At 37.4% G+C, this 72089-nt stretch overlaps 1 protein-coding gene across 3 annotated transcripts; it reads left to right on the forward strand.

Annotated features, from left to right (window-relative positions):
* The first annotated feature begins 7434 nt into the window (after positions 1 to 7434).
* On the forward strand, positions 7435 to 49134 carry LOC108978167 (homeobox protein araucan). 3 transcript variants are annotated; one of them, XM_018948322.1, is made up of 7 exons: positions 7435 to 7729; positions 23452 to 23997; positions 35205 to 35320; positions 46534 to 46886; positions 47041 to 48394; positions 48484 to 48601; positions 48688 to 49134. In XM_018948322.1, exons 1-6 carry the CDS (start codon positions 7679 to 7681, stop codon positions 48515 to 48517), a joined length of 2454 nt encoding a protein of 817 aa, XP_018803867.1. In that variant the 5' UTR covers positions 7435 to 7678; the 3' UTR covers positions 48518 to 48601; positions 48688 to 49134. The 3 variants fall into 3 exon arrangements, with proteins under 3 accessions (XP_018803867.1, XP_018803877.1, XP_018803858.1); XM_018948332.1 differs by having other exon boundaries at positions 48484 to 48573; positions 48658 to 49134; XM_018948313.1 differs by having other exon boundaries at positions 48484 to 48573.
* Positions 49135 to 72089: the final 22955 nt, after the last annotated feature.

Raw genomic sequence — 72089 nt, forward strand, 5'->3', positions numbered from 1 at the left:
ATACTTAGCACTCAGTGCCACTAAATTACAGCCAAATCAACGGCTGTAATGGACACACACAAACCTACCCACGCATAGAGCTATGTATATGTCACTGTCGGCAGCGCAAAATCGCCGCTTGATCACAGTCGGTTCAACGCCCGCACAAACAATCAATCAAACGTGCCACATATCGATAAATCGCAACGAACCACATGTGGTTGATGGCGTGGTGTAAATATTTGTGGCGTGACCACCCACTGTGCCACACATGGCGTTCCGCGCAGTAGCAACTCCCTTTTTTGGTATGCTACCAGCACTGTGTTGGGCCAGAAGAACACATACACTTGTCATTGCGAAAGCCGCACTGCTTTTCTTTAAATTCTTCATTCGCTCAAAGCGCTTTAAACTCATCTAACTGCCTGCGCTGCGCCGTTTCACTTACTTCACCGTAAATGTTGCAATGTTGATACGCATTTTCATTGGCATTTCATTGCGTTGAAAAGCTATTTTGACAATTGAACTGTCAACTGTCGGAAAGTGACACTGTCATGCGCCCATCCTTTACGCTGTCACACGCACAAGCACACATACATACCCATAAGCGTCATCATAAATATTGCCTGCTTTTCGCCCTGCTTGCATTCTCGCCCTTAATACGCCGCTCATTTTCGTTCATCATTTTCCTACGTCCCTTACCCCATGCCAGGTTGTGTGGAAATTTTTTGTCATTTATAACTGTATAACTGTAAAATTGCGCAAAAGCTATGAATGCATTTAATTCAATTTCGTTGTTGTTGTTTTCTATGCTTCACCCATTTCTATTTAATTCCCCCGTTTGCCGCCTTTTAATGTGTCAGAATTGATTTCCAACCCGCGTTCGCTTTGTGCGCCGAGCGTCCTTCGTCCTGCGGTTCGTCAGCCAAATGGTGCGTTCCTCTGTGCCATTTTATGCCGTTTTAATTGCAACATCTGTCGCTGCGGTTATCGTACAATGCGTGCCGCATATTTCATTGTGTTTATAGTTTTCCATATCCATTTCCATTTCGAAATTGTTTGGAAATGAAGTGACATTAATTTTTTTGCAATGCATAATAAATATTGCATGATTGCTCGCTTTATAAGTGGCTACAATGTCAAAATATGTATGTACTATTTCCTTTATTGTAGGGTGGTGAAGTGATTTGAGGTAGGTAGCGATTTTCGGGTAATTATTTCGCAAATATTTTTATAGCACTTTAAATACCGAGAAATATTGATATTAATTTACTCGTAATGTCATTAATGAATCAAGTTGTGCGCCAAAAACTATGTCTTGCTTTTACGGGAACCTTCTGTTGTACTTGCGTAGCTAAAAAGAATTTTAAGCTGTTATTAAGAAATTTTTAAGACAGTTGGAAGTGTCCCACACTCTTACAGTAGATTCTTAAAAAGGAGGAAAATCGATATTGTTTACCAAGTGACAGAACATAAAGAGATGGTGAACCCGATTCGCCAAATCATGACGATCCTTTTCCTAATTCTAATAGCATTTACCCGTCTGAAGAAATACAAAAGCAAAGAACTGATAAGCAGCATGCATCAGCCTCTTTATAGAATATAAGATAAGCCTCCTCAACATCGCGTTTAAGGTTCTATCGAGCGTATTGTGTGAGAGATTGAAGCCCACCATCAACAAACTGATTAGACCTTATCAGTGTGGCTTTAGACCTGGCAAATCAACAACCGACCAGATATTCATTATGCGCCAAATCTTGGAAAAGACCCGTGAAAGGGGAATCGACACACACCACCTTTTCGTCGATTTCAAAGCTGCCTTTATGCCGTGTTGCCTGAATTTGGTATTCCCGTAAAACTAATACGGCTCCGTAAACTGACGTTGAGTAATACCAAAAGTTCTGTCAGGATTCAATCTACTGCTGGAGAAAATAATTCGAGCTGCAGAGCTGAATGGAGAAGGTACAATCTTCTACCAGTATGTACAGCAGTTGGCGTACGCCAATGATTTTGCGCAGATAGCTTTCTCCATACTAGATAATCAAGCGAAGCAAAAGGGTTTGATAGTGAACGAGAGCAAGACGAAATAACTCCTGTCATCAAACAATCAGTCGTCACATTCCCGACTTGGTTCCCACGTCACTGTTGACATTCATAACTTCGAAGTCGCTGATAATTTTGTCTATCTTGGAACCAGCATTAAAACCACTCTTGCCAACAGGTCCTACTTTGGACTGAGTAGGCAATTTAGGAGCAAAGTCCTCCTTCGACGAAAAAATACCAAACTCCACAAGTCGCTCGTCACCCTCTCATGCTATATGGTGCAGAGACATGCACAATGACAATATCTGATAAGTCGGTCTTACGCGTTTTCAAGATAAAGATTCTGCGAAAAATTAATGGTCCTTAGCGCATTGCCAACGGCGAGTACCGCAGTCGAAGGAAGGAAGAACTAGGAACTAGACGACGACATTGCCATACTTGTAGTTTAGCGAATTAAGATACAGCGGCTGCGGTAGATGAAAACACTGCAGCTCGGAAAGTATTCGATGCAGTATCCGCCGGGGGAAGCAGGGGAAAAGGAAATACCATTGGAAAGACCAGGTGAAGATGGAGCTGACTACACATGGATTCTCCAATTGGCACTAAACAGCGAAAAGGAAGAACGACTGGGAGCAGTTGTAAACTCGGCTATTACCGTCTAAACGGTGTCCACTCCAATAAAAAAGAAGAAATTTTCGATTTTATAAGAAAAACCATATGCTTAATTTTCTTGAGTTTCGCTATAATATGGATGAATCTCCACTCGAACTAGCGGTAGTCCAAAAATATTTTGTCTCTTATTTAAAGTCCCGTTACATTTGAGCGTTGATTGAAAATCGAGTTTCTAAAAGCAATTATTTATAAGGGACAAGCACACAGGTGAACACTTTGTTACCCATTTTAGTAATCGCCGATATTTTTAGACAAAATAAACGCTTTTAAAGTGTTCAAAGGATAGTTCTGATAAATATAAATTAAATAAATTGCTTGCTGGTAAGATAACTGATAGGATACTATGCCAAAAGGCACGCAGTTATCTGTTAAGGAGCGCGCTAGCATTCTAGCATACAGTCAGTCGGAAGTATCAGTTCGCAAAATGACGCTAAAAGTAAAGCGCAATAAAAATACCAATCAAAACTATTTGAAAAACGGACTGGCCCTAAACATAAGCTTGACGAAAGAGGAAAGGGAGGCATAAGACCGTTAGCTGTCAGTAAAAACATCCGGAATAAGCAAATACAAAGTGAACTTTCGCTTAATGTTACATAAAGAAAAATTCTGAATGAATTTGTCGCTTGCAAAATTTCCGCGGTGGCTCTCTTATGACCTGGGCTGCTTTTAGCTACAGTGGCAGGACACCAATATATATTTTTTTCTCATGAGATGAACGTAGAAAGTTACGTAGAAGTATTGGGATAATTTTACTACATTTTACAGAACAATTTCTCTCTTTGCTTCGCTCTTAGCAAGCAAATTTACAAAGGTGGACGTCAACATGACACCCTATTGCAGCTCAAATAAACAATTCAAGAAGAAACACTCGTCATTCACAATATCACATACAGACATTCTTAGTGTTAGCTTCCAGTTTATTAATATGCAACTACTCAACTATTTTCTAGTGACTTTTTTTTGTCTCTTCGGTATTATCGTCTATAAGTTTTTTTTAAATTTTAATTAATTAGCCAAATATACCCAGGCCTGCCAACAGAAGATGAATTTAAATAAAGTGTGTTTTGAGAAAATTCCTGAAAGTTAACAAATCGGTAGATTTGATCAATTATTTCTTATAAAATCTTCATAAAGTTTAAATTTTCTTAACGTTTCAATAGGTAAATTGTACCACATAGATGCACATGCACGGACTGACTGACGACGAATATGTTGTAAATGTCTCAACCTTATCATAATTACAGCTGACGATACGCTGACATGAAATATTTCACCGTGGGACTAAATACAACTGTAGTTTTCTGTTCAGAGTCTAAAGTCATGACGATATTTGTAGCTAGCTTCTAAAGCACGCATGGCCCCTGAGGTTTTGGATCAGGTGAAAATCGAGGCCATGTCGTCTACCAGTGCTCGAATGTGTGTCCGCCATCAGTCTGTGAGTTCACTATCCTTTGCATGAAGTTTGCCACCGTTGCTGCCACATTCTGAAGCTTTTGGTTCTCTTCTCTCTTTTTGCTGCTGTACACGGGCTCGATAAGTTGTATATGTATTCCCGTGAATTTGGTTCCTTGCAACGTCGTTCGTTTGATGTGGTTCGAAAAGCACTTAACACATGTATTACAGAAGGCCTAAGCACTGCGTTTATTCTAGTCTTCTTGTCTAGTAAATGACTTTATGTGTAGCCTGAATCCATATTGGAGCCGCATGCAGAATAACTGATCTCATTACCTTAGACTTTGAAAATCATCGGCTGGAACGCACATAGCCTCTACTTGCCATCATTCTAGATAAACCATTATAGATTTTATTTGCCCCACATGCCGTTCTTCCAAGTGCTCCTTGAATTTAAGTCTTGGGCCAATTATTAAACCAAGGTCCTTTAACTATGGCTGTGAAGTAATCTCATATTCTTGTATGGTGAGTGATAGCCTTTCTACTAAGCGATAGTCATGGATTTCCAATGTTGATCACTTTTCGGGTGTCAACCGTACACCACCATTGGCAATCTCGTCCAGTGTCTCATTGCCTTTGTTGGCTTTGTTACCTGACATCCAGTGGAAGTGAAGTCAAAACAAATTTAAGTGAAATTATAATTTTGATTATTCTATAGTTAATGTCCAAAATGTACGATATCGATTTATCCCATATACTATATATGATGATTATCATTAGTCCAGAATGAAATTGGGATTTTCCACCCTTTGTTTGATGTCTTCCCTATATACTTATGTACTCCATATATTAAATTTAGTTTGCATTAGAAATACTTTGTTTGCATCTTCAATGCGATATTTAGGTATTTTTATGTTTATAAGAAAAATGTAGTTGTTCAAACATAGAAAAATCCCATTTATTATAAATATATGATAAATATATATTATTAAAAAACATAGTTCAAATATTATCCATTTAACCTCTATTGCCCCATATTTAATATTTTCTAAGACAGTCATTAATTACATTTTCATAGAATTAAACTTCAATTCAACTCATCTGGAATCAACTAAATAAGGTTTGCTCCTTAAGTCTTTTGTTGTGCTTTCATAATACGCGATTTGTCTAAAAGCTAATTTGTAGGCACTAAAGAATTAAATGCAACATTAAAAGTGGAAAATCAAACACCAGCACCAGAGCTGAATGAACTCTTTAACCTTGCTCGGACACTTAAGCTGTGGAATATGCATTTTTCACCGAAGCTATTTGGTCGGCGAAAATGTCCAGCGCCTGAAAAGGAGTGAAAGGCCATTTTATTGCATGGCAAAATGGTAAATAAGCTCCGCTAATGCCGGCCTACAACGCACAGCAACAAAAATAGAACAAAAAGCGGAACTTCATAGCAATAGGGGAAAAAGTGTTAACAATGCGCTGGCGTCGTTTTGTTGCAACGCCGAGTTGTTGTGCAGGAAATATTTGCGCTTCACGGTTGGTCGAAATGAATTTACAAAAAACAAAAGGCAAACAAACGCAGCGTCAAGCTAAAAAAAAAAACACAAGAAAAGAAAACTAACGCAACACACCAACAACAATTGGAGCATAAACGAAGCCAACAACACTGGCGCTCAATAGACACGGCTAGCAGTTACGCCAAGGCGCAGCAATACAAAGCAAAGAGGTGTGGCTATGGCCTAGCAACACAGCGCTAGGCGTGCAACAACAGCAAGAATAGCGACATGATAAGCACCAACAAAGTGCGCGCACGTCTTGTTGTTGTCATGTGAGAAATGGAAAAAATAATGGTTGTAGCGCGCACGTCATGCTATTGTTGCTGTTTTGCCTTACATTTTTCTATTTATTTTTTTCGCTGCAACCCTATCTACCCGCATTCGTCAAGACAACTCGCACCTGAGCGTTGTAGCAGCAACAACAACGCTGTATTAGCAAAGCTATGTGATTGGCTAGCTTTTTTCAAATTGCAACAACAACAAATATGTAATTATTTTATTTCCCCAGCAGAGCAGATATCAAGCAGCAAAGCACGCAACAACAACGCTTGGAATGGAAACTTGTTGCCGTGGAGAAATAAGCGAAGGCTCAGAAGCGAGATGCAACCATGCACACACATGCGTTAGAGCGAGAAGCCTAATAGTTCAGAAATGAGTGGATGAGGCGGCCGCAGCTGACACATTTCCAGTGTGCGCTTTGCAATGCGCTACTAGCTGCTAGCGAGTGCTGTCCGAGTTAACGAGTAGCAAACGCGTTGCACTTACTCGCTACGTCAAAAGGTTGCAGTAAAAGTGGTGGTGCTGCTGTTAAAAAATATGGGCGGTCGCACGCGGTGCTCAACGAACTCGCTAAAAGCGCTGAGCGCACACCTGTGTTCGTTGAATATGCACAGCGAGAGCGGCGAGAGTGAATAGTTAATTGCCGTGATTATTTATCTCGCTCCAACTCAAGCAATGCTGGGCTCCAACGAAATGTGGAGCATATGTTGGCGCTTTCCCAACTAACGGCGCTCCACACACATTGCTTGCAGTGCGGCAAAGGTACATGCAGCTACAACAAAAACAATTACAACAAGTGCGCGTTTCTTGTTAGACTCATTTGGCAGGTTGCGTGGCGGCAACAGCTTTGGCGCTCGACCAGCGCAACATATCCAACCAGTTCGTGTTCGAGCGTGAGTGGTGTTGCACAGTGTAAACGGATGTTGTGTTGTGAGCTCACGTGAGCCAAGCGAAGAATTGAGGAAGCTTTTCGAAAAAGTTGATTGCTTGTTTTTGCGTATGCGCCGATTTTGACGGCTATATTCTTATTTGTGTCCTCTTTTGTGCGCTTCGTGTGCGCTAATGCACTGCCGTACAAACTGTGGTGTCGTAGTCGCCGCTGCCGTCACCGCCGCCGCGTTGTGCTTGCTGTAGTGCTTTTTGCTTAGTGTTCTATCGGCGACTTTGACGTCCTACATGTCCGTTTGACGTTAGAGTCGCATCATCAGTTTTATTGACGCTTTGCTGTGAAGGAATTTCGAACGCAGTTGCGCGCGTGTCTGTATGCGCAGCTTTGTACTTGTGGCAGCCACATTTTGGCAGTGCTTGCTAGCGACGGTGACAGTGTGCTTACCTACATGTGGCAGGCAGCAGGCGGGTGTAGTTAGAGCGCTGTTGGCGGATTCTCAAAAACAACTCACAATCAGTGTTAACAAGACAGAGAATTACGAAAATAATTGAAAGATAAAAAAATAATAAAATAAACAGTAAAACTGCAAATGCAAAGAAGAATTTCAAAATTGATATTTTTAAATAGTGAAAAACTTAGATTCTTTAGAAAAAAAGTAAATGCTATAAAACTGTGTCGTATTGAAATAATTTCATATTGAACAGATTAACTGGTTTATAACTAAGAGATAAGTGTGCATCATAGAACCTCTGCGCTTTACTCTTTTGAAGTAAAATATAAAACTTACCGTGCAATAGCAAAATTGTGCAATAACAAACTTGAAAAAATAAAACCAAAAAGTTGAAAGTGTTGAAAAGTAAAAAAAAAAAACAAAAAAATGGCAGCTTATGCACAATTCGGATATGGCGGCTATCCTTCGGCATCACAGGTTAGTAAAAGCAGATACTTTATTTTTTTCGAATGTGGTTTGTAGTTAGTAAAGCAGTTAGTTGGATTCCAAGTTTAAAGATTTGCAATTACATTTTTTTTCATTTTTTCACACTAATTGTAAATACTGATAGATTTCAGTGAAATTATTTAATAATAAAATTGTAACAAAAGCCTTTTAATATATAAATTGTTGCAAAAAAGTACTCGGAAATTGGAAATTGGAAATAAAATGCAAAATATTGAATTATTCAAACATTTATTTTGCCACCTTTAAAGTAATCCCCCCAGATCTAAAGCACTTATGCCAATGATTTTTTCAGTCCTCGAAACACTTTCATAAGCACTCTTTGGGTTGGCCTTCAGCTCCGACCGATTGTAAACGAGTTAAATGGAGCGACAGTCAGTTTGGTAATAAAAAAAAAACACACACAGACACACACGGAGACAAATTTGGTAAATAACGTGGCTGATCGTTTGTATCCATGGGAATTCCGTCACAATCGTACTCTTTTTGAAAAAAATCAGCTCTATCAGGACTAGTCGGGCAAGAAAACGTTTCATACCCAAAATATTCACCTACATAATTCGAACAGACTCGCGGAGCTTTCCTGTTGTCTCTTTAACACTTGCCCATGCCTTTCACTTTTTTTTAATATTTTTATCAGTTGCTGGTCGTCCAGAACGAGGCATGTCTTCAACGATCTCTCGACCGCACGTGAAATTTGAGACAAAGTTTATAACTGTTTATTAAGCAAATTTGTTTAGATTGTTTTCATTCATATAACTTGACTTTAAAGACACTAGCCATTTGCCATTGACCATATGAAAGACGGCTCTAGCTGAGTTGCAGCATTCATCAATTTAAGCGATTTTAATATTAATATATATCATTTTCCAATTTGATAGGAAAATTTTGGAAAGCTTGAACTACGCAAGGCTATCCCTAAGCCAGCCATTATATTCTAAAAATTAAATAATTTGCACTGTTTTAAAATAAACAGTATACTAGATATTTTGTAGTTGGCTTTATGTTTCAAATTACATTTCTGATTTAAAACATAGACATTAGTTTAGGTTAGGTTAATTTAATAGGTCAATAAGCCAGCATATACAAGTTTGGTGCTTTGCGATACCAGATGGAGTTCACTTGCTGAGTCGAAGAGGAGTAGTCATCGTTTAGGGTGCCTGCGCTTGACGCGAATTTTAACAGACTGCGGCCACACATTGATTACAATAAATTGCCTATTGCCTAAGCATAGCTTGAAGCTTTCTGAATCTACAAAAATTTTAAGATTTTAAATTTCTTTACAATTTTGCAGAATCGTGCAAAAACTTAAGAAACTTTAAAGTTAGTCAGCGTGAGTGACATAAATAGTCAACGCTGCGCCGATATATCACGATATCTAAAAAATTAACATGTATTCAATCCAATCCTTTTTCGTGCGTTTTTCGTGCTGCCTGTATCAGAAATATACAAAAATTTAAATAGATTTTTTAAAATCTCGAACTTAGGAGAACCCATTAAAATTTAAAAACTGTATAGTAAATAATATAGCAACATAGATTACAAATATGTATATAAATTTAAACAGAATAAACTTTAACAAAAATTACTTCAAGTTATTTTCGAATCGCATCGACGGATATACTACTATAAGCAAAAATTAATAGACTTTGTTCATAATTATAAAATTCTAAAAATTATTCTTTAAAATCTATGACGTCCCCTTCAAAGTAATCCCCCTTGGCCCCAATGAACTTGTGCCGTTATGTTGACGTGTTGAACATTAGTTGATGCTGATGGACTTCATAGACGTGGTTCGTTGTCAACTATTACCACAGTTTCCTTCCGACGGAACGTCTTCCATTTTACAGGCGATACACGTATACTATATATATACATATATACATGAAAATAATTTTTTAGCCGCATTTGGTCGAGTGATACACGTTCTGTTATACATTCCATGCATGATTTTGTTGAAGAGACTTAATAGTTGAATAAGGCAATATTAACTAGTTACACTATGTTCTAAGGTGTCATGTGCACAAACTGGGTTTTTGTTCCTTAAGCGTAAAAATAGGAGAGATTCCACCGCTTAACCCAGGAATGCTGCTAAGCATCCTTGCCATATATGTATATGAAGTGCTGTGAAGAGTGTAGCGGACATAATAGACAACAGATCGAAGTAAAACTAACCAAATTAAAGGCACAAAAATGACTTTAACGACACTATCCCGTAGTTATTGACTATAAGAAAGACGTCTCTAGCTGAGTTGAGGCATAAACTTATTTAATCTGAAATTCTGGTATAATTGAAATAGAGATAATAAAATTTCTGGAAAATAATTTATGCCAAATTCTGTGAAGATATCTTCTCAAATAACACAGTTTCCCATAGAAGAACTTGATTTTGGTCATGTAGTTTGTATGCCAACTATATAGCTATATTGGTCCGATCTTAACAATTTGTTCGAAAATTGCTCCGTTGTTTTAGAAAATACCTCATGCCAAATTTTGTGAAGATATCTTGTCAATTAAAGATTTTTTCCATAAAATAACTGGATTTTTCTATACAAAGAGTTGAAGTTATTGAGCGTTCAGTTTGTATGGCAGTCACAGGTTATAGTGGTCTGATATAGGCCGTTTTCGCCAAATGAGCTGCTTCTTGGGGCGAAAAGAATCAATGCAAAATTTCAAAAATTGAATTTAAAAAATTAGCATTATGTCGCAAATTTATTAAAATATAATACTAGAAAGAGCCTATTTAACAATAGAAAATCATACCTATGAATTGCTAACTCTACGTATAAATAAAATTATTCAACTAATTGATTGTTCTTATTTAAATTTTATGGCTTTCCACTATTTATTTGTTATTTAGACATAAATTTGTATATATTAACTTAAATATAAGATGGGCTTGAGATGAATTGATCCTTTTCATTGTTGAATTAGTATGCTTGACCTGACCTACGTCGTAGATTGATTTAATGATAAAAATAAAATTGAGATTAATATATACATGCAAATTAAATAAAGTTAATTAATTAAAATTAATTTTTTATATAATGATTTCAGTTATTACATAAAAAATGGTTTGCTATCTCCGCTATAGTATGTTATGAAGTTCATAACACTGTATCCACTATACTGTTTTGGCATTAACAATACAATTATTTCACATTAGTTATATGCAATATTATTATTATTTAAACTATGCAGGAATATCTAATAATATAATTAATAATAAAATAAAATTAAAATAATTAATTCATAAATTATAATTATATTTAAGCTTTAAACAAGTGCATGGCTTAGGGTGCCAGCAAGTCAGTTACAAATGCACTAAGAATTAGTTATTTAGTTAGTGTTGAAGAACTGCACGTCAAAATCTTCGTCGTCGTCCACTTGTGCACTGACCTATTTTTATTAAAATTTTGCTTTGATGACTCATTGGTGACATATGCCTCATTAGCACTTGACTAAATGCATAAGTAAATAGGTATGTATGTGTATGCATATTAAAGTAAATAAGCTAATGCCGAAAATAAGCCAATTTCAAAGCATTGCTCGCATACTTCAAGATCAAAGCGATATTTGCATTAAATTTATGCTTGTTAACATGCTGCGAAGATTTGTTTTAGTGGCAGCCGTGATTAGAGCGCATGATTAGTGAAATAACATTGGAAGAATTTCTTTTGAGGGATTCGCTGTTCGGAAAGCCAAGTGATTTCGATGAGTAAAGGTAGCTAAATTTATGCCAGGAAACAAGCAGGTGTTCGTTACTATGCAATAATTAATACTATATAAAATGCTATTTATGAAGTTGAATCGTTGCATGTTGTTTTAGAGGTGAGATTTAGTTTTTTAGAACAATTAGTGCGACTGATATTTTTAAGTTTTTGATTTAATACCTTGATTGAAGTTGGATGTGTATTTTTAATATTTTTTGTCGGTAAACTTTGGTAACATGCGCAGTTTTCTGCCAATAGGTTATGACAGATGGTAAAACTATTTTTTCGATATTGAAGTCTTAATATATACAGATTGAAATATGTATGCACATATATATATAATTATAGTCATTTTGAAAATATTTTATATGCGCAAATATGTAGAAATATATGTATTAATCGGTAGTAGTCGAAGATTTTCATTTTTGACGTCATTTTCAAAAGAACTATTTGCATAACTGAATTTTATTTTTATAAATGTCTTTAGAGTGTTAGAAGACGATTGAAAATTCTAAAAATATTGTAGAAATTTGTATTTTTTATTCTTGAAAATTTCTTGATAACATCACTATAATATGTCAAAATGTCAAAAAGCTATACAAATGGAATAGAGTTTACATTTTGCTTTAATTTTTTTTTTGCTAATACTGTTGGTAAAAAAGGAATTCGAATAATTGTCTCCTCAGTTAAAAACAGCATTTTCTCAACAATTTTTTCTTGTATAAAAAATGGAATTTTGCAGAACAAGAAAAAACGTTTACGTCGGCTGCACGGAAGCTAATACATATACCCTTCACAGATGCATTTCTTTTAGTAATTATGTGTTCATTTTGTATGGAAGCTATATGCTATAGTAATCCGATCTGAACAATTTTTTCGGATATTATATTATTAACTTAAGCAGTAATCCATGTTAAATTTCGTAAAGATGCGCAAGTTTCCATACAAGCCCTTGATTCTGATCTTTCGATTCGTATGGTAGCTATATGCTATAGTGAGCCGATCTGAACAATTTCTTCGGATATTACCACGCACTTAGCCTAGCTAACCTCGAGCGCACAAGTTCTCAAGGCTGTATCTCCGAAACTATTACTCGAATAAGCTTGAAAATTTAGGACAACATTACCAGCTGATGGCCTCGAGCTAGTGCTGTTTTTTTTTTTTTTCTTGTTTCCTGTATATTTATTGTACATGAAATAAAAATATATCTATCTATCTAGGACAACATTCTAAAGGTATTGTAGAATTTAAAAAGACAATAAAAATAATCGATTTCTTGAAACCCGTAAGCCCATGTAACCCCTTAAGTAGTCATTATTTACCTTCTTAACTGATTAAGTGGCTACATACAGTTAGAAGGCTGAAGACAAACGAACTTTCTAAAATTTTTTCTGAGAAAAATTGTAAATTTATTGATCCAAAAATATGTACACACATTATCGTATCTTTTAACTGTATTTAAAGACATAGTAGTAGTAAAAATATTTATTTGGAATCAGACTACAGCTAATCTCCGGGGGCTCCTGTCAAAAAAAAAAAAAACAAAAAAAAATCTTTTGCGGTGACCATTATATCTTTTAACTGGAACCTCTGAAATTAAAAAAAAAAAACGAAACTGATTTCGTCAAAGTAATGTTAAATCGAATTCAGTCAAAAATTTTAGGAATAAGCAAAAAAAAAAAAAAAAAAAAAATTAAAAAAAAAAAAAAAAAAAAAAAAAAAAAAAAAAAAAATTGAAGGAAGATGCAAATAAAAAAAAAAAATATTTAGCGGAGAGAAAAAATCTTCGTTTAGTTACTAAAATATATATTTAAGAAGCTCGGTTTAACCGTTTTCGAGCAATGTTGAGAAAAACTTGTTTAAAGTTTGGCCATGTGCTTTAAAGCGCTCTGAAACGCCTTTTCAAGTTTGCGTGAAATTATGGTATAATTCTGTGTGTATTCTTAAATATATCGAAATTAAGGAAAGAAAATTAGAAAAGTCGATTTTTTGAAATTTCTAACTGTATATAACACCTTATTAAACATTGAATTTGAGGGTTTGATAATTTTTTTGGAGAATTTTTAGAATTTTTTTTTGCATAAACGACCATAATACTATAAAAGTTTATCGCGAGACGCTAAAGCACTTCAGAAACTAAATTGTTTTCTAAAATAAAAATTTTGAAATTATTTATTTCTTTTAGACAACAAATTATTTCAAAGCATATTTATTTTTTGCCAAAAAACGTTGAAAATTTCCACTCACACACACTCTCTTCATGGCGACAAACTTCATACTCTCAGCTCAAAAAATTTAATAAGCATAAAATGAGGCGAATTGTGTAGTATTGAAAAATTGCTTATCATGTTTATTCAAGTATAAATTAATATTAATAATACTTTTGTGCTTTTTATATATATTTGTATATTTACTGTTAACACACACACAAACTGCTGCACGTGCGCTTATGCACCTACCAGGCAGGTGTTAAAAAATAGTGAATATAAATTAAAACATACCGTTTCATTTCAATAATTTACATTAAATATGCCAGAAGGCAATAAAAACGTCAAAATTTAATTTAGCCCTGCACGCCCCTTGTACGCGTACATGCCAAGCCATGAAAAAAGGTAAAAAATTAATCAAACATTATTTTTTTTTTTTAATAACCAGCGTACGAAAATGACGCCAACTAACTAATTAAAATACAAAAAATGCCAGCGCTTATTAAAAATTAAAACATTTTTGTAGTTTTTTTCAAGTCATTAAGCGGATTTTATGGTTTTTCTTTGGTTCACTATTTTGTCATGTGGGCAACAAATATGAAAAATTCCGCCCATAAATGACTCACGCATTTGGATTTTGGTGAAAATAAGAAAACAAATTTTATACTGCAAGTAAGTAAGCAAGTAGTGTTGAGCATCACACGCAGTGTGTGAGCGCCAAGAAGTGAGTGTGTGTCAGTGTGTGTATGACACACAATCATTTATCAACTTTTAATTAATGAACTGACGTGCTTTTGACAGCGCGCTTTGCCACATACATATGTGCCTTATACATATGTATGTATGTATATACTTAAGGGCATGCCAACATATACATATACATACTTAAGCTTAGCATCTTTTCTCATCTACTAACTATGTTTATAAATAATTAAAGCCAGCTTCAGCAATAAGAATGTTAACAGAAAATGACAGAGAAAAAAAAACTTACGCGGAAAAAATTTAATTGCCTTGTCACAATTGTGTGGGAATTCGTCAGCTTTGAGCCGAACAATTTGTTGCTATTAAAGTACCTGCAATCAGCAACTGCAGACCGATACGCATCCACATAGCCAGCGCGTTTAAAGTCTCTTTAAGGATATGCTGCGCCGGCGCGCATACCCGTAAGCAAATACATGCGCCTAGACAAAGTTGTGCAACCATTTTGTCCACTGACCATTTTCTGTCCTTTTCTGGAACGCTCTCACACACATCACAAGCAGCCATAAAAAAAGCTCAACGCTAGACGCGACCACAACGCGACATTTATGAGCGTTATGACAAGTCATCAAGATAGGCGCAGAGTCGCGATCCTTTTATGGCAACGCCTTGCACTGCAGTCGCAAGTCTCCGAGCATAATAACATCCTTAGCAGCCAGCCTTCCAGTCGTCTGTATCCTCATTTCTTGTTGGGTGCATACAAAAATATTAATAATTCATGATGCGAGCGACTTGTTTTATGCGCTCGTAGGGCGCAAGCAACTGTAAAGCCGTTGTCTACTCCCACAGCTACCGCGGCAGCGCTGCTGAGTGACCACTGACCAGTGACCATTTGCTGGGCTATCGCAAATCGCAGATCGCAAATTAGATGCGTTGCAATGCGGTCGGTACGGCGTCGTCGTCGTCGTCACTACAGCTGTGTGTGCGCTCGGGCAGCAAGTGCCTGCGATTGGCGTGCATTTCATCTATGTTCGGTACATGCGACCATATGCGCATACGCCTCGACCGCTACGGTGCGATAAGATCAGTTGTGATATTCTCAACTTCCATCTTGCCGCCAAAATCGGCTTCCGTACGCCCGTTCCATAGTTGGCAATAAGCGTGTACACATTGCAATGCGATCGTCCGCGAGCGAGACGATAACAAAAACAATAAAAACGCAGTATGAGTTTATAAATTTGTGTAACGTTGGTAATCGTAGCGCCCATCTGCGGCGCTACACGATCGTCGCGCTTCGCAATGCGTACGCGCGAATGTAGAAAAAAATCCATTCACATTTCTTGCTTCCGCTACTATTTTTTCGCATATTGTATTAACTACCTCGCTCCCTCTGCACTTGCAAAGCTGACTGTTTGGTCTAGACCACGTAGTGTCGATAAGCGCCACGATCACTCAGATGCAGCTTGAAGCGCATCCAGCGAAGTCAGTTGGCGCATATTCGGAGTGAATTTCTCTAGTCGATCTGGCTAACTGCTGCATCTAGTAAATATCTAGTAAATCATCGATCGCTGAGAAATTTTGCAGTTCACTTTTACTATTGCACTCTTTATACTTTTTCAGTTGATTTGCGCCTACTCCACTGTGCCTCTTCGAATGCTCAACAATTCTCCATCACGTGTTTGCGCTCTCTGCAGTCAAGGACTCGTAACTGCTGTTTAGCTGCTTGCTTCCACATTTCGTTTTTCAATTCGACAAAGCATTCATCGAGGTGTTTATTGCGTTTATGGCGCATTCTGCTTTGTACTCTTGCTACCTCCTTAGCGTTCTGTCAGTTTACGCTTATTCATTTTATGATTTATGATCGTGAGTTTCGAGTTTTATTGGTTTTTAGGCGTTGCTTTGGAGTTCGTATGCGTACAGATCGACTGCAGTCGATTTGTGTTCGTGGTTTTTGTCATCTACGGTTTGATGAATTGATTGCTCTTATTGTATAATTGTATTCCTTTTTAATACTTTTTTATTGGGCGTTTTTTTGTTTGTTTGTTTTGATTCAATTGATTTCTGATTAGTGCTCGTCAAGTTTTTTTTGGGGGAACAGAATAAAATGAAAAAGAAAATTATTAAAATTTGTAATTCGCATATATTACTTGCGAATTATAAAAATATAATTTATATGTGAGAAAGATCTGAAATACTTGAAGTTAAAGGATGTATTTTCAGAAAGGCTTAAAAGTAGAATTTACTACAGTCTTCTGGACAACCAGTTTTTAATATTTGTTATTGCCAAAATAATGGATTAAAATTATGAAAATATTAATATTGATCCATTTCGGAGATACAGCCTTGAGAACTTGTGCGTTCGAGGTTTGCTAGGTTAAGTGCGCCGTCTTCAAACGCGTTTTTCTCGAAACTGTGTTTTTGAAGTCGGTTGGCAAGATTTCTCGCGAACTACTCAACAAATCTTCATAAAATTTTACACAAGTCTTTGAGATACAATTCTTAAAGCCTTAAACGAAGGATTTTTTCGATTACAACTATTTCAAATATCTGCCAAAAGTCCAATTTTCAGTTTTTCCTTTGGTTCAAGTTCTAAGTTAAGGTTTTAACTAAAACATGTTTCTTTTCACTTTAAATGATCTTGTAAGAAGTTATTCTGACAACGCGAGTGCATCTTTTTTCCCAACGGGTCACCGGAAATGGGGTCCATCATTACTTAGAACTTGAACCAAAGAAAAACACTGAAAATTGCACTTTCGGCTGTGTTTAAAATATTTTTTTTTCCAAAAATTTCAGAATTTCTTTGTTTATAACAATAAAAAATTGTAATAACATATTGAAATTTTTATATGAGAAAAAAAGCTGTTTTTTACCCGAGGAAACTTTACTAGAATAGTCAGATCGGGTTATGTTGTGCCGTCCTTGTAATATCGAAAGGAAAGGAAAGTGMTTAGGGAGAAATAATGTCGACAAAAAAAGATGCGATGCTAAGCTTCTTCTGATGTCACAGGTGCGTTTGGCGTTTGCTGAAGAAATAGACTAAATAAAAATAAATAATAAATAAATACAAATTTGTTATTATCATCAGTAAGAGTCAACAACTTCTCGTTGATAATATTTATAATAAACTCTACATACATACATATGTCTATCGCCCTCAAATATTATTTCACATCAGCACAAAAATAAAATTTCTAATAATTAAATAAGCTGTCCATAAGATAATCCACATGTTTCTCTCTTTCGCTTTGTGTAAAATCATTGAATCGCAAATAAATACAAAATATATAAAATTCACCATTTTCTTCCGCCTAAAACCGGTTGTAGAAGCCACACCAAACGCTAACTGTCGAGAGCTAAACCAACAATATTTGAATATACACAATTTATTATTTGCCAAAATGCCATTTTCTAAACACAAAAGCATTTCGACAATTTATTATTTCATCTGCCATAGTAAATTGCGAATTAAAATGTTAATTAATTTTATTTTATGACCGCATAAACCGGCACAACATCTGCATTACAAACCGACAACCGAAACGACCACCAACCAGCAAATCAGGCAACCGAAATTTTGTGCTCACACATACACTCATACATGCATATAAGTATGTGTGTATCAACATTTGTGTTCGCGTGAATATATATGGTATGTTTAAACAGCTGACTTGGCAAGCCTAGAGTAGAAACCATTAGCGCTGCTAATGAAATTCTCGCCATAAAACTATTGAACGAGGCACTAAAGCACTGATTAGACTGTTTTATATAAAGTATAATGGAGCTAGAGCTATAGTATTGATACTATCGGAATCCATTTTACACCATTCTTTATACCAGAAAACACGTTCTCTAAATTGGTGGAGGAGTCTACTGTCGAGAACTTTCCATTAGCTTCAGTTTTATGCTTTCTGATCCCTGTAGCGTCTTACGAGTGGAGGTGGCCACAAAGAATAAAAATATAAAAAAAAAAATAAGCTGTTTTGTGATCTGTGCAGGGCGCAGTTGCCGAGAGCTGATGTCAATTTATAGAGAACTATACATAAAAGTCTAAGTGTGATTCCTGGTAGTGCTAAGGGATCAGCTATTTAACCTAATTTTCGTTAGAAAGTTAACTATTATCACTGAGGTCAAGGGTTTTTAAATAGGGCACTAAAAAAGTAGACCGATAGAGACAGCAAACAACGACATATTTCTTCCACTCTTTTGAAATTTCTCTTTAATAAAGTTAACCATTTCGACGTGGAAAGGTATACGATCCCAATGAGTTGGGATATTAATGAAACTCTTTATTCTTGGGAAAGTACATTTGATGCCATTATGAAACAATTTCTCTTGCATTTTTAACAGAAATGTAAGGCATGGCACCGAAAAAAAATATATATATATAGACCTAAGTGCCAATGGCTAACTATTAGTGAACATTTTTATTTGATATATGTAATATACATGCTTATATACATATATGCTTTCCGCGTGCACAATAGCCTGTGATTATAAAACCAAAAACTTCAATACAACAAACTCACAGCTTTAGATAGAAGCTGACATTCAGCGTTGTTTATTAAAATCACAGCGAAAAGGAAATGCAGTTTGCAATCTGGACATTGTGTTAACACAGTCAGCATCTGCTACAGTAGCTACTTGCAACGGCAGATACAAGCCAACTGATGCAACCGCAAATGTTTGCCACCATTGTCAAGCAAGTGGTGAGCTGACAGCGCACAGAAGCTTCTCAGCGCGATCAAAAATGCCCAAGAGCGTCTCAGAGGCCGATCAAGCGTTGATATGGCGAACGGCGGCGGAGTAAACTTTCAACGGTCGCAAGGGTTGCCGCAGTATGGTGGCACTTCAAAAGGCAAAATCGGGCACTACTGTCATCATATACACACTTACACATCCACATATATAATACATATACATATACATATTATATRGTATATGTTAATATGCATTCATATCAGCGCCGCAGCATCAGCGCATAATTTTTATATGGCGGGAAGTATTTTGTTAAAATTATACGATCGTAAAATGTTGCAGTAAGTGCAAAATGAACGAATTTTATGTCAAAATAAAGGAGTATAAAAGGTATGCAGCACGATGAGGGGCAAGAAGATTACACAGGTTACCGCCTACCATGCAAGTATGAACAGCGTAAAAGCAGCTTCCGAAAAAATGGCCGCAGGAGTAATTATGCAAAATATTTAAATGCCAAAAAGAAATAAAAATTTGCGCATAAAGGAAAATGCTAAGCAAGCGAACTCAATATATAAACATTTGCCACTATATTTATATATGGTACATGTAAGTTTCGATTGCACTCTTTAGCAGACTGCCGAAGCATATAATTAAGCGAAATTTTTTGAGAGCGTCGAAAATTTTTATAGCGTCACTAAAAAATAAAATGTTCAAAATATTTGATCGAAAGCTGTCGATTTTGTTGTGCACTAGATTCGGTGCGCAGACAATGAAATATGTTACGCATTAGGGCGTAGCCAATTCTTGCCGAAAGGCTTTTGAGCTCAGCGCTACGTAACGCCTTCGATATTTCGGCACAAGTCAAATCAATGAGAGGCAAACCAAGTGCTGACTGCTAACGAATGTTCCCTTGAAATGCATAATTAGCGGCTTGAGGCTGGCAACTGGCTAGACTGTTGGACAATATCGTTATAATGGCTGTAATTATTATTATCTTGCAACTTTTTCTACTTTTTATGAATATTCATGCGAAATATATTTTAATTTTTTATAACTTTGAGTATCAATATATAAAATGGAAAAATTTTAGAATTTTTGAAGTTAGCATATTCGCATATTAAAAGTCGTAAGGCTTAATGCTACAAAATGAATCCTCGAGCATATTCTGTTTTCGGCCCACTCCAATTAACGAAAAGCAAAAGTTTAGGGTTTAATTCGGGTAAAAAACTCCCTTGTTCTAAAATTGTTTTCTCATATAAATAAATAAAATATATTATTTCCTTCCTCCAAGTCTTTGAGAAATGTATCTCAAAGACCTGTGTAAATGAAAATCGATTGAGAAGTTCTCGAGAAATCTTGCCAACCGACTTCAGAAACACAGTTTCGAGCAAAGCACGCTTATAGTCGGCGGACTTAGCCTTGCTAGCTTCGAGCGCACGAGTTATCAAGGTTGTACCTCCGAAACTATTACTCGGATCAACGTGAAAAAGTTTAGGACAATATTCTAGAGGTATTGTAGAACTTAGTAAGGCAATAAAAAAATTTATTTAAACCCGTAAACCCATGTAACCCCTTAACTAAACCCCTTACTAAAAATCTTCTTTCCGAAAATAGTTGCCTTTTGGTATATTTACTATCCATACCACCTCAAAGTAGTTTTGTGAAAACGCCATATGTTGGCGGTGATTCAAGACTTGATTTGTTTATCTAACGTATATTATTTCAAGGAACCATTGAAGGACGATTTCTTTTTTTGGTTTCCTTCCTTTCATTGGAGCTGCTTTGCCTTCTCACTTTAGCTCGCCTTGGATACTTGGTCTAGAAGCGGAAGCCGTGTGTTGCTGGAGCCAGATCTAACATAATTGTTTCTGGCCATACCCAAATAAATGGCGATCAGAGAACTTTCCTCGTTTGCGTGAACTTCTATACAATACTCCAGCCTCTACCGGCAAGTTTTGGGGCAGCTAAAAATAGTTACATTATTGGCCACCCATCAGAGTAGGTCAGTTCTTTGATTTTTCATTTAGAGTATCATATGTGTGTTACTATGCTGGTAAATGGTTTCCTGAGCCGCGTTTGTAATGTTACATATTGTAATACGGATACCATATATCTGTCAACGGTTCGAAAACCTACTGTTTGCCTTCTTGTATAACTTTAAATTACAAGATACATATATAATAGACTTAATATTTGATGCTACGTTCTATGTGGCTACTTTAAACTTTAGCTTATCGGTGAAAATATAGACTTAACCGTTGGTTCTGTCGACAACTGTGCTATTGGTCCATTCTACGCAAAGGCAGTAATAATTCAATAGCTTTTGTTTATAAAGCTTACTATCCTGAATTTACTTAAAAATAGTATAAGAGTTTGACTGCCAATGCTTACTTATAAATTACAAAGCACCCCTACCGACTCAAGACATCGCTTTACCAAGATTTCAAAATGTTTCTAGTTTTATATAGCAGTCAGATCTGTCTTCGATTATTCTATTATTTGCTGTCAACTACTTCAGTATTCCTCGGAGTAGTTTTTTGAGTCTATCCAACAAAAAATATTTGTAAGGAGACATACTCGTATCAGAATAGTGCTGTGGTTTCTGAATAGCACGAGTTGTGCTCAAATACAAAGAAAATTTCAATTTTTTAGAAAAAAATATTTATTCCTTTGTCTACAGTAATGATCTCTATCTTATAAAATAATTGCCGTTTAAGGTTTTTTTTTATTTGTTTTTGGTCAAGAACTCACGAAAAATTTTTTTTATAAATTTTTTTAGCTGAGTCAATTTAGTAATGTCAGTTTGTTTGTTCCCCGTATATGAACTAGTCCCTAAATTTGTGAGAAATCGATCTGAGACTTTACACATATCCGTTTCTTCCCAAGAAGTTGCTGATTCCCACTATTCACCATAGCACATAGCTGCCATGCAAACGGAGCGATCAAATTTAATATTTTAATAATAAATTAATAATATAAATTTTAAGATAAGATAATCTTTTTATATCCTTTATGCTATATAAATGAACCTGTAAAGGTTATAACAGCTTCGGTGAATCCAAAGTTAAAGTTTTTTTTTTGTTTCATCAATATTTTAATGAGGCATTGGGCGTTGTTGCTTACAATATTATAATTTGAAGCTGTCTCCCGTCAGGGTCATTACATTGGGTCCCGGAAGAACCCAATCAACGAAGGGATGAAAGCAAAAGTGAAGTAGAAGGCGGCGGTCGGAATGTGCGACCATCTCGAAGTAAGTTCGGAGTTAAAATTTTGAAATGTTAATACGACTCGTCGCTAACATGGGCAAGGCAAGCTTCAGAACGCTTTCAAACCTGTGGAAAGATGCGAAACGATTTTGACCTAATTTAAAGCCAATATTTTTTTGATTTTTTCTTGCTCTCCAAACTGAAATTGCCGCTCCGTAAAACCCGTTTTCAGTTGATCAAAGAAGGCCATCCGAAAAAGTGCTTATGAAAAATGCTTTGAGAATTGATATTGATAAATAATTAAATATTTTGCGTTTTATTTACAATTTCCGCGTAATTTTCACAACTGATGTATGTATTATAAGTACATTTCTGCTTGATAGAGCATCATCGTCGAAATATAAACTAAATTTCATTATGAAAACTAATTTTGAGCCAAATATTTTTGCATCGAACTAAGCGAGTGAAATTTAGTAAGGAACTGTTAGTATCTCATATGAAAAACTCTATTTACATAAGAAGTTCTATTGAATAAGTTAGAATAAATTACTCAATAAATAACTACACATTTTTCTAATCAAAATCTCAAGCCATTCCCACACTTCTCACACAAAAATAGTGACATCAAGCGCCCATTTTGTTGCTCGATTAGTCGATATCTTCGAAGCTGATTATCTATACGAAAAATCTCTACACAAGCACTACACAACAACATTACGGATACATATCCAGCCACAGCAGGAGTGTACCATGAGGTGTCTGAAATGCGAGTTATGATGACGCTTTTAATTAACACGCATAAGTAATGTAAACTTGTTGTACAACGAATCGGCTGCACACAACCAATAACCGATCACTAGTTTAATGCAACGATTCGTAAAGCGATAATCGTAATTTAGCGGCTTATCAGCGTGGAAGCCATTTTATCGTGTTTACATTCGTTTTTCACTTTTACAGGTTTTCAAGTTGACATTAATTTTACATATTTACAAAAACTAGATTTCGAATGACTCTTTTTCTTCCAAATAAATAAAGAGTTAACTGTAATTTGTGATTTAACCGTTTGTCTTACAAATTTTCCATTTGTTCAACCATCAAAACGTTACACTAATTTGTATTTTTAAATAACTATTTGTTAACCATATTTAATGAGTTACTTTATGCGTTTCTTCCAGCTGTTGTCCGCCAATCTCACGCAGTCACCGCAAACGGGCGACTCACCAAACACACCCAACACCGCAGCAATGGCCGGCTCTGGCGGTGCCAATGCGCCTGCGCTCAGTCCTACGAATGTCGGTGAGTGTCGTGTGAATAGCGGCGCAGGCGGTTCTGCGGATGTGCCCAGTGGTGCAATGAGTCCGGATGGGCTTTCGCAAAACTCCAACAACACAACTGGCGGTGCTGGTGGCTTAAATAATCCTGCTAGCGGTGGCGCACTCGATGGCAGTGTTGGCGGTGTTACTGCTGCCGGTTTGGGCGTTATTGGTCCCGGTGGTGCTGGTGGTGGCTCTTGCTGCGAGAACGGACGTCCCATTATGACAGACCCGGTATCGGGTCAAACCGTATGTTCGTGTCAATATGACTCGGCGCGTTTGGCGCTCTCCAGCTACTCGCGCTTGCCAGCGGCCAGCGTTGGCGTTTATGGCACACCCTATCCGTCGACGGATCAAAATCCCTATCAGAGTATTGGTGTGGACAGTTCAGCCTTCTATTCGCCTTTGGTAAGTAGAAAATTAGTGAAAATTGTCCGCATCCTGGCATTTGCTTGAAGTTCCCGAAGGCACAAGCGTTTGCCATTTCGTCGTCGCTTGTTGTAGGCACACTTTAAAATTGTAACGCGCTGTTTTGTCGCTTATAAATGCTGTTATATTGTTCTTAACTTTGTTGTGGTTGTCCTTTCATGTATTATAATTGTTTTTTTGTTACAACAATGGCCGACAACATGCAAACTTGTTTATGCATATGTAGAACAGCACAATAAAGCAGTAACAATAACAACTAAGTGTAGTACAACAACTACAATAACAATAACAACAAAGTGTACATATGTAGTATAACGACTACAATAACAATAACAACAGCGCTGTAAACAATTACCACCGACGTTGCCGTTCTGAGTTGCGCCTTCGTCGTCTTCGACTTCTTCGCGTCTGTTGCCTTTTGACTTTGGCAGCGTTTCTGCCACTTCTGTTGCTGTTGTTGTTTTAATTGTTGTTAATGTGGCGCTTTACTTCTGAAGGCTCAAAAGCTAAAATGTGCATGCAAGCGCTTAGCATTTGAATTAATGTTGTTGGATGTATTGATACACTCAGAAAAAAAGTTTGTTAAAATTATTAACTCTAAAAAACTAACATTAAACTCGGTTGCCCTAAAGCTGTAATATCCGTGACAAATGAAATGTTTTCCATACAAGCACTTAATTTTGACCGGCTAGTTTGTACGACTGCTATAAGCTATAGTGCTCCGATCTGAATCATTTGTTCGGAGTTTGTAGCATTGCCTTAAACAATAAGCCTTGAAAAAATTCATGGAGACATATTACCAAGTAAAAAAGTTTTCCATACAAGAACTCGTTTTTGATAGTTCGGTTTGTATGGCAGCTATATATTATAGTGGTTCGACATTGGCGATTCCGTTAAATAATTAGTCTCCTGGAAAGTAAAGGACATGTGCTAACTTCCAGACAGATAACTCAAAAACTCAAGGACTAGATCGCGTATTTACAGGCAGACCGATAGACATGGCTAAATCGACTCTTTTATGTATAGTATATATTTTCCACGGTCTTCGAAGCTAAGCGAATCCGACTAATACCTCATGCACTGAAACTTCCTAATAAAAAAATTTCTCTCAGTGCACAATTGTGGCAGCAACTGATTTGCACATCGCCATGTTGCAGGCAATGTCATTAGAGGAAGCGGCAAGTTGTTGCCACTCGTAAATAACAGCCATTGTGGAGAGCGCCACAGTCAAAGCGACAAGCAAGCCAACCAAATAACTGCCCGGGCAGGCCATACTTCTTTTCTGTGGCTTCCTTGTGGCAGCCATGTGACTACTCCTGCACTTGTGAGTAGCAGCAAGACTAGGTACACTTACTCCACTCCAGGGTACACTTTATGGCTAACCAATTTCACCTCAGCTTGCCGCACACAGCACTTTGTTTGTTGGCTGCTGGTTGCAACGCTGCGTGTCTCGTTGTGTCGCTGCTGCTTCCACTGTTCGTCTGCTTGTCAATATCATGTCGACCAAATCGAATTATCATTATGGCTGGCTGAAGTTCAGTTCACTCGGCGCATTTAAACGGTCGACCGCTCGCTCGGCCGTTTGCTTGGTCGCTCATCGGCTTGGGAGTCTTTTAGGGTGTCGAGCGTTGTACGAACGTGAACGTTTATTGACCGCACTGCTTGCTGCACTTTTATTGTTGTTATTATTATATTTTGCATTTGCTGCTCGTCTTTGCCACACTGGCTCTGTGGCACACACACACTTACGCTTTGCTCAGCGCCAATCCAAGTTTTCAACGCTGAAATTCGATACTTTATCGCAACGATTGAGCAAAGCAAAATGATATCATTGCAAAGGGTTGAGCAGCCGACAAGCGAGCATGGGTGCATGGGCTGAATGTAGAGTCAAAAGTCAGTGGCAAGTACTGGCGTTGTTTGCGCCCCGTTGCCGTTAGGCCTACACTTCGAAGGGGCAGACGAAGAAGAGATGAATGTGAAAAAGAGGAAGAGTGAAATGATGGCCTCTGGCCCGTAATTGTGTGCAAAGAGCGTATACAAGTGACTGCACTGACAACTGCAACAACAACAACCATAGCGTAATACAAAGCAAAGACAATCACCATAACAAAATTAAAAGCAACAAAGCGCAATGACAACAGTCAACAAATATAATGTCCGTGCAACACCTTAACAAATATTGGCAACGACAATAACAACAACCAGCCAGCCAGCCAGCAACAAATCACGTTGGTCAGGGGTCAGCGACAGTTGGTGGGTTGATGGGCATACAAATACCGCTATATCCGTACAAACTTAACGACATTTTGCCAATCATGTGGCACATACACATAAAATCCAAATTAATAATGAAATGCACCGTTTGAGAATAAGTGGCAGGATGGGGTTATATGGAACTTTGAAGTTCAGCCAGCGTTATTCTTACTCGCTTGTCACTTTCCATTTGTGTTTGTGTGTGTGTGTGCTTGTCTGCTCGTTTGTTTTCATTGTTTTGCATTTCATTTCAATTTTTGTTTTGCCATTTCATTGCTTGCTCTCGTTCGGCCATTTAGTTCGTGTGACGTGAAAATTCGATTTTACTTAAACATGAGCAGCAACATATGTAAGTGCAACTGCGACATTTGTGCAACCATACAGATAATATGTTTTGTATTGAAACATTGTATGTGATTGAGCAAAGAAGCGACTTATTATTCAAGCGACAACTTTTTCAAGGCAGCAAACGATAAACAAATTGACAACCCGTAGAATATTGCATATTGTTGTTGTATGGTAATATATGACTATATGCGTGCATAGTGATGGCGGAAAATGGTTTGCAAATATGAATTTGTACATGTACTTGTAAATACCATATGGTATGACACAATGTGATTAGTAGCACTGCAGATATACGACGTCAACGACATCTATTTACAAAATACGAAAAGACTTTTTCGACTACCCAATATATTGATTTAATTAGTTGGACCGAAGCAAGAACACCCTTCACCAACAAAAAAAAAAAAAAAAAAAAAAAAAAAAAAAAAAAAAAAAAAAAAAAAAAAAAAAAAAAAAAAAAAAAAAAAAAAGAAAAAGGCGATCGGTTTGTATGGCGGGTATATGCTATAGTAATAAGATCTGAAACATTTCTTGAAGATTGTATCGTTTCCTTAAAAAATAAACAATGCAAATTTCTTTAAGATATCTCGTCAAATGAAAAAGCTTTTCATATAAGCATATTATTGCGATGCTATGCTAACCGGTGATGCAAATAGATGTAGATGTTTTACATTAGCCATTTTTTGACAGATCACGTATTGGTCGTTTCAATATTTTTTCAGTACTGCTTGGCATTTTATCATAGAAAGTATTACGCCTGACCAACATTTACAAATCTTTCAACTTTAATACATAAATTCAGGTTCCGTAAAGATTATGTTTTGCACGCGTTGCTCAACTTACGGTCAAAATAATCAGCCTACTGAGTGTACTATTCGCAACACCACCATCCATCTTGAGATTCAGCATCCATTATTGGATTAGATTCGACCGAATAGATCACGTCCAGCACGAAGTGAAGAAAATATAGCAGCCTTAGCTGACAGTGTATATGAAGACCGAACGTGGACTGATGTATGGAATGACTTGGCGTATTTTACGTCGAGATCTTAAATTGAAAGCCTACAAAATACTGCTTGTGCAAGAACTGAAGCCGCTTGACGTTCCGAAGCGACGTTGCTTCGCTCTATGGGTTGTTGAAATGTTCCAAGAAAATCCGATGTTTTCGTGCCAAATTTTGTTCAGCGATGAGATCCATTACCGGCTCAACGGGTATGTAAACAAGTAAAATTGGTGCATTTGGAATGAAGAATAACCTGAAAGGGTTCAAGAGCTGTCATTTCATGTAGAAAAAACAAGGGTTGGTTTGGGTGTGGACCGGTAAAATCAACGGTTCATATTTCTTCAAAAATGATGCCGGTGAGAACGTAACCGTCGATGGCGACCTTTATCGGGCCATGATATTTCGACTATTTGATACCTGAAATTGCAGTTCGCGACATTTTGTTGCAACATGACGGCACCACTTTCCACATATCGATTCAATCAATGGATTTATTGAGAGAGCACTTCGGTGAGCAGAATATTTCACATTTTGTGCCGGTCGATTGACCGCCAAGATCGTTTGATATCACCGTTATACTTTTAGAAAATTACAGATTGGTATCTCAAAAACTGAGAGTGAACTCTATATCGACTCAGCTCGTGATGCTGAACACTGACATACATACATGTATATATTTATTTTGTTGGATCTCCGACTTTTCCCTCAAGGGGCCAAAAACTTCGTGGAAAAATTAATATACCTTATTCAGGGTATTTCAGCTTTTTTCGAATCACCGCTCTGATGTGAACCATTCTCCAATGAGAGCTTTCTGCATCGATCGGAAAAACTGGTAGCAAGATGGTGCGGCTGTAAGGTGGCTGAAGCAAAACTTCCTAATCACTGTTTTCCAAATAGTTTTTAACCCATATTGCAACATAGAACCGAGTGTACAAATAACTAATCGTTGGCGGAGCATTCCGCGCTAATCGTTTCAAATGGCTTTAGATTTTATGTTTGGATTTGCCGTTGTTAACTTTGTTTCACATATACTGAATTGTTCGCATTTACGGTCGTCGTATTTGATGACCAATCAAAACGTACTTTAGATTCAATTCAAATGGTATGCTATCGAGTACATCAGTCTACTTTTGAACATTTTGAAATGGCTGCATGAGTGATTGCCAAAAATGGGCGAAGTTTTCTTGAGTTTGGTAATGCTTCCATTTCCTCAGATACAAACTTTTTTGGTCGCTCAGGACGTTCTTCGGCTTCCAAGACAAAAGGTCATAAATCTTAAGCAGAAACTTTTCTCTCGAAAAACCGTAATATCGACTCAACAGATGTTGTATTGGTCCATGCCTCTGCACTATATAGCAGGACGAGAGAGAACTTTACATTTCAAATGCCTACTCAGTCCGGAGCAGCACCTGTTGTCAAGAGTTATCCTGCATTGGAATTCAAAGATGAAATAGTTGTTGTTATTAGCTCCGCTTCCAAGATAGACGAAATTATATACAACTTCGAAGTTATGACTGTCCGCAGTGACGTGAGAGGCAAGTCGCGAGTGCCACGACTGCTTGTTTGATGACAGGAGACATTTCGTCTTGCCCTCGTTCATTATCAGATCAGTTTGCTGCGTTTTTAAAAAAGTTACCCTTAATTTAATTCTACCCAAAACTCATATTCATCAGACATAGTATTAGAATAATCGTAAAAAAAGCATGTTTATAAACTCGTAAATATTAAAAATTACTACTACCATATAAAGCTAATTGAAATCCATCCAGTCGGTACATAAAGCTTACTTCAGTGCATACACTAATGAGAACAAATACACATACATACATACATGCCGCAGCACAACTGCACGCAATGCAAAACTTTTTCAATAACACTTTTCAAACTGCCAAACTGCAATTTTAGCGAGCTAATCTACGAAGAAACTTTCCATGCACAATATGCAACAGAATGTGGCAAGCAACAAAACAAATGAGTTGTTCAACTTTGATGCAGTTCTGGCGCAGCAATAATGACATTTGTTGTAGCTACACATACGTGCATATATATGTATGTATGGGCTTGGTTATACATATGTAAAGCAGGGTTATTGAAGCTTCTCATAAAAGCGAGTCATTATTAGATTAACGCACTAACTTTGACGATTATGGGGCAACATTTAAGTGAAACTCCGAAAAACGCAGGTAGAGCGAAAGCCGCTAAAAGATTTATGAGCGCATGAAATTTAATGTTAATGAGACGAAATGAAGAGAATTGTATAAATGAGCGTTTGAAGATTTTGAGTGGCAATGAAGAAATAAGAGCAGAGCTACAGGTACTTCGACTTTGTGGTGGGAAATGTAAATTAAAAGGAGACACCAGGAGAGTGGCGATGGCAAGCGGTAATAATTCTCATTGAAAATCTTTTGGTTAGAATTAGAAAATAATAAATTAGAATGGCATTGAAGATTTCTGTAGCCCTCAATCAATACGTTTTTGGGTGTGTTTGTGCACATACTCTTGGGAAAAAGTGTAACTCTACTTTTCCACTTGTTTGTTTATAACATGTGGTACAACGAGCTTCATTTTCCAAAGAGAAATATTTTTCTTTCCTCCTCATACATCGCTATGTTCTGCCTATGCAGTAATTTTTTCGAGTTTTGAAACCGAAAAAAAGATTAAATCTTCAGAGCAGTGGTGCTAAGGCAGCGTTATGCAGTCCAATTCTATTAACTTGGCCGTGGCGAAGTAGCGTCATAATAGTGGAAATGCAAAGAGCCGTTATTCAATTTGGTATCATTGAGTTCTATGACATGTGATCGATGTAAATCACGCATCCCAGAAAATAATGGTCTTATTCATCTCGCCTTCCTCAGAGCTGGTTTGTTGGGCGAATTCCTTCATTTTGACTATACTTTGGTGTCTGATGTGTAAAACGATGCAAAAATTTACACTCTGCTTCTCAGTCCAGGACAGAATGACTAATTGTGTAGAAATGGTTTTCACCCATTTGGTATGGATTATTGCCAAAGAAATTTTTCATATCGGCACCTATCTATGCGAATTGCATAAGAATGGGGGCTTGGAGACGAGTCAGAATTACGTTTATTCCGAAATCTGGCAGGGGCTCTCATGTTACGACCAAGGGCTTTGGGAATATCACCCTCTCCTTCTTCTTACTAAAAATTCTTGAAAGACTGATGGACTGGTATTTAAGGGGGCACATGACGAGGGTCTTTTGTGCAACAGTAGGATTGAAACGGAATGGGGAAATTTGATTGTCGTGGCTGCCAGGTGATTGCCTATGCAGACAATGTAATACTTATGGTTAAAAGAAAGTTCCTGAGTATCGTGTACGAGTTTAGGCAGGGGTATCGCAGCGTCGTCTCGCCATCAACCGAATTAAAACCGAGATGGTTTTATGCTACAAATGCGAGACATCCGTCAGCAACTGGCGGATACAGTGAAATATCTAGGGCACATCCTGGATGGGAAGTTTTCATGGAAGCTGAATACCGAAGATAGAGCCGAGACTTCCTCGATTTCCTTGTACTGCTGTAGAGAAGCCATTGGCAAAAATACCCCACCTTTTCATACACAAATCCAGCTTAAAACTTCCTGACTATTGCAGTGTCTTCCAAGCCGAGGTTGCCGCCATTAAGGTGGCAGCAGACCTACTGCTCCGGAGTGCAATCTCCTTCAGAGAAGTAACCATTCACTCAGATTGCAGGGCGGCGATATTAGCCTTGGACTCACTCGCAAAAGCCTTTTGGCCTAAGGTCGATTGCAAGAGATCTAGTGATCTTTTTGCTCTCAGTAAGGCTAACCTCCCCCTAATTGTGGGTCCTTTAACAGGCCCTATTGGCGTCCATACTTTAAGGTAAGGTATCTTGCAGAAGCTGTTTGGAAGAAGAAGAGAAGAAAACAACTCAACACCTACGTAATACGTTTGGGAGGTTAAGACTACCTTCAAACCTCCCGCCGAACTGGCGATCTTTGATCAGCCATCTAATCTAACTAAACCATATAACTGCGATACAAATTGAATCACCGGAATAAAGAGTTGGTACGAAAATCTTTTTAGATTATTATACTATACAAAGCAGCGGTATAATTTCCGAAGAACTTGTTCCGATCGAATTACTTTAAAGCATAGCTGTCATACAAACCGACCGATTAATATCTATATAAGGGGTTTTTCCATATTATATTTATTTTATAAGAAAACCACCTGTGAAGCGTATGCTGTCTTCAGGGTAGCTTTTTCTCTTGTGCTTACACCCATTTGCCAATGCTAGATAAATCACGGCTTCGTGTCGAACATGCTTTTAATAAATGTCAATTGATAAATACATTTAACGCCGCGTCAACAGAGGTATGAAACTGATTTTTCGAAATTAATATAATAGCTGCTTAACATCTTGTTAAAGCAATTAAAAATGTTAATTATATTTTATAAATCAAATGAGCAACGAACCGCAGCCGCAACCGAAACGTAAACAAATGGAATGAAGCAATTGACATTCTATTAAAAATATGTGAAATGAAGAACCAAAAAAAAAAAAAAAAAAAAACACCGGACGCGGACGCTAGGGCATACACACATAGAAAGCTGCTGGCTGCCTACACACAAAAGCTTTGGCGGCACATCATTGGCCTTAACGGCAGCGTGTGTGCATTGTGGCCAATAGTTTTACATATGGCCATAAATTTGTGGCGAGTTTCCAATGATATAAATCCAACACATACGCAACTATTTGCATAGAAATAGTCGGATATGTGTGTATATATGCGCCAACATTTGTGACAAAAATGGACGCATCACTGGCGCTGCGAGCGTGAGAGGCGTCAGCAGCCGTTTTGTTCGAACAAAAATGGCTAAAAATTCGAAATTTATGCAAAACGCTGGGCATGTCAACGTTTTCATACGTTTTCAATACAAAACTGTTGCAAACACAAATTCGACTTTTTTTCCGCAATATATTTGCTTTATTTGGCGCTTTTCGGTATAATAAAGTAAAAATAATTAGCAGCGCGTCAACGACAATGCCACAAAGAGTGGCTAAACGAGTTTTGTTGTTGTTTTTCCTCTTGTTGTTGATATCAGTGTCTGCTCGACATTGGTGCGCCTCTGCGGCAATTTGTTGTATTATAAATTTTAATTTCTAATTTATTTCTGAAAAGCATGCATATTTATAAATATTTAGTTTATGTTGTTGCTCCTGTCAACAACAAAATGGTTTTCTTAATTTATTGTATTTTAATATAAAATTGTTGTTTTCGAACGAAATTTGATTCAACATGCGTTTTTGTCATTTCGTAAAAACTGTGGGAAAATAATTTCGCAAAGATTTAACGATTACGTAATTATTCGTATTAGCGGCTGCTGCGGCGGTGCGCGGATTTGCCCAGTTTTATAAACACGCACACACACAGACAGACATTTATGAGCAACATTTTTGCTGGATAAACATGAATATTGGTGTATTCGTGCACTTGTCGTCGCAAACACACACAAACACTCGCATGCCTTTAAAGCCGCACACACACACTTGGCTTTACATATACACATGCATACACGCAGCGCGCTTTTAATGGCATATTGGCTATAAATGGCGTTAACGGCGTTGTCATTCGGTTTTTATGCGCCTCTGGTATGTGTTTTGTATTTGCTTGTATTTATTTGTTTGCTATCTCCATTACAAGTCACATCTCTATTACTCGTTTAAGCGCGCGACTTCTACATTTTACATCGTTGTAATTGATTAATTCGCCAACACCAAACGTACTTATTAAGCTAACAATCGATGTTTTAATACATTTGTTGCCATTTTCGTTAGGAAATGTAATCACATGTGTACGTGTACATTTTTTCAATACTTTTATGTACATGCCACGTATTTACAATGTCAGTCTAGTATTTACGCATTTGGTTTGTGAGAAAAACGTCAAGTTAGAAACGGTTCTAAAGGAATGTTGGCGATAAAGTGATTTTGTACATTACAACAATAAAGCTGATCAATAATTTTTTCCAAGTATTTTAATAACATTATCTCAAAATATTCTTAGGTTGCAAGTAATTCTTAAATATAATTATACCAATATAAGAGCAGATCAGCTGCTAAAGGAATTATCGTTGTTGAAAAGTGAAAGACCACAAAATATTTTGAAGTGAATGATATATTCGGGATTTGAGTAAGCTAGACAATAGCATAATGCCCAAAGGAACTATTGATTATTATTGAAACTGAGATCCAATGAAAAGATTACTCTTGCAGAAGTAAATATGTATGTATATAATCATCCGAAGTGCACTCATTTATGGCTGGAGAAAACGAAAGAACCAAGTTACTATCATTCGAAAGAACATATCTTGGCATTTATTTTTTGAAAATAATCTCTTTCTAATGTCGGCCGCGGCTACGTCTCAGATGGTCCATCCGTTCAGTCCAATTTTCGAAGACTCGTTCGATTATTTCGACTGCTAATTAACGAATGATACGCGTAAAGTTCTGCCCAAGAATTGAATGAAAGCATGATTGTCCGTTCAGACTTTAGACTTTACATATCCACACCGAAAAAAGTCTGACGATGTTATAACATACGATCTTGGTGTCCCATCGATCGGCCCAAAACGTGAAATTATCGGCTCACCGAAGTGTTCTCTCTGATGTCGTTCTCAAATGTCGTCGTTCCACACGTCAGTCCGAGTTACTGCGAACGTCACCGAATCGATTCTCCAAGGTCTTCGTTACATTCTCAGCGAATATTATGTAATATTGAATGCAGGAGCTCAAGATGGGTGGCGAGTTACATATCTAAGTATTATAGATTATAATCTAACTTTGAAAGCTATTTGCGCGACATCTCTTTGTCGTATATAGCGAATCATATAGATTTGGTGTCATTGTTGCTAGAGATGAATTCGGTTTTTTACACATTAATGTTAAGGTCACCCTCACAGTACACTCGTTAAGCTTAATTAGATTACTCTACAATTCTGTTCTTTTTTACGAGTAGCAATAACTATTGCGTAAAGGGCGGTGGTGAGGTTTTAAGGGCAAAACGAAAGCATATATTTGTGTTTTTTTGCGGCAACATGATTAATATAATTTAATTAAATTTAATGACATATTATTGTACAACTTTTAAAGTCTATTAGAAATTTTCAATGCAAAATATAGTAATAACTAAGCCTGTTACGGTGAATCTCCAGAAGCACCTCGTTTGGAAAAAAATAAATAAAAATAAATATTTTTGAAGCCTTAAATCATGCAAGGTTTTCCTAATTCTTACGTATTTATTTGATTATTTTTGAGTTGGTGACTGAAGGGATTTCACAACCGATATGTTGATTGGATTTTGTTCGTCTCATGCACCTATATGATACAGGGTCATTATTTAATTTGAGCAAAAATTTAAATAAAGTTTGAATTTACTAATTCCGTATTGATTTGTAAATTATGAACAAATCATATCTGTACATACTTTCCTGTTTGTTTAAGTATATTTTTATATACACACATACATACATTATTCAAAATTTTCTCAAAACGTTCAAAAATAGCTTTATATTTTCAAATTTGTAATAATTTATTTTCAGAGCAATCCGTATGCATTGAAAAATTCAGCAACTGGCACAGAAATGACTGCTTGGACATCAGCTGGGCTGCAACCAACCACCGGATATTACTCATACGACCCGATGTCCGCTTATGGGTGAGTACAGAAAGCGATCATATAATTTTTTCGCATATGAGAGCAACTGTATTAGGGTTTTAATGAGTGTTAGGATAAAAATATAAAAGAATAGTTTGAAAATAAAATATTAATATCTAATTTTTTAGTATTTTTGAACCAATTTATCTATACTTTATAGTGAATATCTGCAATAAACAATAATTATTATTACAAATTAAATCCACCAAATCACAATCCTTCAACTTCAATAATCCATCAGCGTATTATTTAATTCGATTTGTGTGGCAATAAAACCTTAAACCCATCACTTACCGAGTAACACGAATAAATCACCGGCAATCGCGCGCAATGAATGCGAAAATTATAATAAATTGAGCACAATTAACTACAAATTACTAACAAAAATAAATGAAAGGCAAAGTCTGACACTTCGACGGTCATTAGTGAGCGGCCGCAGCTGGCAGGCGCACACTCATTAAATACAACACACAAAAAAACAATGAATAAAACAATTGAAATGCGACAAAGTTTTGGAACGGTGGCACACAAACAACAAACAAGCGGCCCTAACGGCCCATAATTAATTGCAAAAGATTTGCGTAGCACTTAAAATTGATTTGAATTTAATTGTTGAGTGCAGCGCGGCGGCGCAATTCAACATAGCTGGGTCACCGTAGATGGATGACATAAAAAGCGCACAAACACATATGCAAATATATAAAATCACACAAATTTACACATTCACACAAATATACAGGTCTGTATTTGTGGATACACGAGGAATTTTCAATTGTTTTGTTGTGTGCGGCGCAAAATTATTTATTTATGATTGCGGCGGAAATAATCGCATTTAATTGCATACAAAAGCCTGTGCGCTGCGGCAACAACAGCAACTAAATAAACATTAACATGTGTATAAACAAATAAACAAAATGCAGGCAAGTTGGCCAAGCCCAGTTGGCATGGTGGGCGAGCAAAATGTGTAGTGAAGGCGAAGTGCGGGCACGGAGTGTGCGCGTGTGGAGCAAGCGAAGCGCTGCACTTTGGTTGTGTGTGTGTCAGAGTAAAAGGTTCCAATTCGCTGGGCTTGCGTGCAAAAGCGGAAATTCAACTGACATACATAGCCATATCTATGTGTGTAAGTGTATAGTTATGGCTGCATGTGTGTTTGTGCGTTTGTGCGTGCTTGTGCGCCATATTTTCCTCCATATTTTGTGACAAACCGCACTGTAATAAAATTACAACAATACACCATTAAATCAGCAATTAAACGCTTTGAAAAAGTGCAGATAAAATATAGAGCTCTAATTTGCGACAGTGTTTCATATGGAATAATAAAAAATGATATTATTCGATTGAAAGGGTAGAAAGAAAGAACAAAAAGTGAAAGATGAAGAAATATACATTTTTTTAACATTTTTTTTTTCAAATAACGAGTTATCTAAGAGGTACTTCTTCCAATAGCCGTTTGTTGACATTTTATCATCTGAGACGTAGCCGCGGTCAACATTTGAAAGAAATAATCTTCAAGAAATAAGTGCCAAATAATATTCTTTCGCATGATAATAATCATTCCCTTTCCTCATTTGAAGTTTCTGTGCTTTCTTTAAAAATGTAGGAAGCCTCGAAATGTATCACCCTCTTTAGCGAACGTATACATATTTGAGAATATTTTTCAAAAATTTGGAGAAGCATTTTTAAAGTTATTGTAATAGGCTCACAAAGACTTAAACGTCTTTTTCTCGAAACCGATCGTTTTGAATATTTCTAACGACTTATTTCAGATACATTTGTCAGATAAACATGGCAAGAATAAAATTTTTGTTGGTAATTTCGATTTTTCAAGTCACTCCGTAGAGTAAAATTTTTTCAAAAAAGCCTATTTAGGAAGCCACCATTTTTTTATAAATTAAAAATTTTTTTAGTTTTTCTATCATTTCATGTTTTTTGTTTGTTTTTGGATTAAAGCTAACTTCAGAAAAATTATCCTTATTGCTAGACACTGCCTATGAAAGTAAGAATAGCGCCATAGCTCCGATACTCACACTGCTATTTCTTTTTCTTTTCTGACTAAAAATTATCTGGAGAATGAATTTTTATTTTTTCTTCTATAAAGTAATCCGCATCAGATGTAATACACTTATGCCTCAAGACGGCCAAATAGAATTTCTCATTGACCGTCTGACCCTCCGGAACAAATTCATGATGCAACAATTAGCATCACCTTAACTTTTGAGTGGCCTCGGCGCGGTTTTTTTGGTTTCGGCTTGTTTATTCCCTCCATTCCGATTCCAACATTTGCAACGATTCCGCACACGAAATTTTTTTAGAAATACGAAATTTCAGACAAATTCTTTGTACGATATTTTTATCCATTGCAAAAATCGCCACGCACCATTGAGGTGTACCGACTTAAACAGCTGCTCTAAATAAAGTGGTTGACAGATCACCCTTAAATTCGGCATAGTAATTAAGAACAGTTTGATTTTGTTGGTCGAATAAAAATTAAACTCTATAACTCACTGATTATTCCCATCCTGGCATATGTTGCATGGACGATGACAACATCTGATGAGTCGACGTTACGAGTTTTCGAGAGAAAGGTTCTGTGAATGATTTATGGTCCTTTGCGCATTGGCCACGGCGCATACCGCATTCGATGGAACTAGGTGCTATATGAGTATAATGACGAAATCACTATAGTTTAGCGGATTAAAAAACAGCTGCAGGCTAGGTTATGTCGTCCGAATGGAAGGAAACCACTCCAGCTCTGAAAGTATTAGACGCAGTACCTCTTGGAGCAAGTAGAGGAAGAGGAAGATTATCGACATTATCATTTACCCGAGGAATATAATTTCCGTATATATTTGTATACATATATTTTGTCACTATATACACATTTAAGCTCGTTTGGTGAGCAGAAAATTCAAAAAGAAAATAACTTTAAAGTTTAAGTAGTAAATCATTTATGTATGCGAAACAAAGAACGGTGTTATGAACGGCTATATGAAATTTAGGGCTTTGGAAAGCTCTTCAAGTTTACGTCAATGGTTTTATTCATCTTAATATGACATGTTATCCAAAGCCCTCTCTCTTTTGTTGACTTCTTTGAAAAAGTATCACCGCTTCAAAGTTGGCGGAGGAGAGTATAGATTTGCGTTGGATATATAATATTCTATGTTAAATTTCCTCACGATATCTTCTTAAATAAAAAAGTTTTTCATACTAGAACTGGATTCGATCGCTTATATTGTGAGGTAGCTGTATGTTATAGTCGATCTCAACAATTTTAGAAAAGTGCACTGTTGCCTAGAATAAATAGTAAAGACATCTCCTTAAATTGGAAGGTTTCCACACAATAACTATATTTTGATCGTTCAGATTGCACGGTAGCTATACTTATATGATATATGTATACGTGCAAGTCTTCCAAAGTGGAAAAAGCTCCGTCGGATGGAAACTTTGTTAAATTGGCAATATTTTTAGGATGTTGGGTGGTAAAAAGCTTCTTTGAGATCGAGACCTCTGAGGGACTAGTTCGACTATATGCAGTCGGGCAGACTAACCCACCTGGCTACACGTATTGCGTTCGTCCGACGAGTATTCTTTATATTGTCTCCGACGTTTCCTTCTGGCTGCTACAAACTATTTGAGCAATTTAAAATATCCTATTCACTTCTAAATTTGGATTTAAGATTTTATTAATGTTCTTAGTATTTTTATAATATATTTATTTCTTAGCAATAAAGACCATCAAGTTCCAGCAATAAAGACCATTTCAAATCCGCTCAGTCAAACCAAAACACTGTAAATTCACAATGCGAAAGCGAACACGCGAGTTCGGCGATGTTTGTTTTGGCCAACCGACCGGTATGACATCTAAAACCGCGTTGACAAAATGGCAAAAGTGGGTTGTAGCCAAGCGGGCACTCAGGCAGCCATTATCAGCGGCGTGGCGAGCCAATGTGCGCCGCTTTGCGGGTTTCGCGTGTGCAACTTTATTTGCGCAAACATATTTTCGTATGCGTTTTAAATTATTGGGCGCAGATAATAATTGTTTGTCGAGTCGTGAAAGCAAAGTGCATTAGCAATAAAAACTAACGCTAATAATTATTGCGCCTCCCAACCGGCACCGACACCGGTACCGCTGCTCAGCGGGGCAATTTCGTTGAAAGCGCAAGACTTTTAAACGCGTCAAAAAAGCGCAAAATATTAGCTTCGATTGATAATTAGAGCGCATGCCTGGGCGCGCTGTGGCTGCGTGACGCAGTGGACACTTTTAGGTGGCGTGTGCGCGCCGAAGGCTGGCCGTTTGGCTGTTTTAGCGTTGCTTACCGCCTTGTAGTTGCTTTAATTGCAGCGCTTGTTGTCATTATTAGTTAGAGATGTTTTTTTGTTGTTATTGTTGTTGCTGATGTTGTTATCGTGGCTTTACTACATTTTTAACGGCACTTTTTTATGCGGTTGCGCTTTTTTGTGCGCCACACAGTTCTTGTTTTCTGCACAATTATTGTTTTTGTTGGCGCTGTTGTGTGAACAAGAATTTGATTTGTTTACAAGATTACAAGTTTTGTTCGATATTTGTATTTTTACTGTTACCCGCTGGTGGCAACATACTTGCAAGCTTTTCTCTATATACATACATACATACATACAAATGTACATTTGTTGCTGTTGTTTTTAGACTCGTCTAGCGCGCTTATTTACTATTTGCTATAATTAAAAGCCAAACAAATGCAAGCTCAACAAACACAAAAACAAATTGTAGGCAGCTTGTAGCTCTATGTACATATATACATATGTGTGTCTGTGTGGGAGCCGCACGCATTCAACCTCACTCGGCCAATGCAATGGAACCACACATTTTCGGCCAATTTTACACGCTTAAAGCTCATGTTTTGTGCGGCCATGGCGGTGAATGCAGAATTCATGTTTCAAAATTACCACACTTTGAGGTTCGCTCGTTATGTAAACGCTTGTGTTTATCGGTGTGTTTGTCAGTTTGTCGTTTGTGGGCGGTGAATTCGTGGTAATGCGGACAAATGTTGGTAAAAGCCTAAGGCGTTGAGGCGCGTCAACTCTACATTTGTTTACCAATTTTGTGAATTAACTGTACTTTCGTTTTAGCATTGTCACAATTACGACATAGAAGTATTTAGTTTTGCTTAAATTCAGACAAAACGAACGAAGGCTGTTAGTTTTGGCAATAGCGTACAAAATTGAACGAAAAGTATAGTTTATACACTGAAGTTGTTGTTGTTGTTGTGCAATATTATTTGAAGTATTTGACAAAAATTAAATTTATGTAAACGTCTTGAGTGTTGAGAGTGAGAGATCCGAAGAGCCAGGAATCAATTTCTTTTAAAACCGAAGCAATTACAGGTGGTGGCTTAAACTATATATGTAAATAATTATAAGGCAAAAGGAGGAAAGGACCCCATTTGAAACTTGTTTTTTAACTCTGGTCAATCACTAAATAGAATCTTCAAATACGAGGTGTGTTCAAAAAGTATCGCGAATTTTGTGTTTTTTCAAAAATTATTTATTATTCATGAATATCTTTTATGTCCCCTTCAAAGTAATCCCCATGAGATATTACACACTTGTGCCAACGGTTTTTCCAATCTTTCAAGCACTTCAAAATTTTATTTTTTTCTTCTTCAGTTCCTCCTTCGATGCCGTCTTTATCTCGTCAAGAGAAGCGTAACGTCGACCTTTCATGGGCCTCTTCCGGTTAGGGAACAAGAAAAAGTCACAGGGGGCCAGATCTGGGGAATACGGTGGCTGCGGCATCATTAGTGGGTTGTTTTTAGCCAAAAAGTCGCGCACAAGCAACGATGTGTTCTTCCACTTTTTCTTTTTTTTCTTTTTCTTTCTTTTTTTCCTCCACAAATCCGGGCGTTTCTGGCGGATTGCTTCGCGCAAATTGCGCATAACTTCCAGGTAATATTCCTTATTGACCCCGTTCATCTCAGAAGACCATTAATTTTCCACAGAAGATTCTTTCGAAAACTTGTAATGCCGACCTATCAAATGTTGTCATCGTCCATGCCTCTGCATCTTATAGCAGCAGCGCGATGATGAGTGACTGGTACAGTTTGGTCTTTGTTCATCGAGAGAGCACTTTATTTCTCTTCCTACACAGTTTGAAGTAGCACCTATTGGCAAGAGTTATTTTGTTTGTTCCAAGATAGACGAAATTCTCGAAGCTACACCATTGGCTTTGCTTTCTTATCCATTCTGCAGAAAGCAGTACTAACGTGGTGGCGTGGTTGCTGAGGCCAATGATATCGATGTTATCGGCGTGAGCTAGTATTTGTACACTTTTATAGAAGATAGTACCTCCCTATTTAGTTCTGCAGCTCGAATTATTTTCTCGAGGAGTAGATTGAAGAAGACGTACGATAGGCAGTCGCCTTGTCTGAAATCTCGTTTGTAATCGAACAGCTCGGAGAAGTGTTTCTCGATTCTGATGGAGCTTTTGGTATTGCTTAACGTCAGTTTACACAACCGTATTAGTTTTGCGGGGATACCAAATTCAAACAAAGTGTCGAACCTCTTTTCCCGTGTTTTGTTCGAAGACTTGGCGCATGGTGACTATCTGGTCAGTTGTAAATTTCCTAGGCCTAAAGCCAAGCTGATAAGGTCCAATCAGTTTGTTGACGGTGCGCTTTAATCTTTCACACAGTAAGCTCGATAGAATCTTAAATGCGGTTGTTGGCTCCATTTTTGTGGATTGTTCCGAGCGCACTTAAATTCCAATCGTCGTGCAAGCTGATGCATGCTCCTTTCCAGTTCTTTGCCGTAGCATTTGAATAGGTCCGCCGGCAATTGCAATTCGAACTTCTTCATGGTGGGGCAATGGAACGTCCGCACCATCGTCATCGATTTGGGAATCGGGTTTACCATCTCCGACTCCCATTCAGGAGGTTGGAGAATTGTTCCCACAATTCAGCTTTATCAGGACGAGTCGAGCAAAAACATGTTTTATGCCAAAAATGTCCACCAGAACCATTCGAACGGATTCGAGAGAGATGTCGAGCTTACTTGTCGTCTCACTGGTACTTGTCTGACGATTTTCAAGCGCCATATCACTCACTTTTTCAATATTTTCATCAGTTGAAGTGGTCGAAGGTCGTCTAGAGCGAGGCATGTCGTCAACGATATCTCGACCGTTTTCAATAAAACTGGATCACCGTTTGCTTTTTCCTACATTCGCACTGGCTCCAAAACGAAATTTGGTTAGAAATACAAAATTTTAGACAAATTCTTTGTTCGATATTTGAATTCATTATAAAAATCGCAACGCATCATTATAGTAGTTAAGGATAGTTTTTTGTTACAATGCATATGTACATTACGACAGTTGCGCCACCTACCGTGAAAGTTTGGATGGATACATTCAGCTCCATTCGCCTTTAGATGGATATGATTTTCATAAATATGAAATGGTTGAAAATTGTGTAATGGCTTCAGGAATTTCTTATATAATCTCAATATTTAATTATAAAAATCTTTGAAGTGCTCTTTGACATATGTTTAAAGTAAATCCATTTTCATCGTTTTGACGGAAGCGCACTAAGCTAATAAGCAAGGGAAACTTTGGAAAATTGACGTAAGACATTAAAGAGTATACAGTAATGAAGTAACGCCAAAAATAAAATGCCGTAAATGTAATAAAAGTATTACACCAAAACAAAAGCAAAGCGAGTACATAAGTTCATGGCTAGTATGCAAGTAAAATCAGGAGCGGGAAATGTTGCTTTAACGAAATCAGCAAATAAACTAAACTTACTAAATGTAAAACTTTCACAGCTGTATGCATTTGACCAATATCCTGCCGTAAAAATACTTAACACGAGGAAAAAAGTGTAAAAATGTGAAAACCATTATTGCGAAATAGTAAAAAAGAAAATGCGAAGCGAAAAAATGCATAGAGACCGAGGCTTCATAAGTCGAGTGCAACAACAACATCAGCAGTAACTAAAAGTGGCATTGAGTAGCACTCACCGAACGAACCCTCAACGGGATTTACCAAGAGGCAGACAGTGCAAGCAAACGCCAACAGCAAATATAAAAATCAAAGCTTTTTTACAACAATAAAAGCAAAGAAAAAACCGCACGCCGTCTCATAAAAAAGAAAGTATGCGAGCGGTGGCGAAAAAATGGTGCATCCGCCGACGTAAATACATGGCACACGGCTCGCAGCAGCCTTGGCTGCCGGCCAGTGGCTATGAAGCGGCTAACCGTTGGACGCAAAACAGTTGCACGAGCTGCGTCTGAAGTGGTACTTGCGAGTAGTTGGTTGTAAAATTCACCGCACAAGCTGTTGATTCTTGCGGCACCATAAAAATCCCACAAAAATAAAAACAAAAAAACACAACAAAGATATAAAAGTATATGCTTGCTAAGGCAGTGAAAGCCGCGCACACTGAAAGATAGAAAAAATCACGTTAGCCAACGTGCTATTGTGGCATGATGGCACGTTGCATGGCGCGCATGCCATAGCGCTGCACGTTACAAGGTGCCGCATGCATACAAAATATGCAACAATACGCGCTACCCTATCAAAGTCTTGCCACACTCGGTACGCACCGATAATCCATTGCGAAAAGCGCTGAATATGCGGCATGCTGCAACAGTGCGGTGCTGAGTAAAGCACTGTGTGTAGTCTTCAACATGTTGAACTACACTCTATTTTCCTTGATTTTTTTTTTTTAGTTTTCTGTTGCTGTGGCGTTGAATGCTGGGCTTTGCCGCTGTCGTTGATATTGCCGCGTGACGCAGCGTTTGGTGCGTGCGCAGCGTGCTAAAGGACGCCTCAACGCGCTTGTAAGTGTGTGTTTTCTTGTAACTCCCTCTCTCCACTACTGTTGCGTTTACTGCGCGCGGATTAAAGGATATGTTGGCGCTTTACTGCGCCATTGCAACATCTACAAGTTCTCTCGGTTTCCTCGGTTTAAATCGTTTTCCCTTTACATCGATAGTGGAGTTTTTCCTTTTTTGGCCGCAGGGTATTTTTTCGCACTTTGCAGACATAAGTTCGTAATTTCACTGTGTAAGCGAAAGCCGTTTTTTTCGCTCGCGATTTTAGTGCAGCGAGGAAAATTAATTAGCCAAGCGTTGGTGCGAAACTTTAATTAGATAATGTGAAGGAAAGCAGGAAAATGTTTATTATGAACATTAAATATACTTTTGTGGAAAGTATTAATATTATTAGTTATAATAATAACGCCTCAATATTGACAGATATAAAAGCTTTCAAAAAATATACTACAGCATTGCATTGATCTCTATTTCACTGAATTTAGTTCTTCGTAAGTGTAAAAATAATCTGAATTCAGAAACTAGTTGTGAAAGGTTTCACGGATCTCACATCTTCTTCATTTCTATCAGGTATTCGACTTTAATTATATCCGTATTATGTGCAAATACTCGCCTAACCCCAGCATATTGATAAAGTCCAATATACTACTAAGTGCTAGCGAGACGATATGATCACTATCTGGAAACATGGATCCGAGGGCCTTTAACCTGCATCTGCAGACTTCTGTGCTCCATGTCGTAGAACCGGTAATTTACGCAAGAAGTTAGGCTCATGTTGTGTAAGTCCTTCTTCAGTTTGCGACCAGAGTAGTCTGAGCTTAGCACTTTTGTTAATGCTGTCCCTTGGGAGAAGGGCCAAGGGTATTGTACCACTTAACTCTTTCATTCTCTGGGATGAGATTACCTTACCTCTGCCACACGCTTTTGCTGTCATTTGTAGCAGTGTGTGCTTGGCTACGTGGTCAGTCACTATATGAAGTGGTGTGAGCTGAAACATGACTTGAATTGCTGCCGTCGGACATGCGCGGATTGCACCCGACATGCAGGTACATGCGAGTCGTTGCAGCTTCGATAGTCGGAACTCTACCGAAGTCTGCTTTTGAGGCTCAACCTCCCAGGATATTCCAGCCAGCTGATTGCTCACCATTAGTTCTTTAGTCGTTTTGACCAAGGTCAGGTCAACATGTTGCGTCCACAGCAGGCCATCAGACCTAAGTCTCGTGAACGGGACGGTGGTCGTCTTAGAGGGGTTGATATTCAACTTTACTTCATACACCACCCTTTGGCTAGGTTTAAACCTCTTTGTATTAAGTCGCAGTGAGTGTTCTCGAATTAGCCTCTAGCTATAATAATAATGTCATTCGCGTAACCTTGACAGCGAATCCCATTATCAGTTAGCAATAATAATAGGTCGTCGTAGGATAGTTTTTACTATCCGAGAATCTTTAAAAAGGCAAGCTACTCGAGGATTTTGTTACTATTTATCACTTTGTTACTTCGTTGTTTGGGAAAGTAAGTCCTTTTCTTTCCAAGAAGCTTCCCATTTGCCGGAACCACCAATATCGCACCATTGTAGCTTATCAATCGGACTCCGGAGTCTGCATCGATTTTTTTTTAATTTTTCACTATATCTCCAATAAGTTTGACTTGGACTAGTGTCAAAGGTAATGGTGCAATCTGCGAAGAAATTGTATAGATCGGATCGCTGTAGTATGTAGGCTAGTTTGGAAGGTCGTTTCAAGAAGGATCTGACTTGAACAGCTCAGAACGCCGTTCCGTTGTATAACATATAAACTCTTAAAAACAGAATGATAAGATCCTTACAGATCTTTGTTGATTGAGCCTGAGCTTGAGCCTGTCACAAATTTGTTGAGATGGCTAATATCAGTTTCGGCTATAGTATATATTAGGCTGTCAAAAACGTCTTGCGATCAACACGTATTAGCGCGTGAAATTAGCTTTCCAAAAAGGTATAGCATGATCCGATGCGACGAATAAGACTAGAACTACGCGCTCTCAGCGCCAACTAGCGAAAATATGCAAGACTTTTTTGACAACCTAATAGCTTGCTGAACTCTCAAACTAAACGATCAGCATTAAGGGCTCGTAGGAAAAACTTTTTCTTTTGAAAAGACATCTGCACGAAATTAGGCAAGGAACAGTGCCTAAGGCTGCATTTCATCGAAGAACTCAATCAGATCAAATCACTTTAGAATATAGCTGTCATTTAAACTGAATGATCCGAGTCAAGTACTTATTAGGAATCTATTATTTATGAGAAGGGTAGTGTAGCTTCGCTGTAACCAATGTCAATATTTTTTCTTGTTTTACTATTTTTTTATAAAATTAGTCATTTCTATTTCAAAATTTTATTGATCTGTATGTACATATTCATTGTATTTTAGTTATGGTCCCAGCTATGATTTGGCTGCACGTCGTAAAAATGCAACACGCGAGTCAACAGCCACACTAAAAGCTTGGCTCAATGAACACAAAAAGAATCCCTACCCAACCAAAGGTGAGAAGATTATGTTGGCCATCATTACAAAGATGACGCTGACACAGGTCTCCACATGGTTTGCGAACGCCCGACGACGTCTTAAGAAGGAAAATAAGATGACTTGGGAGCCAAAGAATCGCACAGACGACGATGACGAAGCGATGGTTTCCGATGAAGAGAAGGAGAAGGACGAATTGGAAAGTGAGAAGATGTCACATGGCATGCATAGTGGCAGTATTGGTGGGGGGCAGCGAAAAGGTAGGCGATTATAAAGATAAATAAAGTAAATATTTTATTTATTATTAACACAGGCTTCTGCGAAGTTTCAGTAAACACTTTAAGCAATTAATTGTTTGAACCATAAGCTTTTGGAAAGCTCAATTGTACTTTACCTTATTTGTAACTCCCTTAGAGCTTGAAAAAGACGACGAAGAACTGCAGGATGATGAGTCAAAATCCTTAGGATCACACACGAATGAACTTCGTAATCAAGGCATCGGTTTTGCGGGTGCCAGCGTTGGTAGTGCTCCGAGCGGTGTCTACCATGGTTCCGATGGCACATCAAATCATCCACATAACTACCATCCCTACCATCACCAACATCCCGCTTACTATCAGCACCAGCAGGCACTACTGGCAGCTAGCGGCTATCCGACCGGTGGCATGCCCACCAGCAATAATAACAATAACATAAACAAACATGATGGTAGTGATCCAAAAAACCAGCTGAGCCGGGACTGTGGCGTGCCGATTCCAGCAAGCAAGCCCAAAATCTGGAGTTTGGCCGACACAGTCGCCTGCAAGACACCACCGCCAGCACAAGCGGCAGCATATATGGGCCAGACGCAGCAGCAGCAGCATCAGCACCAACAACAGCTTCAACATCCAATGCAGCAGGCACACATGAACAGCAGCGGAGTGGGCAACCATATGGGATTGTCACAGCAGCAGCAGCAGCAGCAGCTGCCGCCGCCGCCACCTCCGCATCAACAACAGATGCAACAGCCGTCAGCGCTGGGGGCACCACCACCACCGGCAACACATATGATGATGAGCAATTACGGCGCCGGCACAGCCTTCTCGCGGGCGCCGCCTACCACAGCTTACGGGGGTTTTCTAGGGGCTACAATGCAGCAGCTACATACTACGAACAATACCCCATACAACAACGGCAGCAGCAACAGCAACAACAACAACTCCAATCTGCCACACAACAGCAGCAACATTATCAACGGCAGCAGCAACAACAACAACAACAACGGTACCAATATCATCCCTATCAGCACGCGTATCACGGCAAATACTACGGCTCAGTCGGCGGCAGCAGCGGCAGCGTCGCATCCAGCGCCAACACACATGCGCCCGAGCCACAACAACAACAACAACACCAGCGCACCACATCATCCGTACGGAGCGGCTCAGCGGGGGATGGGGTTTCCCGAAGCCCAACCCGATACTCCACCCCAAACTCCGCCGAATATGAAACTGCAGAGCGTGGCAGCGAACCTTTTGCTTACCGCTTCGCAAATCCCTACGATCGCTACTTGTCGCAGTAATGGCAATGCCGGTGGCAATGGTGTAGGCATGATTGCGGGTTCAGCGTACGGTTCAGCTAATGGCATGCATGGTTATGCCATGAACTATTCGACGCGTTTCGGCGAGTACTCGCCACGCGACGAGAGCTCGAGCGGTTCGAGCAGTTGCAGCTCAACGGATTCACCACGTTCGCAACCGCATGATTCGCCATACAAGGCGGCATATAAAAGGTGGGTATTGGGGTTCAAGGTGAACCAGAATTTTTTTTTTGCCATCTTGACTAAAACTGTATATATATTTATGTATTCTCCTTCGGCAGCCAACAACTCGCTGGTTTTGTATCGCCTGTTTAAGCGCCGTAAAATTCGGAATCTTAGCATCATGACTCTTGAGATTTGCTAACAGCAAGGTAAATGTTAACAGTTCATTATAAAAAGGTATAAAATATTCTAAAAAATAAAAAAAAAAAATAAAAAATAATTTTATAATTTAGTTTTTCCATTCTGTTTCTTTCTTTTTGCAGACTTTTCCTCCACTTCTAACATCTGGGACATTGTGCAAATATAATTCAACTGAAAAATATATAAAAAAAATTCAGTAAAAATTATTTAAATTTACTCAGATCTATTATTAAACTGTTATAATTTTGAGCATATGAAATTTACAAAAATTAATTACTAATCGACTTACATGTAGTAAGTTATAAGTGTAAAGCTAGTTAAGCTCGTAGATCATGCAAACATTTAACAGCAAATTGAAAAGTGAAAAATATAAACATTATCCTTGCATTAATAAATTTCGAAATAAATACATATGTAAGCGTTAAGTAAAATTTTCGACTGTGATAAACTACTGACAACTTGTTAGTTTACTTTTTGAGTGTAATCTGTATTGTACTAGTACATACACCCACATACACATTGTGCAAATATACATTACAAATCCATACATACACACGTAACAATATTTAACAACAATTTAACTTAATTTAATATTTAATACATTATAATAAAATCCATTGGAAATAAAACTATGAAAATATAAGAAATGTTTACTTTCATTTAGAATGCTTAGTAATGAAGGGGTGAGTATTGAGCTACAAACATTCAACAGCTGATGTTTTGGTCTTTAAAAGTCGAGGTTAAGAATTACTAGTAATATGAGAAAACAAGTCTGCTAGTTTACCATTACAGCCCATTACATACCATTGTCGAAAACACATTAAAAAAATATCTTGAAGAAAATGTTCCGAGAGAGTATCAACTTTACTTTTGGCTCTCTTGTTTCCTGTATCAAAGATGCTGGTTCTGGCCAAACTCTGATTACCTTTTGCTTCAGTTAAATCGGTTAAAAATACTTAGGCAGTGAATTCGTGCCAAGTTTGTGGCCTGTTTTGGGTGGCATCGGAAGTAATGGTATACCAAATCAAGATCTCCCAATATTAGTGCGGTGTTTAATAGGGCTGCGTCCTTTATTTTTATCTTCAAACCTCTCTTATCAATTATAATTAAAGTAACGTAAATTTTATTTTTTAGACATGTCTACACATGTTGTGACCAAGAATATACTTTTTATAACTGTAAGGTTAGGTGTTTGCTTCTATGTTTTAAAAATTATTTCAATTAAGTGATCAGCCGGGGCTTGAATAATTTCCAGCTGAGAGCCGCAATATTCCACCACTTTTTGCAGCAATTTAAACCGTATGTCAGCAAAACGCGCCGACGATTCCCTTCTACGGCGTCAATCGTTTTGAATTTATTTGCGAGACAAGCGCCCTCACATAACTTCACAAAAAAGTGGTGTTAAATAGCACGATCTTGGCGGCTACGTTACAGGCTCACTGGGCAAAATAACGCGCTGACCAAAAATTTCCTTCAATAAATTGGTTATTTCATCGTCCAATTCAGGCACGAAAAAGTAATTAATCATGGCTCTCCTGCGTTAAACATTGTGACCGACTTCATGCCTGGAGAAATATGGACTAATGATTTCTCTGAATTCTTGAATTCTATTTTTTAGAATGTAAAGGCGTCTCAACAATGACTTCTGAGGAATCAACACTCCGAATGAAACAATTTTGCTTAAAACGTGAAGTGAGTGTTTATCGCTGAAAAAATTTTTCTCGAGCTAATCGGGATCGGTGTCCACCTAATTTTGTGTCCATTTAAATATTTTACGAGTACCTTTTTATAAGCTCGCAAAACAAGGTATTTTCACAGAATCTTTCAGAAAGTAGATGGATACAGCACAAATTGTGCGGAACGAACTGACCCATTCAGGTCGTCTTCGATATTTGCCTCCACAGCAGCAATAGCGTCCTCGATGCGAACTGTGTGGCTGCTTTGAAGCTGCATAATAGTGACTAGAACAAACGTGGAGCGAAACCGAATGATTATTATTCTAGTAATACATTTACACAACTTTAAAACGTTCCTTCAGAGTCTGTTTATTATGAAATGGTTAAACAAATTAAGAATAAATCAAGCAACATTATAATTCCATTTGAATACACCCCAAATTGACGGATATATGCCACATAATGGCAAAAATAACGACGGAAAACTTTGGTAAATGGAACCCAAAAAAGTATGGATTAACGTCCACCATTTTTTGATAGGATCTACCGTACGTCAGAAAGAGTATTTATTTTAGTAAGTTTAATTATAAAAGGGAGTTTGTTTACAAAGACCTTAGTTGATATATTGTACTTCTTAGACCATGACCACTTTTAATATTTAAATAACTATTTATCTATCTTTAATTTTCTCGTGAGTAAATCAAGCCAATGTCTTGCGCCACACAATACGAAATATTATAATAAAAGACACAACACCCTTTAAGTTATTTTTAAAAATATATATTATATTTAGATTTTCGTTCTCGAAAAGTACCCGAAAGATTGTAGTTAGTAGAAAGAGTATATTACCACCTACATTAAACATTTTTTTTATTCTTATTAAAATCCATCCTAGAGAAATTTACTTTTTAACCTATTAAAAACCATATACTAACGATCAGCGTGACAAGCACTACCAGCCCCATTTGCTACGCTTCTTTATCCATTTTGAAGAAAGCAAAACTAACGGCGTAGTTGTTGAGGCCAATGATATCGATATCATCGGCGCACGCCAGCAACTGTACACTCTTATAGAAGACGGTACCTTCTCTATTTAATTCTGAAGGTCGAAGTATTATATTTTCTACAGTAGCAGACTAAAGAAGTCGCACGATGGGGAGTCGCCTTGTCTGAAACCTCGTTTGGTAGTTGATTTTCCAAGCCTAAAGCCACCCTGATAAAGTTCAAACATGTTTGATAACGGTGGATTTTAATCTTTCACACAGTATGCTCGATAGAACCTTACCCCTCTACCTAATACACTCGTGGCCACGCAAAGCTTAACATATATATTATAGTTGCTATAATATCATGTTAAGAGAATTATAAATCAACTAGCTTTGTCGCCTTTGCAGTAATTTTAAAAGATACCTAAGAGAAGTAGGTCTGTTTACTATCATCTTTTGTCAATAAATTTCGGTGAGATATTGGAGCGTATATTTATTATATAAAAAAGCATTATCAATTTTCCTCTCTTTAATAATATTATTCCCAGCCAGGCTGTTAAGTAAGTATCTTTTTCATCCATATGTTTCACAGTTGGACCTAACCTTGAAAATAAACGAAGTGGTGTAATTCGTTACAAAGATATAACTGTTTCAGGGTCCTGTCTACACTAGGGGTTGATAGAAAAGCTATAATATTATAATTCCCCATCCACTGGAACTTTTGCTATCCTTGAAGCCCAGAAAACGTTCGCTAAAAGGCAATTTAAGGACTAATTGGCTTTACTGTGGTATATCTAGAAGTAAGAGTCTAATGGTTGCTATAATCAGTGTTTTTCTTTAAAATGACATGAGTTTTTATGAAACTTTAAATATTTGTCAAGGCTACAAATCTACAAGTTACCTATAACAACAAGCTAACTCAATTTTTCTTTGAAATATGTGGCATATACTTTGATTAAAAAATTTATAACACATTTGTACATTTATGAATAAGACGACGTCTTCAGTATACGTACATATATGTACATTGAATAATCTTTAATCATTTATTTGCAAAAAATATATATATTTTTTATTTTTTTTCACGACCTTATATGGTGAGGGCCTATAAATAAACTGAAATCACTCTATAAATACTTGTCCGAAATCTCTTTGACTTTGTAGCGTGTTATAAATCACACGAGTCGTTAATCAACAAATCAGAAACTTATATAAAACTTATATAAATATTATTAAATTAATTTTATGCAAACACAATTTATCTGCTCGCTTTGCTGGCTACTGAAATTTATCCGTACGAGATAAGTAAATAACACCTAATCGCTATTTTATGAAGCCGAAACTTGTTCGGCACAAATTTGCATTAGAGTTGCTTAGGTGCCACACCTAAGCAAAGCAATTCAAAGGCTTTGCGATCATACAAAACTACTTAGAGACTACAAATATTTACTGCATAGAGGATTATGAATGTTGCTGTACTTATGCAAGCATACACATTTGCTCAATAAGACGCATGTACGAAATACTTTAGAGCCGATAAATATCAGAAATCAACATAATCCGAACGGCTTAACTAGTGGTACAATGAATTGCCTTGAGCAGCATTAAATCACCTCGAAAATACTTTAAAGCTCAAAATTCAAGCAATCAAATCGAATAACAGAGATATGAGAATGTGTCGAGTAGCAGTGCAGTTGCGGCGTATATGTATGGTAGTGTGTGTATGCGCTGGGCGGGTGTAGAGTTTGGTGTAACGGAAATGACATTGACAATGGCGGCGGTGACAGCAATGACAGTAGCAATGGTGTGATTTATATATGTTTATATGTACATATATTGGTTATAATGTAAATGTATATATGTATGTATGACGTGTATATATGTGTAAATACTTATAAATTCAGCTACCAATGTCTTCGCTTGGAAGGAAGCAGCTTCGCTGTAGCACGTGAGCAAATAATAGCCATGTGAAGGCGCAAGATTTTGCGATAGTTATTCGACTCTGGTCCATATTTACACTTACCGGTACATACACGTACACACAGGTATATACATATATAGGCACATTTGCGGACCTTAGTTATAAACACACAAGCAGCTATTTGATTTAAAGCTTGTATGTGCCAACATGTCTGCTGAGTATCTGCAACTGCTACTGTTTAATTCTTAGGCGTAAGACAGACACACATACCTATGTACATGAAAAAATACATACATACATACTAACATAGATACTTCCATACTCTGCGTGGCATGCATAACATATTAATTGCTAAAGTTGGCGAAATGTATCTGCGTGGTTGACAACGTCAAGTCTGATTTAACTATAAATATATACATATATGCATACATATGTATGTAAAATATATAGTGGATTACTGTTTATATTAAACATTAAATTATAGTTGTTTTAAACTGCCTACAAGGCAATGCTTAGAATATGTGTGGCTAGCGCCATTGTCTCAAGCAAACAGCTCAACTGCCAAAGACATAAAGTTAGCCAAAGGATTTGTGTAATAGCAACACAAGATACTCATCCATGACAGACAGTGATTGCAACAGCAACAATAACGAACGCTATTTCAAAGCAGTTGTAGCCAGGCTGCTTTGCATTAAAAGGAATAGGTTGCAAGAAAGGACATAGTGGAGCTGGCTGAGAGGACATTGGCAATTGAAGTGTGTAAGTTTGCAGAATGGTATTCATGTAAATGTGTATGTATGTTTGATATGCGTTCAATGGCGTAGGCTTTGGGATGAATAGAGGGACCTTATGAAGTACTAGGCTTCCAAATAATTATTAATTTTTGATTAAATGTCATTTTAGAATCCTAAAAGCATAACTCAATTAGTGAAATGGTGAAAAAATGCTTTTCCTTTTATTGTAATGTCGCACTTATCAGCAACTGTGGGACGGCATTCCAAGCTTCTTACGTACAGCTGCAAGCGAAACCATTGGTGTTCAAAGGAACAGCATATACGATAAGAACTGTCGTGTCGAAGTGGAGAGAAAGTAGACAGTCTACTTCCCATTGTTGGGATCGACCACAACACGAGCCGGGTGAGGTAGATACTGAGATTTGAAGAGGGTACCGAGACGCATATACAGACAAAAAGTAAAGAGATCGAAATGAGTTAGTATGAAGAGCTTGAGAAGCTAGATGACAGGGATAATGCTCGAAAATTGTGCGAAAATATGCGACGACTAACGGAATGTTTTATGACCGGAGCATACTTTTGTAGGAGCCAAAATAATAATCTAGAGGCTAATGTTCAGAGCAAAGTGAAGTTATAAAGGGAACATTTCTCCAGCCAGCGAAATGCCAGTAAAAGTGTAACATCTGGAGATGGCGACGCCGATTCCTCAATCGATGACGATGGAATAGATGTTCCATTTTACAACTATGATGCAGTTCGAATTACCCGCCCGATGGACCACATACAAACAAACTGGTCGGACCTTATCAGAGTGGCTTTGGACATGGAAAATATACTACATTTTCACCATGCACCAAATCTTGGAAAAAAAACCCTTGAAAGGAAGGTCGACACACACCACCTCTTTCTTCGTCAATTTTAAAGTTGCCTTCGACAGCACGAAAAGGTACTGACTTTATGCTACTGGTACTTACCTGCGCATCGCATTCGCGACTCGGCCCGCGCGTCACCATTGACAGTCATAACTTTAAAGTTCAATCTTGGAAACAGCTTCAATACCAACAGCAATATCAGCCTTGAATTCGAGCGCGAAATCACTCTTGCCAACAGGTGCTACTTTGAGTGAGACAATTAATAAGTAAAGTCCTCTCCTGATGTAGAAAGACCACTTCCACAAGTCCTTCATCATCTCCGTCCTGCTATGTGGTGCAGAGACTTGGACGATGATAACATCTGTTGAGTCGGCGTTACGAGTTTTTGAGAGAAAAGTTCTGCGGAAGATTTATGGTCCTTTGCGTATTGGCAACAGCGAGTACTGCGATCGATGGAACCTTGAGCTGTACTAGATTAACGGACATGCCAAGAAGAAGAACAAGCTTTGGAGGTTTCCAATTCATTACCCACCGGTGAATGCAGAGGGAGAAGGAGTCCTTCACTCCACTAGAGAGGTCAGGTAAAAAAAGACTCTACTGCACTTGGTTTCTCCAATTGGCGCTATACTACAATCAGGTAAGCGGTGACCGCTACCGAAGAAATGGTAGTGAAGAAGAATTTTTTCGGATTATTATTCGCGTTGTCAATTATGACAATATTTTATGGTAGTTGCAAATGTATTTTTAGCAATCTCATTTGTAGGATTAAGTTAGCAATCTCTTCAACTTCCACTTCTATTGCCTAAGCCACTGTATATCTACGCACTCGTGTATGCCTACCAACCCATTTTCTATCCTCACTCACACTTGCCCCCTTCATTAAACGTATCTAAGTTTGTTAGAAGATTGTTTGTAGTTTTCAGAAAACAGCAACAATAGTCATTGACTCTGTTAGCTAGTTTCATAAAGCATGCATATACCCTCTTTAATACTCACTTTTATCACAGTATTATTTACTAATATGTATAAATGTGTGTACATATATACTCTTCATATGTATTTATAAATGTGCATATTTATAAATGTAAATTATTGAATATTACCTCTGTAAGCTTTATACTGTAAGCTTCTTAAGGTCCTTGGAGTCAACACACAAGCACTTCCGTCACAACTGCAGCTATGTACATAATGTAATGGTGTAAATATTTTCACATAAGCTTGGAAGAATGGAATTTCACTAAAATTACACGCACAAATTGTCTTTATCTCTGAGCAAATATAAATTGCATCCTTTTCTACTGAAATTTGTTAAGACTGAAGGAATTTTCTAATTGTCTGAGAATATTTTCGAGGAAAGTGCTTAAAAACGTAGTTGAAAATATGTGAAAATTTCTTAAAATCAATTCAAAGTGTTATCAAGCATTTCATATACATATTAAGTGTGTGTGTGTGTGAGTGGACTTGTGTATGTGGGTGAACTTTTGTGTGCTTTCTTAAAAATGTTCACAGCTGCTTGAGTGTTTGTCAAGCAAATGGCGTTAATGGTCACAGATATTTAAGTAATTTTGAATGTGAACACACACACACTTATACATGAACATATGTGAGAAGAAAAATGCGGAAAAGCTAAAGGATGTGTGTGAGGTGCAGTTGAGATGAGCAAGTTTGATGGATTGCAATTATATGGAAATTTCATGTTTTATTGTGTATTAAATATCTTTTGTGCATAGTCATGCATGTGAAAATGTGAGGAAAAAGACTTTAATTAATATTGCTTTAAGTCATTTTTGCTTCAAGAATTTCTTGATTTTAATCAGAACTCGTGACGAAGTCTTTTGTAATATTTAGTTGTATGAGAAGTTCTAAATTTTGAACAGCTTTAAAGGCGATTAAGTTGTAAGCACTTTAGTTAAATGTATATATACTCCCAACGTTCTTAGTTGAAACACACGGCCTCAATAAACACATTATTATGTAAGTTATTTGCAATTATATGGCTAGTTTATTGTGACTCTGTTTCAACTATTCGCCTCTATGTATTGGCTGGCCATTATCGTCTGCAGTTCCCGTGAGGATTCCAGTCTAATACTGTTCCGTGATGTCATCTTGAGGCTTTCGCAACGTGCATCCGACCATTTTCCATTTACGGCGAAAATTTTCAATGTGAACATACCGCCGAACTGCTGTAAAATACATCCTTAGCTAAAGACTTAGCAACATTCGTCGTGTATACCATTGAACTATTGTCATATTCTTTTCTCTTGTACGCAATGTTACTGTGTTGTTCCTATCAGAGTGCGCTTTCCTTTCTATAATAGCTGCTGGAGCAGGATGGGAGAAATTCTACGCCACATTCTTTTACTTGATTGGAATGGTTACTAGAAAATAGAAGTTTCTGCCCAGTTGATTGTGTGATTTCGCCTGAGTCAGCCTATCTGATTTCACAGAGGCCGAGCACCACGCGTTCGCAGCAACTCGGACTGACGTATTTTGAAAAGCTCCAAAATTATCCGACGTTTTTGAGCCAAATTTTGTTCAGTGATGGACCCTTTTCCTCCTGAGAAAACAACAATTCGGTGTGGTTTGTCGGCCGATGAAATCATTGGCTCATATTTCTTCAAAAATGATGTCGGTGAGAACGTAACAAGATAACCGACTATTTGATGTTTAAAATTGAAGCTCGTGGTTCATTAATCAATGGATTTATTGAGAGAAAACTTTGGTGAGCAGATAATTTCACGTTTTGGGCCGGTCAATTGCCCACCGAGATCGTGTGATATCACACTGTTAGATGTTTTCCACTGGGAATATGTAAAGTCGAAAGTCTATGCTGGCAAATTCCGCTTCGATTTAGATCTAGAAGCAAAGCATCACGAGTGTCATTCGCCAGTTGTGTAGCAGTCGAAATGCTTGTACAAGTTATCGAAAATAGGACTCAATGGAGGGACCATTTGAGACGCAGCCGTGGACAACATTTGAAAGAGATAATCTTTCAAAAAATAAGTCAAGAATGTTCTTTCGAACGATGTGTTCGATGTTTTTTCTTAAAAAAAGGTAGGAATCTCGAAATGGATCATCGATTATATTCGTATGATTTGCCAAGAAATGGCATAGCTTGATTATTATTCCACTGTTCTAATAGAAAAAATAAGCAACAACAATTTTTTCACAGTTTTCAGCTTTTTTTGCGCGGAGTTCTTCCTCATTACTTTAATAAGAAGAAAAGCTCAAAACTTTTGAAAATCATTGTATTTTGATAGAAGCTTATGGTAAACATATATTAGCGGAGAAACCGTGCTAAATGTGGGTTGCACGATGCAGAAGGACACTGAAAAGCAAGGCAATTGTGTGCCATATGAATTGGAACTAAGAGATCTCGCAAAATGTTTTTGAATATCAGAAATGCTGCTTTTGCACTGAAAAATAAGTAATTTTTGTATCAGATTATAATTGGTAATGAAAAATGGATTCATTACAACAACCATTAGAGCAAAAGTCTTTGGTGGTCTCTCTGCATTAGGTCAGAAGGGCGAACTGCATTGTGAGCTTCTAAAACCTGAAATGGGGATTGCTACCGACAATAACTAACTGGAATACGGTTCACATTAGAACAGAATATCCAAAATTTGCTTGATTAATTTTTAGCTTGGTACAAGCCATAGTCTCTGCGTGCTTCACTACTACCAATCGGCTGGGTAACAAACAGGTGGTGTCTTCATCACTCACTCTCTACTACTTACATATTAGTGCGTAAAACCATGTAAACATAAATTCTATCGGCAATCTAACCGGTACCCGGTGCTGCTGGACACCAAAGTGACAAGTTGTTTATAGGTGCAGTCATGGTTTTAGCGATGCCTCGAAGCAGTGCCACATGTACTGCACTTTACAAGGCCATTCAGCTGCTGCGTACAACAGAAAATGTAATTGAAACAGCAGCGGTTATTTCGCGAAAACCTGTCGATTGATAACAGTGCTGCATAGTAGTAAGCAGCCGTCTGCCAACTGAGGCAATTTTGCAACAAACTTTGGCAGTTTCAGATGCGTTCCTTGCTGAAGTGGCAGCTATTGTTGTTTGGTGCGTTGTTGTTGTTGCCATTATTGCAGCCAGTCAACAACCCTTGGCGCAACCCTTTTGACCCAATGTACGGCCCAGCTGAGTGTGGCAAGTTTCAAGCGCTCGCGTCACAAGTGCCGCATTATTAATTGTGACGCAAGAAGCGCTGAGTGCTGCAGCAGCAAGTGTTTTGCTATGTTGCACACACTATGAGGAGTTTGTGTGTAATACGTGCGAATTGAAAAATATGAAAAACTGCATTGTGGCGCAATTTTTACAAAACACTCATTAGTGGCCCGCGGGTGCTGAGCCGTCAAAACGTCGTGTTTGTCCGCCGCGCCGTCACTCAAGCGCCACCGCGGCCACAGACGCTTACGCGAGTTTTGTTGAGTGGCGAGTGCCGCTAAGAAACATACTGGCAGCAGCAAGTAGCTGTTATATTTGTATGTGTATAAGTGTGTGTGTGTGCGTGGACAAATGCCACAACTGCCAAAGGTGATGAACTGGCCTCGCCACAGCCGGTTTGTACAACTTTTTTCGTCGACAAAAAAAGAAATTCACAAAACTTTTATTCCCAACAACGTACAGAGCGCTTCTCAACTAGGCAACTATTCATATAAGTATGCAATCAAACACACTCACACACACACACACACACATATGCTTGCCACAACTATAAACAAAAGCCTGGAAAATAATTAAAACATGCTAAGCAGCATGTCGAACAGCAGTGGCCAACGGGGATACGTGTAACACAGTCCATACTGACCGGCAACCGCATTTGTGGCACATGCAACGTTTTGCTGCAGCTTCTTCTTCTACTCATTTGCCTACTTGCTTGCTTTTTTCGTTGTTGTTATGAAGTTTTTCGGTGTGGAAAGTGCATTTGCTTTTCGCTTATCAAGTCTGCCGGCTGGCCGAGTTCCACATACATCCCTCCGAAATTTCAGGCAGCTCTTTTTGTGAATGCCCGCTGTGCCGCTCTTTCTTTCTCTTCATCGTCTGCACTTTTTGTAAGGGCTTGAATGGAAAAATGTTGAATATTAAATTTGTTTTTATGCCGTTATTAATTTCTTTAAGGCGGCATTAACAAATTGCATGTAAACTCGCATCCCTTTCCACCGACCTGGTAAGTGTTGCGGACAGCTGTTTGTCTGTGGGTGGCTTGAACTAAAAACTCAGTTACTAGCAGCTAATTTAGATTTTATTTTGCAAAAATTTTAATGTTTTTCAAGTGACGCTGCGACGTGCTTTGAGTTCTGAATGTCAGCTCCGCTGTCGGCTGTCCGACTGTCACTCACCCACTGCGTCCAAATAGCTGTACATTTATTGCTATCGGAAATTTTATCGCTGTTTCTTTATTGCCATTCTTAGCCTGATTTTAATTTATTTTGCAAATTCACGAGCGCATTTTCGAATTCGCGTTTGTAAATAATTAATTGGAACACACAAGTTTTATTACTCTTGGTTTTAATTGGTTTTAATGGTGAATTATGCAGAAATTCCTTCATATTTATTTATGCACATATTAAAGTTTTTGTTTTCATAGCTTTGAATTTACATAGTACTTAACCATATAAGGGGATCATTTTCGAATTTCCTACTAAGAAAGTACACAAACACTTCAAATTTAATGGAAAATGTTTATTATCAGTTGATAGAGCTTTCTTCGGCATTAATTTTTTGACTATTGTCTTTCATTGCCGATGATTCCATCGGCCCACAAACTACACCTAGCCGTTGTTTTTTCTGGATGTAATGGCAGCTCTTGAATATCTTAAGGTTGTTCTTCGTCTCAAATGCGACAATTTTGTTTGTTTACATACCCATTGTGCCAGACTGGGCCTCTTCACTGAACAAAGAATGGCTCTAGTTATTTAACAAACTGTATTTTACACACGTTGAACGATTTGTTATCGTTGTTCCTTCCTTGATTAAGTTCCAACAATGCTGTAATAAAATAACATTAAAACAGGGTACTGAAAAAGTACCTCTATTGGATGACCCGTTCCTTAAAGTTTTGGTGGGTATCTCTTTGGCAGTGGAATTTTATTGCACTCAAAACACCAGCTGGTTATGGCAATGAGCATGCTTGGCTAAGCCAAAAGCTTTACTGAAATTGATTATTATTTAATCAGCACTTATTGTTATAAAAACCAGCAGAATCTAATTATCTCATTTAATTCTTAAAACGGATAGAATTAACTTTTTCATGTTTTACATTTGTTGATTGAGGACTTCGAATCCAACAGATTCTACCAGAAATAACAAGGGGATGTTAAACTGAGAAAACAAAAAATTAAATGTGGTCAAAATGGGTTCTCTAACGGGCCTTATCTTAGATGAATCTTTTTCATTCTTCTGGGAAAAAATGTATAAAAGTAGATGGGGCCCCCAAATAAGATTAATTTACATATCTCCTAAACACTCAAAGCTACAACAACTAAATTAGCCTTGGTAAAATGGTTGAGATCGGTTGATAGCAGTTAAAAGATATTAAAAACGCGATAAATTAATAATTATATACGCCAGAGATATTAAATTTTACAACCGAGATGGTGTGAAATGCTTTATGGCAGCCAGATTAAACATTTTGTAATGGACCAAGTGTTTTTATTTGAGTGTTTACGAAAATATCGGTCAATGTGTGAAATACATAATTGAAATTCAGAGAGAATCCTTTCCTGATAGTAATATGTCTATGTGCTAACATTGGTTCAATCGGGTCAATACTCCCCATATACAAGGTGCGTTCCAAAGTAAACACTTTTAAAACTTTTTGAATCTAGTGCACCCTGGTGCCGTCATCTACATATACATATGTCGACTGGACATTAGAACCTGCTATCTTTATCGATTATTGAGTGAGAATTTCATGACATTTCATCGGAATTGGATTGGAAGTGAAGTTATTGCGTTTTAAGTGTCAGTGTGTTTGTGTTATCGGTGAGAAATTGAGCTACGAACAAAGAGCCAACATTAATTTTTTTTCTTTTAAATTGGTAAAACTTTTACCGAAACGTTTCAGTTGATGAAACAAGTTTATGGCGATGATTGCCTATTCCGTACCAGAGTGCACGGGTGGTTTCAACGTTTTCAAAGGTGTCGTGAGGACATAAATGACGAGAACATGTGAGTCTGTCAAAATCCGTGATCGCCGGAAATTCCATCGAAACTGCGAATCCATCAAAGAGTAGCCAAAATCAATATTGAAATTCATGGAAATGGAACTGAACATTTCCAAGACATCGATTTATCGCATTATGACCGAAAATTTGGGCTTACGAAAGGTGTGTGCACGCTTTGTTTCGCACAAATTAACTGACGACCAAAAATTGCTCAGTATCCAACATTCAAAGGACGATTATTTGACCAAAAATCTCTTCTTCCTTTTCGAAAAAACTCGTTTGCCTATGAAAGGAAAGCGTTATGTAGACGTGGATGCCATTCAAAAGGCTTTCACCGGCATACTGGCGACCATACCGGCCAACGAGCTAAAAGACTCGTTCGACATTCTTTTGGATCGTGCAAAAACTGTATTGAAGCAAAAGAAGACTATTTTGAATGAAATAAAATGATTTTGCAGATTTTGTATTGCTGGTTTAAAGATATTTGAACATCTGGTTGACTTTATACCGCATATATCGGCCAATATGTGAGTTATCTTTACAAAATTAAGAGAGCGGGTTTTTTTTTTTATAATGGTGCTTAGAATGAATAAAATTGGGAGGAAACTCGCCCAGATCCCATATAACTAACTAACTTTTGTACCTATAAGTACTTCCCTAGTTTTAATTGTGCAATTTGCAGGAGTATGAAATGTTCGGTTATACCAGAGTTTATCCTTTCCTTACTTGTTGGACATGTGGTCTAAGGGAAGGTATTAAGGCAATGCTGCTACTCGGAATTAACCTTTTTGACAGCTATGACTTGATATATTCAATTTCGTTTGCCATTTCACACAGAAAACACTCACTTCGGAACAGCTTTTGCAAATCGTGCAAATTCAGTCGACATAATCGCCCATGAGGTCTTGAAAAACAAAGTTGTGGCATTTATAGTGATAAGCCGTAAGCCATTATTGAGACACCATTACATCCTCAAAAAGTCACTGTTCGGTGTGCTATATGGGCAGAGAGAATCATCCGTTGATATTTCTACAAAAATGAAGCCGGCTCTAGTATTACATTCAATAGGGAACGCTATAGAGTCATCAGTAATGAGTTTTACGTGCCCGAATTGGAGTACCACTGGACTATTTTTTTGAAGTTATGAAAATTTGCTTATCTACACAGATAGCTTCGAGACAATTTACACCTTGGAATTTACACATAGGCTTCCTATTGCTATAAGAAGTGTTCGAAAATTGCCTCTCGCCTGAAATTTATTTGAGTCAGCCCCGGCGGTCACTTGTTTTTAAAATATATTGACAAACCCTTATCATAAGAATAAAGCTAAATTCTTAGCCATAACATTAAATTATAAGCACTTTATTTCTTCTTGAAGACAGAACATCCTTCTCTTGTACATGGGCCAATAATAATTTGCCCCACAACGAAGCTCATCTCTATAACCAGCGATTAAATGCAATGCTAAATATTCACATGCCCGCACATGCAGACTCATTTCCATATTAAGCACAACAATAAATTAGAAATTTTCTCATCAGGGTGGACATAATTTTTGAAAACACCAAACAATACAAAGCAATAAAATTAAATGACCAACAACGCGGCCACAACTCAAAAAACAAATAAAACCTGGAGTGATTGAAACTCAACGACGGATTGACGATGGCGACACTCGGGAAAGGTATGCAGTGCAAGCTAATAAAGAAAGCCCGTGTTGGAAGAAGAAGAAGACAACCTAATCAAATTGATTAATTTCATTTGTGTTTTTTGACGTGCGAGCATTTTACAATTGAATTGATTTATTGCTACGGCGACGTTAAATAGACATCAGATTAGTTAATGTCGTGTTGCAAGCAGCGTTTGCGCTGTTGGTGGTTGGCGGTTGGTGAGCAGTGTTGCCGCATTCCTACTAGTAGGGGTTAAGCGCCACACTGACGGTGGCGCTCTTCGAATATTTGTTGTTGATATATAGTATGTACATATGTATGTGGTGTAAGCGAGTACATAAAAATGAGTAGATGCCACCTCTTTCTTCAGCTTATGCCATGGTCTTGGTCCAAGTCGATATTTGTGACCACTGTGAGACAATGGACCTGCCGGTTGGCGCTTGCATATATCGCATTTATGGGTCATAAATGTGCCGCACTGATTGGCTCTGTCGCACTGGTGATTGAAAATCCACAACAACAAAAATATATAGGCAGTAAGTTAGGCATGTGTGTGTGTGTGAATATTGAGCGATTAATTTTTGTGGTTAACGAGCGTCTATATATGAGGGCAACCCGATAAATATTACTACTAAAGAAAAATGAAGGTTTTGAAAAAATAATTTTCACAGCTTTTTGCTCGATACACTTGACTCAATTATCCTTCAAAATCTTTAACTCGCACGAAAAATACATTTCTGGTGATCATGGATCTAGATAGAGGTGCCCGAAAAATCACTTTTTTAAAATAGTCGTCTTTACAACTCCTGATCGAATCAGTCAAATAATTTGACATTGTAGAGTCTTGTTTTCGTTTTGCACCGGTGGTTGATGTAACCCTCACCATAATATTTCGTCACTGGTCATCACTTTTTCGACCGAAAGAATAGTTTTCGTCTTTTATGGAGCTAGTTCTTTGGCGAAACACCGTTTCGACTGTCCTTGGTTTCTGATAAGCTTCATTGTATCAGTATTTCACTTAGGGTCACGGCACCCAACGTTACCTCCTTCGGCTTACACTTAACCAATGAAGTGATCACGAAGCTTTTAAGTTGTTTTTTTTTTATCTTTCGTAGTGACAGCTGCCAGTTGAGGCAGCTTGATATGACTCATCAAAAACTTACCAAGTTGAAATGTCGGCAGCGAAGGGAAAAAGTCACAAGTTCTTTCGCATCTTTAATATTTTCACCAATTTCGAATTAGCGATTGATATTCTATGGACACGATCTTTTCCACACGGTTTCGTTTGGATTGAGCTTTTAACTTTCGCTTCTGTGAGAATGCAGTAGGCGACAGGAAATTCCTCTTTCCAGAGTAGTGCCATCACACGGTGAAGCTAAATATTTATTAGGCTACCCTCGTATTTCTTGCTACCTGCTCACCTGCCCACCTGCTTACCTTACTACTCTTACTGACGAGCTCTCATATGGCGTCTCACATAATGAGTTCGGTTGCTTGTTGCACCGCGACGATATCTTATAAATCAAATTAAAATAATCCAAAGTTGGCGCAGTCATTAAAGTTTTACGATGGGAACTTTTATGTTCACCATTACAACAATAGTTGCATAATTCCATTAAAAGTACCCTAGAGGACTTCATAAGCATAAAAATATCGGAAAATCAATTACTAATGGAACTTCGATCGATGATCATTGAGCGCAATAAAACAAAAACAGAATATAGCATTTGACTCCACTAACGCTTTTGCCTCGCCTACCTCTTCCACTTCCCGGTTGTAGGCGCCTTGTCACAGCAAAAGCGAATTAATCAAATTGCAACTGTCAGCGACAATCGAAGCGGCAATTTGTTTCATAATCGCAAATCAAACACTTGCAATATGCCACAAGTCGACGCAGACGTTAACTCCGCGGCAACTGCAGCCATTGTGTTGTTGTTGTCGCAAACGTAGTGTTAGCGCACTTTGCAGGCAATATATAAACGCCTCTATATCTAAGTGCCTATGTAGGCTTGAGAGCATATAAATATGCATACATATGTATTGAAGTGTTAGAAACGCGGCGTGGCATATTAATTTATCAAGTGGCGATATTCGAACAAATAATTGCGAATTTAGCCGTGGACACAGCAGCGATTTGTTCTAACACCTCACAATCGCGTAACAACAATTTATCCGCACACAATGCGACAACGCATGCGAATAAACACACACACACACAGCCACGCATACATAGAGACAACACTCTCGTAAATAACTTGGCTTAGTGCGGCCAATTGGCCGGCAATTGTCTGTTGTAAATGATTACTTGTCTAATGGACTGTCAGTTGGTGGTTTGGCCCCTTTCAATGGACCCACGCATTGTCGATAAATTTAATATGTTAACCATTAGCTTGAAAGTGAGTCGGCGCCTACAATTATATAGTCATCTGTGAACACATACACCTGTGGCCACTCAAACCTTACCACTATACTTTCTTAAATTTTTTTTAGGAATTTCCCGATCCTTCAATCTTGTTTTCTTTCATGTTTTTAGTATGTGTAAATAAACTAAATTATATTATCTAATTACACAGAAATATTTATAGTTTTTAATTTATTACGTTTACTGATTTTCTTGATTTTAAAATGGTAAACCTACTAAACTTAGGTTCTGCTTAGATTAAACAAAATATTAATTTCAATTATAGTGGAAATGAAATTAAATTAAAAAAATAAATAATATCATTTTAATCGCATGCCAGTCTCTTACATTCCGTGCTCCTTTTGTAGAGCTCACTATCTTGCAATTGATTTATCTATAGCTGAATGTGGGTTGTTTTTCATTTTCAATGTTTTTGATTAATAACATGTCATTAAATTGTTCTAAATAAAAAATTTCTATACCGCAAAAACTACCGCTAGAAACTTGAAATTTTTGAGTGGGCACGATTGTAGAAACGTATTTTAAATGTTAGGAAAGAAATTAAGATGTGAATCCATTGGACTCCAAAATATCTTCATTTAATTTTGAACATACATATTATAATCCACTATTACTACGATTGCCGAACATATTGTGCAGATAGTTTATGAGTGCCACCCAAATTGACGGATAAAAAGTCAGAATATATATTTTTTTATACTCCCTTATGCTACAAAAAACGCGTTCTAAGTAAATATTATAACTATGTACGTATATTGTAAATAATAAAGTGTTAAGTAAAGTAATATTGTTCAGACCTTAAGGTATTCAATGTTTTATTAATTTGAACACTTTGAATTTTTTTCACGATTTTTTATACAAGGTGCATTCCAAATTAAACATTACTTAAAAAAAAAAACGGAAAACATGTTTTTTTCGGCAAAATCAATTTATTTTATTCAATATAGTCTCCTTCTGCTTCAATACAGTTTTTTTTCATGTTCCAAAATATTAGAATGTGATTTTGGTCAAATAATCGGTCACAATCTGTCCTTCGACTATTGGATTCTGAGCAATTTTTAGTCGTCAGTCAATTTGTGCGTAACAAACCCTGCACACACCTTTCGTAAGCCCAAATGTTCGGTCTAAATGCGATAAATTGATGCCTTGGAGATGTTCAGTTCGAAATTTTTGATGAATTCACGCACAGTTTCGATGGAATTTCCGGTTATCACGAATTTTGATTGGCCCACATGTTGATCGTCATTTATGTCCTTACGACCACTTGGAAAACGTTGAAACCACTCGTGTAATCTGCTACGGGATAGGCAATTATTGCCATAAACTTGTTTCATCAATTGAAACGTTTCAGTAAAAGTTTTACCAATTTTAAAACAAAATAACTTCACTTCCAATCAATGAAATGTCATGAAATTCTCACTGAACAATCGATAAAGATAGCAAATTCTAACATACCAATCGCCACTAAAGGGCGCTAAATTCAAAAAGTCCTGCTACTTTGGAAAGAACCTTGTATGTGTGCGAATATTTATGTAGTTTGCCTTTTATATTTCGAGATTTGGTGATCCTAGTGTTACAATCTCATAATTCATAATTGTATCGTAAAGTTTAAGATTTTTGATATTATACATACTCATATTCTTTGACTTCTTAGCATTATGGGTATTGTTTACAGTAACTTAAAATGTTCATATCGGTAAAAAATCGATTTACATCACGAACATTCCCAAACGAAAATTTTTTACAACTTTGGATTAACGCAATTATAGTACTTAAAATTTTTTCAAAGCAGCTCCATCCAGGACTAGTGCTTATTAATAGTAAGGTGCATTCAATCGAGGTCGCACATCACTCCAAGACGGACTTCGTGAAGGTCGTTCAAAATCAGTTTTTGGTTCAGAATTTGTTGATGCCGTGCGCAAACTGATATCGCCAGATCGTCATGTGACCTATAGTAAGATTTAGACAACTGCAAAAGTGCACCGAAAAATTGGTTCAAATGCATGCAGTGTATAGATCATAATGGAAAATATTGTAAAAAACAATAAAGCGATTTTCGGTGATTAAAATTTGTTTTTGTTCATTAATCACATAAATAAAAAAAAACTATGTATTTTTATTTTATAGATTTTAAATAACGAAAAGTCATAAATAAATTAAAACTGTGTCAAAAATATATTTTTACCACATAAAATTCACGCAATAGTTCCTTTTCAATTACGAAAATTCCCTTTGAAAGCAACCCAGCGGTATATGTAACTCGTTGCATAATATGAAAATGGAAAAGCCAACTAATTGGATGTTGTTCAAAATTGAATTAACTAGAAACTGGCTTCCGCACTTATTTGTAACTTTCTTTCACAGCATTCTTTGAGATAAAAGACAGACTTACACAGCTAGTTAGTGTGAAATTTTCTTTTCTTCTACGAAATTTGTTAAGAAATTGCTATTTGCATGTCGCTTGTACTCCAAGGCATAATAACAGCAACAGCAACATAAACACACATACACACACGCACGCTCATGTATGCGCCTATGTGTGCYGGAGTAAGTTTGCCATTATAAAGTTGTTTGTGTCTAATTGCCTTTCTATCCGTCTGTCCGATTCGGCTGTAAATGCAGCTTTGCAATTGCGAAGGCAAATAAATGCAGCAACCAAGCGACAGACATTAAAATGTCAGTGCAAAAGATGTTTCGCAGGCAAAACAATTAGCAAGAGGAAAAGTAGTCGCAATGACGAAAAAGGAACAGGACAAATGCAGCTCGTTTTCGAGCCATTTCAATTGGTAAGCCGGGGTGGCTTACTGTTCGACATGACAATCTAAGACAGCCTACAGCAAAGTTTCCACAAACTTAATTAATCACCGGAAAAGTTTGCAGCTTTTCGGTAATTCATCTTCAATGTGCTTTTGTTGCATAATTGTTGTTGTGTTCTTTGGAAAAGTAAGTATGTTTATTTGTGATTTTTGAATATCAATTAATGGATATATGTGTGATAAAATATTGGATATGAGGAGTTGCAAAAATTATGGAAATTTTTTCATTTAAAAGGTTTTTTTTTGCGTTTTTAGATTATAGGCAATACGGATAAGATTTATTAAATACTCCGGAAAATCTATATTATTTATTTAACTCATGGAAACATAAATATTTAGTAAAATTGCTCCAAGTACTCTCTGCTTTACAATTTCGACGTATGAATACTTGTTACCAAAAAACTTTTAATTGTCTTCTTTGAAGTTGTTTTTTTGTGGGAACTGATTCTTAAATTCCTGTTCTTTTTATTTTTGATCGTTTTTGGCCTGCCAAAATTCTATTTTTAATCAGATCAAAAAATTGATGGGTAATTTTGAAACTAAAGCTGGTGATCGATTTAGAGGTTCTTTACTTTCATAAAGAAAAAACGCAGAAACCTCCAAATTAATGGAGAATGTTTATTATCAATCAAAAGAACATTCATGGCATTTATTTTGTAGAGACTATTTGTTTCAAATGTTGGCCGCGTCTGCGTCTCAGATGGTAAAATTGGGATGTGAGTCCAATTTTCGATGACTCGTTCGAGAATTTCGCTAACGCGTGATGTTTTGCTCCAGGTCTGAAGAGAAGCGAGATTGTCCTTTAGACTTATACTTACATATATGTACCTAAAGGAAAAAGTCTAAGACACAAAATGCCCCAAGTCTTTCCATACGTCAGTGGTATGATTTCCTAATGGTCTGATCTGATCACACAATGTTTTTATATATCCTCTAGGTTTATTCCAAGTTTGATCATTGATATCATTCACATTAAAAAACGATTTTCGAACTCTAGATATTTCAACTTTTGATATAAGATATTGTATTCAATCGTGTTGCAAGTCCAATATATATCCACTTTGTACTGAAAATCACTACAAATACTCAGTACACTTATCTAACCATCCGTCTTCACACATAGCCGGTCTCCAGTGAGTCTACCTACGGAAAATTACTTCGAAATAACAATTTTTATTGCCATATAATACCACTAAAGTACCGGTAAATGTATCAAATTACCAAATTACGAAATGCAATAAACACGACTTTCAAAATCATCAATACTGAATCAGTCAACGAGTTAGACGCGAAGAGTTATTGAATGGCGGACTAAACTGCCTTAGAAGTACGATTGAATTTCAATTAACGTGCCACATAGGTACTCGCACAACAACAACAACAACAAATGCATTGCAACGCGGCGTGATTAACATAACAAAGCGCACTGTACGGGCATCCCAGCGGTACAAGCCAATCAGTGGACTTTATCTTGTCTAATATTTAAGATGAGCGTTCAACACGGCTACGGTGTCTAACTTGTGCGGTTTACAGATGCGGAGGTTGATAATTGACATTTTTTGATGCAAGCAGGTACAAACATACATACAAACAGTGGATTTTCGAATTGATTTCATTTAATTTAGTTCTATTCTATTTGTGTGTACTCTACTGCGGTTGGTGTGAAAATGTATGGAAAATTTATGTCGTACCTTCGCCGAAAAGGAGTGAACCTTGTGCACCGTGCATCATGAATCTAATCAGTACCCTCTTCAACCAAAATAGTACTTCAAACTAATTTTATGGTTGACAACGTTGCACGCAAGGGCATTGCTTTCGCTTTATGAGCATTTTAATTTCACATCAAATCGTCGTTAGACTTGTTATACTCTAGCAACATGTTTCTATTGATTATAATATTTTTGTTCATCCAATGGTTGTTTGTAATACCAAAAAATGTTCTACAACTCCATGAAAAAAATAAATTGAATTTTAATTATAAATACGAAAATACTTTTTCGACTATCCCATACAGATTATACAAACAACATTTTGGACATCCATTTGCAGCTTTGCTGAAGTGCTTTCGCAAAAATCATCCCTGTAGTCACCTGGTTGGAGCGGAACCGCCTCTTATGAGCATCAAGAAGTCCTTCCTCGGCCACGTCGACGACATAAAACAAATACGACGACCTGACTTCGGACGCAACTAACTTCAGATATGCACTAACCGCCATTCACAGCGTCACCGATTGCCTCTCAGACGAAGAGCTCGAGTTATCGCGAGCAACGAGGGTGACTCTTGCACAGCTTTGTCGTTAAACTTCTATTTATCCAGAATAGACCGTGACATATCAAACTTATGTCCAGCGTGCAATGAGTACCTACATAACACTAGCCACGTCTTTGTATGCCCTGCTAACGATACACATCTGACACCCTTCTTCCTTTGGTCCGACCCATCCGAATCAGCACGTCTATTGGGTCTACCGTTGGATGACAACTTATAGAATCCTTACCATCCTAACGGGGATTAGGTTCTCGTCTCAACAACAAAACGCTGAACTATTGTGGGTGCCTCTTCTTGCAAGCTCATTTTATAAATTTCAACGATTCCGCTGTGGCCAAACACGCAGACAAGTTTAATATGGAAGTAGCTTAATGCTACTGCTAATGAGATTATGCTCTCCTTGACTAGGTTTAAGGTCAAAATCAGACAATTCAAGACGTCCATAGAATCTCTGCTATCGGCGTGGATGCATACCTCGCTGAAGAAAGCCGCACTTCAAGAAGTACATCTATTGCTACCATCTTATGATTTAAAGACGCTACAGTGGTCCGACACTATAATACAAGTGTCGATTGAAAGCTCTCGACAGAAGAATATGACGCTGTAGAACTTTTCCCTGAGCTTCAATCCATCTGTAAAGAAGCTCCCTGCGTCTGCTCTCCAGCGACTTCGCCTATTTTAAGTTTTATGGACACTTGGAAATATTTGCCCATTTCTGATCCTTGAAAGTTGGGATAGCTGGTGCGTCTCTTCACCCGTGTCTTGCCCTATATTAAATTTTGCCGACACCTGAAATAACTTCGATAGTATAAAATGTTTGTTTACACCCGATCTTAGCCCTTCCCTACTTGTTTGTTTTTTATTAGATCATCGTTTGCATCGAATAGCCTTCAGTTGCTGTACATTTTATCTTGTTTCGATTTTGTTTCTCTCATTTGTTTCAATTCTTCCCCATGCATAGCATCGGCTTTCT

Source organism: Bactrocera latifrons, unplaced genomic scaffold, assembly GCF_001853355.1.
Source record: "Bactrocera latifrons isolate USDA-ARS-PBARC rearing strain unplaced genomic scaffold, ASM185335v1 scaffold_1, whole genome shotgun sequence".
In the NCBI taxonomy this organism is placed as follows: Eukaryota; Metazoa; Arthropoda; class Insecta; order Diptera; family Tephritidae; genus Bactrocera; species Bactrocera latifrons.

Coding starts and splice junctions, on each gene's coding strand:
- LOC108978167 (XM_018948322.1), top strand. CDS start 7,679: ATGGCAGCTTATGCACAATTCGGATATGGCGGCTATCCTTCGGCATCA. Junction 7,730..23,451: donor GCTATCCTTCGGCATCACAG/GTTAGTAAAAGC, acceptor CGTTTCTTCCAG/CTGTTGTCCGCCAATCTCAC. Junction 35,321..46,533: donor GACCCGATGTCCGCTTATGG/GTGAGTACAGAA, acceptor ATTGTATTTTAG/TTATGGTCCCAGCTATGATT.